Source organism: Diospyros lotus, chromosome 8, assembly GCF_014633365.1.
Source record: "Diospyros lotus cultivar Yz01 chromosome 8, ASM1463336v1, whole genome shotgun sequence".
NCBI lineage: Eukaryota > Viridiplantae > Streptophyta > Magnoliopsida > Ericales > Ebenaceae > Diospyros > Diospyros lotus.
Window position 1 is genome coordinate 6,648,237 of NC_068345.1, and position 72,089 is coordinate 6,720,325.

The window sequence follows — 72,089 nt, forward strand, 5'->3', positions numbered from 1 at the left end:
CCTATTTGACAGAGCTGTTTATGTTATAAACTTCCTTAAGGTGGTCGGCATTGAGCCACTAGGAACCAAACTTTGCAACATCCCAATAGGATTTCTATGAAACTAGTATTATTTTGGATTTTTTTTTTTTTTTTGGTTAAAATTCAACACTCTCCTTCAAGCTGGAGAATATATATCTTTCATTCTCAACTTAATTATAATTGATTTTGTAGAAGTTTGGACAAAAAAACTAAACTTCTATTAATTAGATTGGATACGTTTATATGTTACAAAATGGAAATTGTGGACACATTTATAGTTGGTTTTTTACACTCCCTCTCAAGTTGGGATGTAAATATTAAGTTAGCCCAGCTTGGATTTGTCCGTAGTCTGTAGAGTGGTAGGTGTGTAGGAAATGTTAATCAATCCACCGTCAATTTTTTCTTTTATGAAATGACTATCTATCTCAACATGTTTAATTCAGTCATTATGAACTGGGTTCTTAGTTATGCTTATAGCAACTTGATTGTCACACATGATAATTGGATCATCTTGAGAAACTTGGAGTTTAGGGAGCAACCACATTTCTTTGCATATTCCATAAGCCATAACCATTTGCTTCTTATTGTTTGTAATTCAACTTTAGCGCTACTTTGTGCCACAACTGTTTGCTTTTTATTGTCTAGAAACCAAATTCCTCAACACATAAGTACAATATCCAAAGGTTAATCTACAGTTATTAGTTGCGCCAGCCCAGTTTACATTAATGAATATGTCAATGTTCATTTTCTTAGTCTTCTTAAAGTAGAGACCTTCTCTAAGAGCCTTCTTTAGGTATCTCAAAATGTGATACAATCTATCCATGTGATCTTTAGTGAGATTGTTCATAAATTGGTTGGCTATACTTATTGCAAAGTCAATATAAGTCTTGTGTGTGAGAGGATAAATCTTCCAACCAGTCTTTGATATCTTTCTTTGTTAGTAGAAACATTTTTTCCTTCTCCTGTATCTATGATGACAATTTCTATTGGAGTATTTGCAAGTTTGCATCCAAGCATTTTGATTTCTTTAAGTAAATTAAGAATATACTTACATTGAGAAACCACAATACTTGTCTTAAATCTTGGCACTTTCATTTGAGAAAATATTTTAGATTTCCCAAGTCTCTTACTTCAAATTCATATGCAAGAAACCTCTTAAGTTTTCTAATCTCCTCTTTGCAATCTCATGTTATGATTATATCATCTACAAACACAATAATAATAAATATCCTTTCATTAAAAGAATTTTTTATAAACAAAGTATGATTGGTGAACTAATTCAATACCTTAGTGAACCTATCAAATTAGGCTCTAGGAAGTGTCAAGTAAATTTCTGCGTTTGGGCTCTGTTTCCATTGTGGCATCTTAATACTGTTAGATAATGTTGATGTGGACAAAAAACTTGTTAACTAGATGATGTGAATGTCGGCCTTGGGTTTTGTGATTTATTTAAAAATTAGTTTCAAAAGATTTGCCTTGACTTCTCTTTTAAGTTGACCAAGTGATTGGCAAGCCATCTTTAGATCTTCAAACCTTTCAAAAATAGGAAAAATGGCAGATCTCTACTACACACCTTTTCTTCGTTTTCGGTGAGATGACTTCCCCAGATTGAGAATGATAGTGTGGCATTCTCATAATGCATCAGAACGTAATGGAAAACTCAGTTTTAAGTGGGAAATTTCCAAAACCCTGATGGAATTTTGAAGAATGAAATAGTATATATAGCTCTACTCATTTGTTGCTTTATCTGTTATTATTAGAGTGAAAGAGAGAGTTGTGATTTAAGGTGTTCAGATTGTGTTTGTTGCAAGTTGCTGGAAATTTTGGATGTCAGGATACTTGAAATTTGTAAATTATTTAATCTGTTTAAAGTATCTAGTTTAACAATCTAGGCAAGACTGGAGTCTAACAAATATTTCGCATCACAAGAGAAAAGGAGTTCAAAAGTAAAAAGGTTTTTATTATTCATGCATGTCAGTGTTCCACATCTCTGATTATTTTAGATGACAGGGTCTTTGAAGTTCCATTTTTGCATAACTGGAAAACCATATAGGTAAATAAGCAAGCTAGCTAGGAGGAATATGGGGACTCGGGAGTGTTGTTAATGCCTAATTTTTCCCTTAAACAAGGAGGTAAACCATGACAACGTTAATTAGTGTGTAACTAGTGTTGGCTTCTAATCAGTAACAAACCCAGAAACAGAACAAAGCGCAAAGCAACGGCTGGGATCAAGCCAACGGCTGGGATTAAAGCGCAAAGCCAGCGCGCCGTTGCTCAAGGCAACGGCTGGGATCAAGCGCAAGGCAAGGGCTGGGATCAAAGCGAAAAAGGCAACGCAATGGCGCGCTGGCTTTGCTCTTTGATCCCAGCCGTTGCAAGTGGCGCGCTGGCTTTGCGCTTTGATCCCAGCCGTTGCAAGTGGCGCGCTGGCTTTGCGCTTTGATCCCAGCCGTTGCCTTGAGACGCATTGGTGCGACGCGCTGTGCGCTTTGATCCCAGCTTTGATTCCAGAAGTTGCCTTGTGACCCAGCGGTGCGCTTTGATCCCAGCCGTTGCCATGCGGCTGGGCTGCCGATCATCAAGCCAACACCGATCAAATCAAGCCAACACCCAACACCGATCAAACGGCTGGCTTGATGGGCCCTACAAGTAGGGATTGATGCTGCTTTTACGTGTGGCGCCCCAAACGGCGTCGTTTCGCCAAGGCTCGCTTCACCTAGGTGCTGAGCCCCAGACCTACCCAGCTTAGACCCTTTCCCTGCGGACGTAACCGCAAGGCTGTCAGCCTTCTTATACGGTGAGCTCGGGTCTAGCCACTGCATCCGATTGGGTCACCATGATTAACCTCCTCCCACGTCATGTCGAGCCGGGTGTGAGGGGCGCCCGAGATGAGCGATTTCACCTTTTGAACCAAGACTGTCAACCTTCTCATCTTTATATATGCGAACATTAATTTTATACCAATTCAGCTCCCATTTTCAATAATTACATTTAAACCCAGAAAACCTTCAAAAACATTCAATCACCCTCCTATTCAAAAACAAAATGAATTTTAATTTTTCCCATTAAATTTTTTCAACCCACAAATCCCCAATAAATCATTTTAAACTCAAAAATTAATTTTTTTTCCAAGATATGGAGATGTTACAATACCTCCTTCTTATAAATTTTATTCTCAAAATTTTTAAATAATTATTTATATCACAAATAAACTTTTAGAATTAACCAAAATTCATGAATAAGTAAAAGAAATATTTCTCGCATTTCTTCCTTAATCTCTCATGTTGTTTCCCATTCCAAATGTTGACTCCATTGTATTTTCACCATAGGAATAACCTTATATCGTAATCAACAGTCTTGCCGATCCAATATCTATACCGATTGCACTTCAAATGTTAGGTTAGGTTGAAGGTCAATTCACTCAACTAACTATTCAACATTAGGGATATAGATGTGATTCCGTAGCTGAAACATGAAACACATTATGTAATTTAGCCAACACTTTTGGTAATTTCAGCCAGGTGGCAACAAAACCAATTCATTCTTTAATTCGGTATGACCCTTAATATCGAGATCCCAACTTACCTCTTTGTTGGTGTCTAAAAATCGGTGGTGATAGGGTAACTTGAAGATAGACCAAAACTCCCACAACAAATTTCAAAGGTCGAGTTTGTCAATTTACATATTGTTTTTATCGATCTTGAGCTATTTTCATGCTCTTGCAAACCACCTCAATCTGCTGGGTAACTTTATCCACAGGATATGTTTGAGCAAATTATTTTTTCTATACTTCGAGCCAACATATTGGCGACTGACACTGCCGTCCATCTAATGCTTCCACTACAAAAAAAAAATAAAAAAAATAGGAGTTTAGTAGTGATTTTTTGTGTCATTTTGCTACGATTTTAACTACCGCAAAGTGATTTTTGAGGTAGTTTTCAAAACCGTCACAGATACAGCTGTCATGAAACATTTAGTGGTGATTTTTTACAACCATTGGAGTAACCGCCGCTAAATTATTTTTTTATGGTAGTTTAAGAACCGCTACAAAATAATAGATTTTGTGACAATTCTAAAAATCGTCATTGTTATCGGCGCGCTCTTGACGCATGTCTACTCGCCACGTGGTAATGCTAGAATTTTAATCAAACAATTGCCTTCCTCCAGTTTTGATCTCTGACCTCCCGTACACGCGTGTGCGTGCGAAACCAACCGATCTACAAAACCCCCTTGTTAAATAACCACACATATTAATTATATACTAATTCAACCACTATTTTCTAGAATTACATTTTATATTTTTTTTAATATAAATTAAAATTAATTAATTGATTAAATTAAAAATATATTTTAAAAATAATAATGGAATAAATTAAAAATAAATTAATTGAATTAAATTAAATAAATTAATTGATAAAAAATAAAAATAATAGTTAACATATTTTTTAATTTTTTTTATAAATTATCAAATTTTTAAATATTTTTAATATGAATATTAGATTATTTTCTAAAATTTTGCAACAATTTTTCAAAATCGGCCCAAATGTTAATTTTATTTTATTTTTTAGTTATTAAATTATTTTCTAAATTTTGCGATAATTTTACAAAAATCGTTGCAAAATTAATTTTGCTGTGGTTTTTGAAAATTACCGCAAATGTTAATTTTATTTTATTTTTTAATTAATAAATTATTTTCTAAAATGAATGGCAATTTTTTGAAAACCATCACAAAATTTAATTTTAGAATTTAAAATTATTAAATTTTGCAAGAGTTTTTTAAAATTGTCGCAAATACCATATTTTTTTGTAGTGTTCATAGGGTGCCATCCCTATGTTTTTCCTAATAACTATTGTTATAAGAAATTTTGCTAAACACAAATATTCATCTCAACTACCCCCAAAATCTTGCACACATGCCCAAACACATATCCTCTAGGATTTGATTGGCACGTCATGTTTGACCATCCGTTTAGGAGTGATAAGTTGTATTAAAGTTTAATTGGCCAATTCCTTTTACACAGTTCTCAAAAAGTTGGACATAAATCGACTATCTCTATCAGACACAATACTCACTGGAATTCTATGCAATTGAACAATCTTTTAAATATAAAGTCGAGTAAGTTGTTCAGCACCCATGGTACTTTTAACAGGTAAGAAATGCATTAACTTTGTTAATTGATCCACAATCACCCAAATAGCATCAACTTTCCTTAAAGTTTGGGATTATCCCATGATAAAATCTGTTGTCATGTGTTCCCATTTTTATTCGGGAATCTCCAAATGTTGTAATCTTCCCGATGGTTTTTGGTGTTCAGCTTTTATTCGTTGGCACGTATCACATTTACTCACAAATTCAACCTCACTTTTCTTCATTCCCAGGCACCAATATACTTCATGAAGATCCCGATACATTTTGATGGTTCCATGGTACACTATATAAAGGGTACGATGTGCCTCACTCAGAATTTTCTATTGTAGCTCACCACAGGCAGGCACGTACACCCTTCCATTCATTTAGAGTATGCTATTACGATATTCAAATTTAAGTTGCTTGGGTTGTCCGTTCTTATCTATCCATGGCTTCATACTACCATTTTGAGTTGTAACCTGCTTAATTTCTTCCCATGCATCAACTTGCAGTTGCATTTGTGCCACAACCCTGATGTTCCTACATGGTTCTATCTTGAGAGCTAACTTTGAAAATTCCTCAATCAAGGTTGGAAAATAGGCGACTAATAGGACTCTCAACATGAAACTCTTCCAACTCAATGCATGTATGATGACATTTGCCTGTCCAAGGCAATACTAAATGGTATAATCATAATCCTTCCAAAGTTTCATCTATCGACGTTGGCGAATGTTTAAGTTTTGCTGGGAGAAAATATACTCCAGGCTTTGATAATCCGTATATATAATGATTTTTTCCCCTATACAGATAATGTTACCACAATTTCAAAGCATGCACCATAGCTGCTAGTTCCAAGTCATACACTGGATAATTCTTCTCATGGGGTTGTAGCTGTCAATATCCATACGCAATCACTTTCTTGTGTTGCATTAACACACACCCCAAACCTATTCCCAAGGCATCCATATAAACCTCGTATCCAACAGAACTTGCCGGTATGACTGACACTAGAGACAACGTTAACTGACATTTAAGTTCCTGAAAACTTATTTCATAAGGGTCATTCCAACAAACTTGACTCTTTTCTGAGTCAGTTAAGTCAAAGGAATAGCAATACTTGAAATTTTTTTAACAAACTTACAATAATACCTTATCAACCCAAGAAAACTCCTTATCTCTGAAATGGTGGTAGGTCGTGGCCATTCCTTCATTGCTTCAACCTTGTCAGGATCCACTAATATTCTTTGCCCTGAAACTATGTGACCCAAGAAAGCTACTTCTTTCAACTAGAAATCATACTCGTTAAACTTAGCATACAACTTGTGCTCTCTTAATGTGGACAAAGTTATCCTCAAATGCTCCTTGTGAGACTTCTCATTCAGCGAGTATATCAATATATTATCAAGGAAAACAATAATGAATTCACCCAAATATGGTTAGAATATACGATTCATAAGATCTATAAATGTTGCTGGTGCATTGGTTAAACCAAAAGGCATCTCCAAATACTCATAATGACCATATCGTGACCTAAACTCCATTTTGGGAATTTTTTCTTCCTTTATCTTCAATTGATAATATTCTGACTGTAAATCAATCTTAGAAATATCTGAGCCTTTTACAATTGGTTAAGCAAATCATTAATTCGAGGTAAAGGGTATTTATTCTTTATTATCACCTTATACAAAGCATGATAGTCTATACACATACTTAAACTCCCATATTTCTTTTGCATAAATAACACAAAAACACCCAAGAGTGACACATTAAGGCAAAAAAAACCTTGTCCAACAAATCTTGCAGTTGTAGTTTAAGCTCTTGTAACTCAGCTAGAGCCATTCTATAGGGAGAAATAGATATAGGGTAGGATTGGGTCTCATGTTATAAATCAATGGCAAACTCAACTTTCCTATTAGGAGGTAAACCTGGTAGATCCTCCGAAAACACATCCGAGTATTCCTTTACACCTCAATATTCTCTATCATTTTCTGTGACTTTTCATTAGCAGTAATCTGCACCGCATATCCAAAGGCTCTCTTATCCAAGTTTTTTTCTTTTTTTGGCTCCTATTGTTGATATGATCCTTAGAGCTTGTCCCAACTGTGCACCTTTAAACTTCACAACTCACCCACCAGGGCAAAATAAACTGATTGTCTTTCTCCATAATCTAATTGTTCTTGATATTGGGACAAGAAATCCATACCCAAAATTACATCAAAATTCTGGATCTCTAGTGAATTCAGGTTTATCAAGAACGTAGTTTGACTTGATTATAAGCATTTTTGAATTAGGCATCTACTCTGTTACTAATTGTATTAAACAAATTTAAGCTTGTTACTTAATAATGTAGCGATTAATATAGTATCATTTATCAGGGCCTGCTTTCAGATATACCCGCTAGCATAGGACATCTGATAGAAGGTCCTTCTAAAATGGAATACAGAAATAGACATATCAAAAAAACTTACATTATATAAATTGACTTACTTTCCACATAAGCAATATTCATTCTTATATCATTTCTTAAGGCTTTCAAAAAACCATGCACTTTTCAAAAATTTACAAGGCGCCATTACAATACAAAAGAAATAACCTTCTACACTGGCCCTCCACATAAGTCCCAAAATCTTTAGGCTAGGGGAGATCTCTATGCACGTTTAAATTTAATTTCGAGCCCTACTAGACTCCCTTTCTACCACAATTTTGCCCTTACCTGAAATGAAAAAAGCAAGCAAGTGAGCCACAAAGCTCAATAAGCATATATATAGCAAGAGGAATAAAGATAAGATAGACTTATGAAGGCATGGATAAGATAAGAATCAATGGAAGACTACTACCCGACATTTAGAAACAAAGCTTTTGATCATGCCTTCTTCATTAATAATACCTCAATAATTGGTATCTATTTGCTTAACAACAAGGCACACATTTATCTTATAGAGTAATATTCACACAATTTACATAATGGCATATTACCCTTGTTCCATACATGACTCATAGCATAAGAAGTCACCAATCCATGCTCGTACATTATTATATAATGATAGAAATACATGCGCCACACTAGCTTTCCAGGTCTCCACATCCATGTGACTATATATATATATATATATATATATCAAAATTCATCAGTCACCTATAATGGCAGGAGCATCACCTACCAGGTTTGTGACCACCTCACTCGCGGCAGGCGCTCAATGGGATATCCCGTCTCACACTTGCGGAACTTAGCCGCTCCGCCAAAATAATAATTAAAGGAGCAAATATTATGGTAGTAATGCATCACACATGAGATTCCATGGACATGCCAACCAAGAACATTTCTTGACAACTTCCCAAAACGTGATTATTATGCTTAATTTGGATTGAGTAAAGCATTAACCGACTCAAAACATAATCAAAGTATATGATATTATATATCAAATCGAAGCCCTCAAAGTGTAAATTATGACATTTCAAACGGATCTTAATTTGGACATCTACATCAAAATTTATGATCAAAACAGTTCAAAGTGCACATTAAGTTTCTATTTAGACATGTTTCGAAATATAAAGTGCATGTTTTGAAATATAAATTTTTGTTTGGCCATGTTTCGAAATATAAAGTGCATATTTCAAAATATAAATTTCTGTTTGGCCATGTTTCGAAATAAGTGCATGTTTCGAAATATAAGGTTATGTTTTCTTTGTTATTTTCAGGCTATTTTCAGTTTTTAGTTTTCTAAAACAATAATAATATGTTTATTTTGACATTTTTAAAAATTCATGTTCAAAAACAATAAAACATTTTATAAAGAAAATCCAAAATAATAAAATATTATTTTAGTTGTTGTTGACACACATTAACATTCCACATCGAGCGACAAGAAGATCTGGGACAACTTACCCTGATGGGCCTACGTGAACTTCCCAAGGGGGTCACCCATTATTGGATTTCCTCAGGTCAAGCACATTTAACTTGGGAGTTCTTTGTCTGCATTCAGCCTAAAAGGTATCCAGTTGGTGTTGTTTACTTCCTTACTTATTCTCGATATATATTATCATTCATCTAGGCTCTTGGGGTATTACACACATCGTGTCATCATGGGCCCACAACCATGGGTTAGCTCATAGTTATCGCCATTCGACGACCAAAAGTTCCGCCGCACTTGTGAGCCTCTTAGTCACCCTCTGGGCAATCGCCCTTTGGGCGACCGAGGTGGGACAAACCCGGTGCTAACGCACCACTGCCAGAGCCTTCCCCCTAAGTGTTGTGGTGCTCGTGGGCGTGGACCGTCTGAGAGGTGATAGAGGATAGTTCGGCCAGGGGGGTTCCCACAGACGGCGCCAAATGTTGACACACATTTTTGTAATATCCATCATCGAGCGATAAGAAAGTCCGGGACAACTTACCCTGATGAGCCTACGTGAACTTTCCAAGGGGGTCACCCATCCTTGGATTTCCCTAGGTCAAGTATGCTTAATTTTGGAGTTTTTTGCCTACATTCAGCTCAAAAGGTATCCAGCTGGTGTTGTTTCCTTCCTTACTTATTCTCGATATATACTACCCTTCCTCTGGGCTCTTGGGGTATTACACACATCTTGTCATCATGGGCCCACAACCACGAGTTAGCTCATAGCTATCGCCATTCGACAACCAAGAGTTCTGCCGCACTTGTGAGCCTCTCAGTCACCCACTGGGCAGTCGCCCTTTGGGCGACCGAAGTGGGACGAACCCGATGCTAACACACCATCGCCAGAGCCTTTCCTCTAAGTGCGGTGGCGCTCGTGGGCGCGGACCGTCTCAGGGGTGACAGAGGATAGTTTGGCCAAGGAGTTTCCCACAAATGGCGCCAAATGTTGACACACATTTTTGTAACACCACGCATCGAGCGATAGGAAGGTCCGGGAAAACTTACCCTAATGGGCCTACACAAACTTTCCAGGGCGGTCACCCATCATTGGATTACCCTAGGTTAAGCGCTTAACTTGGGAGTTCTTTGCCTACACTTAACCCAAAAGGTATCTAGCTGATATTGTTTCCTTCCTTACTTATTCTCAATATATACTACCTTCCTTTGGGCTCTTGGGGTATTACACACATCGTGTCATCATGGGCCCACAACCACGAGTTAGATCATAGTTATCGCCCACAACTAAGAGTCCCGCCGCACTTGTGAGCCTCTCAGTCACCTTCTGGGCAGTCGCCCTTTGGACGACCGAGGTGGGATGAACCCAGTGCTAATGCACCTCCGCCAGAGCCTCTTGGTCGTCGAAGGGAGATAGCTATGAGCTAACTCGTGGTTGTGGGCCCATGATCACACGATGTGTGTAATACCCCAAGAGCCCAAAGGAGGGTAATATATATTGAGAATAAGTAAGAAATGAAACAATACCAGCTGGATATCTTTTAGGCTGAATGTAGGCAAAGAACTCTCAAGTTAAGCATGCTTAACCTGAGGTAATCCAATGATGGGTGACCCCCCTCGGAAGTTCGGGTAGGCCCATCAGGGTAAGTTGTCCCGAACCTTCCTATCGCTCGATGCGAGGTATTACAAAAATGTGTGTCAATAGTTATTTTCAAGCAAAATAATCTCTAACTTCAAAACATGAAAAATACAATCAATTTTTCATGTTTTGGTTCTAAAAAAGGAAAGGAAACAAATAAAAGAAGGGAAAAAAAGAAAAAAAATATTCTTAAATTTTAAAAATAAAATTATATATTTATTTAAAATTTAAAAAATATAGTATATCAATATTATAATTAAAAATATAGGATAACATATAATATATAACACATATTATGTATAATAATATTTAATATAAATTATCACTCAAATAAGTAATTTATTAATTAAATTTATTATTTTATTTTAATAATAAAATTTTATTAAAAATAGGTAATTTTATCATTTAATAATCAAATTCATTGAACAAAATATTATAAAATATTTTTTCTCAAAATTATAAAGTAAACACATTTTCAAATTTTTTGTTTTAAGAAATAACTTTTTAAAATGACAAAAAGAATACGTTTTCAGTTTTATAAAAATAAACTGAAAATAAAAAACTAGAAATGAATTTAAAACTCAAAACTAAAAATTAAAAACACAAAAAGAACACAGCCTAAGTATTTGTTTGGCCATGTTTCGAAATATAAAGTGCATGTTTCAAAATATAAGTTTTTGTTTGGCCATATTTCAAAATATAAAGTGCATGTTTCGAAATATAAGTTTCTATTTGACCATGTTTCGAAATATAAACTCGAAAAATCGACTAAACTCCTACGAAATCGAAAACCTATGAACGACCAACTTCCAAAATACCCACGAACACAACCCTAACCTCATATGCTCACGTGATGGCCAGGGATGTGGCTTTACGGAGTGGGATGGGATTATACAATAAGTTAAGGTTGATATGTAATGTTTAAAGTGCATGTATATATCTATATGTGGGCATGTGTCTTTGACCAGGGGCATGCCCATGAGACAATGTATATAGTATATATAATGTTTATATGGTTTTGCCTGTGATATGCCTATAGGGGTAATATAACGTGTTGGCGTCCATGAAACGCGATGTGTTCTCTAAGGAAACAATGGTCAGGTAAGGTTCACCTAGAGGCATCTTAACTAAGCCCGAAGCTGTGTCTGAGCAGGTCCCTTAGGGGTCGAGTTCCTGCTTCGGCAACCCGCCATGAGGCCCACCTTCTCCTGGAGGGCCCCCTAGGCAATTCGGCCCTCTAGGGGGGATTTTTCTTAGACTCGTCCGAATGGTACTAATGTGCAGGTCCATCCCCTGGTCCGTGTAATAGTACCATTGTAACAGCCCACCTTCTCAGGACGTGTTATGCCTTTAGGAAATTTGATCTTGTTATTTTTTTTTCTAAGTTACATTATTCCTGAAATTCCCTAAGATCTATCTATTGCTTAACGAGATATTTACACTAGAAAATAAATACAAAGCGGAAGCTAAATCGAACCTGTTCATGGCGATACATACATGAATAACTGAACATAGCATTTATTACAAAGTTATTACATAAACTTCTGAAGATAAAACAAATGTACTTAATTCTTAAACTATTCATATTACAACATAACATGACACATTTCCTCGTTTTTTGACGTTTCACATCACTACACATCTTCAACCTCTGTACCATCACTGCAAATCCCGACTGGAACGTTGAATGTTCCAGGGGCGAACCCAAGTTAGATGTTGAATCATCTAAGTAAGGGTACATAATGTTATGTCATATGTGTATGCAATGTCTTTCCTCGTAGGTGTCAACTGCACCCCTCATGCTACCTACCATTTTAGCGGTCATCTCTTTCGAAGTCGGGGTGTATGGGTGCACCCTTGGTAAGGCAGCGGTGCCAGTTCGTACTCCCTACGGCCTCATATGCGTGTGATCAATGGCATTAATGTGTATTTATGCATTTCATAATCATGTCATTGATGCAATCTACGTGATGGGTACATTTCATAGTATGTCAATATGATATAAGCATTCTCGAAAATAAACATTTATAATCGTACTAAGCTTGAAATGGTACACTTATAGCTAAGTTGTCTCGAAATGCGTGCTGACCTCGAAAATTGTGTCGAGTAGCTATTTCTCAATCCTCTTGCCCTCAAGGACTCCTAACACATTAAATTTATTTTTAGAATATTACTTTACTATTTTTCATATTTTCTACAATTTTTCTCTTTATTTCTTCAAAATTACATAATAATTATCTAGACTTTCATAATATCCAATTTCTCTTTACTAATATTTCTTAAATAATACTTCTAAAATTCTGAAATTTTCTTGGAATTTTTCAAATTAAAATCCTATTTTTTTCTTTATTTCCATAATAGAAAAACTACTTAAATAAATAATAAAATTAGCATTTTCCAGAAAAAATTTCACAAAATATTCCAGACTTTCTTGAAATTTTTGAAATTTTTTATTTCTTTTTTCTTTATTTATTTATTTTCTTTTCTTTTCTTTTTTTCTTTTTATTTTTTGCCGGGCGCGTGGAAGACACGCGTCTTCTTCCCACTTGCGGGCGCGTGCAGCCACGCGCCCGGTTTGGTTCTTTTTCTCCGACGGCTTCCTCGCCGCCGGCGAACCTCCCGAGCCCCCGAGCTTCGAAACGAGGTGCTACCCCCCCTAAATCTGACCTCCCGAAACCAAATATGGCCTTAAAATCGAGAAAAAAAACACAAGAGGTACCTCGATTTGTCGATTGAAGGCACGGCTCGGCGACTTGCGCTTTTTCCGGCGAGGTCGATTCCTCCTTCTTCACTACTCCGTTGGCCACCAAATGCTCCAGAAAACTTGCCCACGATGCAAGGATCACAACACTACTTTCAAAACTCGCAAACGCTACCTCAATCGACTGCTCTAAGAAGTAAAATTTTGTGGATGAATGGGGTTGCTTGATCGCGACTATTTATAGCCAAACTCGGCCGCGAACGGTCAAATCGAGGGTGCCACGCGTCCCTGAGGCTATTCCTAAGGCCATCTCCCATTAATTTCCCCCCTCTCCCTGATTGCTTGTTGCAAGCGCGGCCATACGCCTGTTCTGATTTTTTCCAGATTTCTAGATTTTTATATATATATATACATATATACCTATACACCTTTATATATATATACATATGGTTATGTACATATATTCATATACATATACACATATACATACGTTTACATATACTTACTTATTTATATATATATATATCTATTCATATACTCTAATAACATACAAATTTATATTTTTATCATTTATTTCAAACTATATGCTATGATTATATCTTAACATTTGTAATTGACTTCATATAAATTATTAAATTTACTTTATTAAATTTATCGCTTAACGTCATAATTCTAATAATACCAAATTATTATTCATGATGACTTAGAGTATTACAACCGTGGTCAATTGTCTTTGATCGTGTAAGGTACGACTATCTTACGTTCAATAATAGTGTTGTTTATTACTCTTCTCTCATATTTATACTGACTTAAGTATCAGAGGGCATACAAGGGTGAGGAATCCTCACGTGCCTTCTAACTTGTGCCTGTGAGTGCAAATATGTCCAGAGCACATAGGAGGCCAATCTCGAGCTATACCAAATACGCCCCCAGGAGATCACCTGCGACTACGGTTAGTACATCAAGGATCAAAGCTACCCAACACTTATCTCCGCCAGTAGGCTCTTGCCAGCTGTCCACCTCTCTCTGCCTTGGCTCCAGCTTTCCTACGTTGTAAATTTCTATTGTCGTAGTTTTTTGGCTACAACTGTTTGAGAAAACATGGAATTAATGCATTTAACTACAATTTTTAAAAAATCACCATTGAAGAGATGATAGCAAGAGTTTTGATTAAATAAAGGATATACCTTACACTAAAAGATAAGAGAAAAAGAAGAATAAAGCTTGTCTTTTTGATGAAAAAGTCACAAAAAAGAAGAAATACTCCAAGAGCTCCAAATCTCCCTACTTTGAGAGCTTGATTCTACCACAATTAATGGAGAAAAAATGAAAGAAGAAGATGAAGAAGAGGGTGAAGAAAAACTACTAAGAAAGAGCAAGAAATGAAGAGGAAGAGAAGAGAAAAGAGAGATATGGGGGAGAATGGGCTACATGTCCATATTTCAACCATCCCTTCTTCCAAATTCCAACTTTGCCCCCAACTTTTGCCTTCCACACACACAATATGTAAGCCTTCTTTGGACATTTTGCATTTTCATTTCCCTTTCTAATTTCCTTATTTATTCATTTTCCACCATATATATATATATACACATACATCTCATTAAATAAACCCATATTTATACATGCCCAAATCCATTTAAAAGCCCAATTGATATTAGGCCCATGGGGTTATTTTAAATCCATCATTTTCATTGAGCTTCAAACCCTTGGTACAACCCACTTTATAACACATATACATTAATTTACTCACATGACCTAACATATTATTTCCCACTAACTTGCCTCTTAGACCCCATATAAAATATTTTCGATATTCATCAAATAGAGTTTTCATGTGTACACATTATATCGAAATATAATTAATATCTATGACCCACTCAACGGGTCGTTATATCATTATTAGTTCAAAAAAATTTAAAAACTAACTAGGTGAAATATAAAATTCGGGAATATACTAAATACTTAAAATTAAGAGTGTTTATAGTCAGTGTATCAAAAATTATACTAAAGTTCCAATGCGAAGTATAAAAAAAAATATTTTATATTTATAAGATACTATTATAACATGTTTTAAACTAATCACACCCTACTCCATATTCTTAATTTGCGAGCATTTCAAACTCCATCGTCTCTTCGTCTGTAATTAATTCTCCACGGGGTAGAAGTAGAACGAACCGTCTTTAGTTCCAGAACAAGGGTATATAAATTTGTAGCTTTGCTCGTCCCGCTTGCTTTTCACACGCGCGGGAATATAAACCTAGAAAGAGGGCGGGCAAGGGCAAGAGGTAACCAGAGATGGCGCCGGTAATGCAGAGTTCTCAGCCATGGGTCGAGAAATAGTACTCTCCCTTCTCTCTCCTCATTACTTCCAATTTTATCTTCTTTTAAACTTTACATATTCATTGCTTGCCATTTCGACATTTTTGTTGTGGGGGTTTTGCTGATTGATATGTTATCTCGTCAGTCGACCGAAGCAAGTGAAGGACGTTGCTCATCAGGACGAAGTCGTTCGTGTCCTCACCAACACCCTCGAGACCTCCAACGTAAACTCGGTTTTCTACTTGTTCAATTTCCGGCCAAATGATTTTATTTTTATTGTTGATGTCGGTTTAAAGCCCTGATTTTTATGTTAATTTTAACAAGTTATGTCTCGGAGTTCAATCTGGTGCGTTAATTGGTTATCGAGGAAAGGGGTATTGCTCTGATTATGCTATACCTTGATTTTGAATCTGTAATTGTTCCGATTTTCTGTGTTTCTCTGTTATGCAGTGCCCGCATATGTTGTTCTATGGTCCACCTGGAACAGGAAAAACCACCACTGCCCTTGCCATAGCCCACCAGCTTTTTGGGTACTCTGCCATACTCTTCCGATTTGTATCTGCTTTTTACAATTGTTGGTGAAATAAATTTGAGTATAAAAATCTGGTAGAGGGTTACCCTGGAAGTGCATTTGTGACCTACTAATGACTATAGAAATGCTACTGGGAGTGATCCTTTTTGATCACCCGAGGGTTCCACTTCATGTAGGATTTGGAGTCATTTGTATCTTACACTGCTGTGAGTGGTTTATTTACTGTGTTTTTTTTACTGCTGGCCAGCAAAAGAACTTATTATGCAGTACACTCCAGATTAACATGAGGGTGACCTTATTTCCAAAGAAGTAATCATTTCATTAGGGAAAATTGTTATTGGGCAGGGGAAATTTTCTGTATATTTGAAAGTAGAACTTGTTATTATGGAGTACAAATATCCATTATATAAAGTGTGAGGAAGAGAAAAGTAGTTGATTAATTGATTCTGTATTAAGCAGGGGTTAAGGTAGGGGAAACGGGGAAATTGCTAATCTAACTTGTATATGGAACAGAGTGGCCCTTTTTTTGGGTTTCTAAGTAAACAGAGTGGTGCTCGTTGATGAACTGTTTTAACTGTCATTTCAAAGTTTAAATTGGTGAAGTGAGGAATTCATATTTATTTATATACTTTTACATGATAAAAGGTGAGCTCTGGCACAACGGTAAGGTTGCTCCATTCTGACCTCTAGAGGTCACAGGTTTAATTGAGGAAACAACCTAATTCAGATAAAGTGTAGGACTGCATATAATTGACTTCCCCAGAGCCTGCAATGCAGGAACCTTGTGCAGTGAGTTCACCTCTTCTTTTTTTCCCTTTTACATGATATAGTATATAATGGGCTTAAAGAGGATATGGTCATAGATAGAGACGATTGGAGATCTAAAATATATGTAGTGGACCCTATCTAATGGGATTGACGCTTGTGATTGTTGTCTTCCTACTTTTAGATAGCAAGTCTTGATGGTAATGGTGAGGTTGCTCGTTTGTAAATGGAAGGTCATGAGTTTGTGTTGTGGAAACAACTTCTATACAATTAAGGTTAAAATTGCATACAAGAAAACCCTCCGTCGACCCTTGTAAAATGGGGAACCTTGTGCATTTGGGGCGCCTTTTGTTTTTTAACTTCATTTTCAACCTAACTGAAAACTTAAGTTGTCTAAGGAATGGGTCCAGCAATGTACGTGGAGTTCTTTAATGCTCCTCCTTTAAATGTGACCCCATAAGATAAATAAATGCACAAATAAAGAATAGAGTGCACAACAAAACAGAATAGACATAGATAACTAATGTTTGCATTTAAGACAATTAGTAGAGCTCCATTATTCAATTTTTGTTTACGATGTGGTACAAAAGTTTATGTTGCTAGATGAGGTTTGATTAATTATTTATATGTTGAACACTAACATTTCATCTATTTAGGGCTTCTTTAAGGCTCCTCCCAATCTCCCATAATTTGAAGGTGGTAGGCATTGATTGTGGAAAGGTGTAAAGTGAGGGTAGTGCATTATAAAAACAATGCAATGCTAAAGGAAAAAAGCTTATGCCTTTTAACAAAATGGTTAATTGCTTAAAATTGAAGATATATAGTGGTGGGTGATAGGATCACAAATGAGTCGAGCTGTTCAAGTGAGGCTCGATGTTTGACTCAACAAAAACTCATTCGAGTTTATTCGTTAAAGTAAATGAGTCGAGCTTGAGGTTAACCTTGAAGCTCGATTTGTGAGATTAAGCTCTGTAAAGCTCAACTCGTTAAAACTTGCGAACATATTAGATTAGAGCCTCGTGAATACTAATAGGCTCAATTAGAGGCTTGTAAATATGCTCAATTAGAAGTTTGTGAATAGCTCGTGAACAAGCTCGTTTATAAATATATTAATACATTTATTTATAATTTTATAAATATATTATTTAATATAAAGTTATCAATCTTTAAATTATTGTAATAATATAATTAAATTGAATATGTTTAAAATTATTATATATATTAATTTAATCATTTAACATAATATAATATATGTATATATAATAAAGCAAAATACCAAATTAGGTTTAAGCAAAATAACAGGTTCTGGTGAGCCTGGGCTTCAGCTCGAGCTCGGGCTCGCTAGCAGGCGCTTGACCTCGGCTTGTCAACCTTTTGATGAACCGAGCCCAAGCTGAGCTCGAGTCTAGAAATTGGATCGCGAGCTTAGCTTGAGCTCAAGACTAGAAATTGGCTCGCAAGCCGAGCTTGAGCTCAGTGAAGCTCAGCTCAGTTCAGTTGCAACCCTTGTGGGTGAGCTAAATATGTTGGAAACATTCATCATTGAAAATCTTGATATTAAAATTCACTTAGAGAAGGATCTGAATTTGTTTGAAAGGATTATAAAGTATCACCCAGTAGCAAGAATTTGTGAGGAATTATATTTTACTCTTAGCTACATAAGGACTTGTATATGTTAAGCACTATTAATGTGGTTCTAGTTTGTCTCCATGAGTTGGTCATGGTAATAGTACTACAGGACTAAATTTTAGCACTAACGGTACACTTTGGCTATCCTTGCATGACCTTTTTATTAGATTATCACCTGCTTTCTATAAGAATGATTGTGGCACCCCTTGGCTCAATATATGAATTCTGCTAGAGCACATTACTAACCACCATTCGGAGCCTTGCTCCTAATATTTTGATCTCCATGCATTATGTGATGGATTTCATGTCTTTAGTGGCTTTGACTTGTTCAATGGCTCCAACATGTCTAATGTCTCCTAGAACTTCAATAGGGCTAAGGGTAGTGCCTATTCTCTCCACATAAGAACTTTAAGGTTCTATAGAGTGGAGGCTAGAATATGGGTTCATCAAAGATGGATACCTTCCTTCAGTGCCTTTTTACCTTGATTATTTCATAGAAAGAATCCAACAGACGAATAGCATTTGACCTGCACACCTGATATACACTATGTTTTATGTCTATACAATCTCCATGATCTAGCATTGATGGTGCCATTACCTCCAATATGGGGTGCCATGCCTCTACTATTCACATGTGGTTGCCCTGTTGCTAGAGTTTCAGGCTATAACTCATGAACACATACCTTGGACTTCAACTCCTAGCTGGGTCATCCCACTTTAAATATGAGGTATAGACCTCTATCATTTAATGATTGCAAAATACAAATAAACCACCTTTTTGCTACTGTAACTCAGATTTTTCATTGTCTCTCTCTTTCCTCTCTTTGAATTGTATCTCTTCTTTTCCAGCTCTGACGCTTCCTGCACTACATGATTCCCCATTGTAATTCTTTGAAGGCAATCTAACACCTCAACCTTCCCTCTCATCAACAAAATAAAAATGGCTTGAAGTTTACCTTAAGCAGCAAATCCTACTCCTCTATCCCCAAATGAATGTACTTCTCTGATGCCCAAGGTGTCTTTTAGGCAAAATTTTATTCCTGTATTCCCAAATAAATGTTAATACTGAAATGGAGCTCTTTTATGCCCATGTAAAATGTGAAGCCCTAAATACAGCAAAACCTACAAGAAGCAATGACATATCCTTTAAGAAGCATAACTTTATATTGATATTCTATTATGGAGGTGCTAGATGGAAGAACTAACCTCACTCAGAAGATGCTATCACTTCTTGAAGTCAACTCTGACTGCTATTTCATGGGCAGTTCTCTGGTCATTTTGGATTGAAAATTTTTGCATGTGTCATTACTCATAAAGTATGCTTTTCTTCTCCAATTATGTTGGTCTTGGGGCATTGTGAAGCCCATAACGGACCCTTGTAGAAGAATCTTCATTGTTCCTTGGTAGGAGTAGATATACAGGGGGTGGTTTGTTGGACCAGAGTTTGATCTCTTGGTTCATGGCAATCCAATCACATAATTTAGAGTTTGGATATTATTCATCCTTTATAAGTGGAAATTATTTGGGTCTAGTTGATAATTGATACTAATCAAATTACTTGGACTAGTCAATTGAAATCCAGATGGTTCAACTAAATAATTTATTTCTATTTATTTATTATTTATTTTATCACTCAAGAGATTGTTGTCTATTTGCTTAAATTACATCGAACTTGATTATGTTAATGTCTGGTCTTTAAGGAATGGGATGATGCATTATTACTTTCACTTAATTATTCCCAATTGGGAAGGCTAGCTTATCCCTAACTTTTAAACATAGGATCTGATTCTACTCATATTTGTTTTTCTATCATAGAATGGAGGGTCTTAGATGCTATTTACAGCCAAAGCAGTGAGAGGGCATACAGTAGATTTTCTAGGAATCTGGATGATAGAAAACTATTTAGGAATTAGGCGTTTTTCCCCTTTGGCTGTTAGTGATTGCTCAATGATTTTATGTTGCCATTTTGGTTTGGATGACATATCTGGCTTCACTCTCCTACCAATTTAGTTATTTCATAATCCTTAAAATTGGCTTGGTAGCCTTACATTTCTTGATTCCTTTTAGTTATAAATATCTCTTTCATTTAACAACATTTTGGCATGAACTATGGTCTTGTTTTTGCTTAATGACACCATTTTCTTTGACAGACCTGAACTCTATAAGTCTAGGGTCTTGGAGCTTAATGCAAGTGATGACCGTGGGATAAATGTAGTTCGCACAAAAATCAAGAACTTTGCTGCTGTTGCAGTAGGTTCCGGACGTCAAGGGTATAATTCTCAACGTTCATTCACTTTATTTTGCTGATACTCAGATATATGCTCCTTTGTAAGCTATCAATATATATATGTATATACATGTGCTTGTTTCTAATTATTTAAATGTGTCTCCCATGCATCAGGGGCTATCCTTGCCCACCATTTAAGATAATCATCCTAGATGAGGCAGATTCCATGACTGAAGATGCTCAGGCAAGTTTATAATTTATCATTATTTACTCATTCAATATTGTTTCTTAGAAGAAATATCCAATGACTTCTTTTCAGAATGCTTTACGGCGTACAATGGAAACTTACTCCAAAGTCACAAGATTCTTTTTCATTTGTAATTACATTAGCAGGTGCTTTTTCCTGATGCCCTTTCTCAGTTTCCAATATACAATTTGATTGTTTATTTGTTTTGCTCTCCTGCTGACCATTGGTCCAATTTCTTTTTGTTCTCTTTTCTCCCCTCCCCCACCCCACCCTTTTTTGTGGACTAGAATGTTAACTTGTTTCAAATTTTACCCACTTCTAGGTAACTTGTTTTATATTATGATGTAACCATTTCACTGAAAAAATAAACATGTTTTAGGATTTACTCTTTGATAATCCTCTGTTTACTAGAATAAACAATGATGTAAGCAACTCTCTTTTTCTTATATGTTTATTTTTTCATGTAGAAATAGTTAGAAGTATTCTTGTAATATACTAACTATATCCAACTGGTTCCTACCCTGCCTTCCAGAATTTATCCAAGTTTTAGATCAATAGATGAGAAAATCCTTTATCATTGTTGAATAACATATTAGCATACATAAAATACAATACTTCAACACAGATATCTTATTTGGACTTCTAAGATTCGAATGACTCCCTTCAGGTTTTCAGTTGACGTGTCACACAGGCAAAGAGATAATTTCGTATCTTCATGTGCCCATGGGATACAATAAAGTTTGAGTTTATGAGATTAATCTCTTCTTAAGAAGACCAAAAGAAATAACAGAAAAAAGTAAACCTAAGTGTCACTAAAAAGTACTAATTTTTATTAGTCAGATAAGAAAATAATGATTTTGATTAACCCTATTGGGAAAAGAGATAGAAGATGTACTTAGACTCTTAGACTGTAACCCATTAGAAATTTGATGGCTCCAACTAAGGAGAATACCCTGGTTTGCTTTCCTCTTACTCTACAAATGTTATGAACTCAAACTAATACTGGGAAGTTAGAGGAAGTAAACTTGTACAGTGCCCCGCTTCTATCCATATTGTCTCTCTGTTGGATATACTTTTACATGTTGAAGTATTCTGATTGAGAAAAAACATATTTTATAAGTAATCTGTGTGATGGTCTTTTGGTTGCCAATTATGAAATAAGTATATACTATTGAAGGGATCAACTATGAGAACAGAATGTTTTATGTTGAAGAATCCAATGGTTGCCACTGTGTTTTCTGTTGTAATTTAGTTGCAGTTTTTCATTCATTTGAAGAGATACCTATGCAAACATATTGTTTCATGGTTTTGTTTTAATATAGGATCATTGAGCCCCTTGCTTCTAGATGTGCAAAGTTTAGGTTCAAACCACTTTCAGAAGAAATTATGACGAGTCGTATATTGTACATTTGTAAAGAGGAAGGTCTCAATCTGAATTCTGAGGTGCGAATCTGATATCAGAAGTTTGTTTTGGAGCAATGGCTTATGATAAGATCCTTCCATGCAGTTTTATTTATGACATATACATTCTTTACACCATTATAGGCTCTTTCAACCTTAAGCTCCATCTCACTAGGTGATCTTCGTCGGGCTATAACGTATTTACAGGTGAGAGGTTGGTTTTTAGTACTAGAAATACATGTACTTAGATTCTTTTATGTTACCTTTGATATATTCAATAGAAGATCACCTGAAATTTCTAAATGAATGGATGGAATTTTTTTCTTTAGCCTTACTCTTGTTCACATGCCACTTAATCAAGCCTAATCTGGACTGTTTAATTTTTGAAGCTTTCTATGCTCATTGCTTAATAAATTATTTTAACTAAAAATATAAATTCTGGTTGACTTGTGATTTTCTAATCTAATCTTTAATTTCATAAGAAATTGCATATTCTGCTTTGTTCTAATTAACTGTTAGTATGGAGCTTGAAATTTAACTATCATGTATATGGTTGTCACAGGGAGCTGCACGCTTATTTGGATCATCTATTTCTTCCAAGGACTTGATTAGTGTGTCAGGGGTAAGATGAAGATCCTTTGATTTTTTATGTTGCCTGTGGAGTTTTCTAATAGAAAGAAGAAGACAGTGGTTTTAGTATTACTCTCAGTCTACTTTACATGTTACTTCCTATTAAACTTCTTTAGATACCATAAAAAATCTTCCTTACTAAGGTTTGTGCGCACAAAGATGCATTTTGGAAAATCCGTAGAGTGATTTTCTTGGAGCAGCTTGTGTGTTGTGTTTAAGTATCCTCGGTGAATTCAGATAAGGCATATCTTCCATTGGATGTTGATAGTTTTGTCCAGCCCCTAAAATGGGCTGGAGTTGAATTGGAATTTATGGGAAATTCCGTTAGAACAAAGTTTAGGAAAAGAAAAGAGAGATAGAGAGAGACAAGAGTAGAGACTTGAGAAAGAAGAGAATTGTTATTCATTCCAAAACTGCCTTCTATTTTATCCTTCCCTTATTTATTCATAGGTAGGTAGGTTAGTTAGTTCTAACCCCCTCTCCCGCCTTTCATTCTCCTTCTACTTATTACAAAAATACCCCTCAAGTCCTAACAATTCCCCCCCCCCCCCCCCCCCCCCCCCGCCCCGGCGATGAATTAATTCTTGTCCTCAAGAATTTAGAGCAAGCTGATAGCATGGGGAAATCTTGTCAGCACATCTAGCAGGTACTCCCAAGTTGGTTGGTTTGGTGGTAAATGGGACCATCGAATCAGCACTTGAGTAATAGGGGCAGCTCTTCTATAAATCACCCTTTTATCTAGAATTGCCCTAGGTTCAATGGGCTCTTCTGATTCCTCCTCTATAAGTGGTAAGACAGCAGGTGATAGACCTTCATTTCCTTCCTCCACTAGGGGCAGTGAAGTCCCATTAGTGGCTGTCACTCCTCTAGCCTTTTTTAATAACGATACGTGGAATACCAGATGTATTCTCACATCTTCTGGTAGTTGTAATCGATAAGTCACCTCCCCTACCTTCTCTACAACTGCATAAGGCCCAAAATATTTTGGATTGAATTTGGATACTGTCCTTTTAGTAAAAGCCGGCTGCAAAAATCTTCTGACCTTCAAAAATACTACATCCCCCACATTGAACTTCCGCTCACTTCTCTTTTTATTTGCATAGTGAACCATTATACTTTGGGCAATTGCTAATTCTCTTTTTAGCTCTGCTAAGACTTCTCTTCTTTTCTGAAAGTATTGTTCTACATCTGCCATTGTAGCAGTAGAACTGGAAATGGTAGGAAGTAACGGCGGATTGTACCCAAACACAACTTCAAAAGGGGTTTGTTTAATAGCTGTATGATATGTAGAATTGTACCACCATTGAGCAAGTGATAGTCAACGGTGCCAACTCCTAGGCCTAGCAAAACACATACAACGAAGGTATGCCTCTAAACACTGATTTACTCTCTCCGGTTGTCCATCCGTTTGCGGATGATAGGCTGTAGATAAGTGTAGACCCACTCTCAAATTCTTGAATAGTTCCTGCCAAAATTTACTGGTGAATATCTTGTCTCTATCGGACACAATGGTCTTGGGAATTTCATGAATTTTAAAGACTGAATCTAGTAATACTCTGGCCACTTCTGAAGCTGTAAAGGGGTGTGTCAAACTAAGGAAATGAGCGAATTTAGTTAAATGGTTCACAATCACCAAAATTGTATCCTTTCCTTCTGATTTCGATAAGTCTTCTATGAAATCCATTGAGATGTCCACCCATGCTTGATTCGAAATTGGTAGTGGCTATAATAACCTTGGTAGAGCCACTGTTTCATGCTTGCATCTTTGGCACACTTCACATTCTAGCACATATTTCACCATAGTTTTCTTTAATCTTGACCAATAAAAAAAATGTCTTACCCGGTGATAAGTGGCTCTTACCCCTGAATGCCCACCTACTGCTGATCCGTGCATGGCCCTCAAAATCTGTAATTTCAGCTGGTCATCCTCTCCTACCACAATTCGGCCTTTGAACCAAATGAGTCCCCCAACAAGAGTATAACCCTGCTGTCTGGTAGTCGTTACTGCTAACTGTTGTAACAATGTCTGCAACCAAGGTGTCTGGTCATAATTCCTCACCACTTCTTTCACCCATTCGGGAGTTACAGCTGATATGGCTTGGCAGACCCCTTTTTCCTCTCTTCTGGATAGCGCATCTGCCACCAAATTTTCCTTTCCTCTTCGGTATTGGATTATATAATCCAATCCCAAGAGTTTAGAAACTCTTTTCCCCTGTAAATGAGTGTGAATCGCCGTTGAAGCAGAAATTGAAGGCTTTCGTGGTCTGTTTTAATCACAAACTGATTATTCTCCAAGTAATGACGCCACTTTTCAATAGCTACCAAGACTGCTATCAACTCTTTATCATACACACTCAAGCCTAGATGTTTAGGAGCTAAACCTTGGCTTATGTAAGCCAAAGGTTTCCCTTCTTGCATGAGGACAACACCCACTCCACTATCACAAGCATCTGTTTCAACAACAAACTGTTTTGAGAAATCTAGAAGAACTAAAACAGGGGCTTGAGTCATGGCCTGTTTAAGGATTCCAAAGGCTGCTTCAGCTTTAGGATTCCAATGGAAATTGTCCTTCCGCAATAGCTCTGTCAAAGGCCTACTAATCACTTCATAATTTTTGAAAAATTTTCTATAATATCCTGTCAAACCCAAAAAACCCCTTAACTCCTTCACATTCTTAGGCTGTGGCCACTGTACCATTGCCTCTATTTTTTTAGGATCTGTACTCACCCCCTTTAGTTGAAATTACATGGCCTAGATATTCCACCTTTCCTTGAGCAAATGTACACTTAGACATCTTGACATATAATTGATGAATTCACAAGACCTCAAAAGTGGTTCGTAGGTGAGATAGGTGGGTTTGTAGGGTTGGGATGTACACAAGAATATTGTCAAAGAAAACAAGTATAAATTTGCGAAGGTATGGATTGAAAATCTAGTTCATTAAAGCTTGAAAGATGGCAGGAGCGTTTGTCAAACCGAAGGGCATGATAGTGAATTCATAAAGCCCTTGGTGTGTTTTGAAAGCGGTTTAAGGGATATTAGCTAGTCTCATCCTAATTCGGTGATAACTAGCCCTCAAGTCTAGTTTAGAGAAGATGACAGCTCCATTGAGTTCATCTAATAAATCCTCAATGATGGGAATAGGAAATTTATTCTTTATAGTAAAGGGAATTGAGCTTCCTATAGTCTATACAAAATCTTCAAGTGCCATCTTTTTTCTTGACAAGAAGGATTGGAGAGGCAAATGGACTTTGGCTAGGTTGTATGATTGAATCAGTTAGCATGTCCTTTACTTGTTTCTCGATTTCATTTTTCTGGGCAGGGTTATATCGGTATGAACGGATATTTATAAGTTCTGTATTGGGTTTAAGATGGATAGCATGGTCTAAGGGTCTTTGGGGTGGTAGGGTAGTTGGCTCTTGGAAGAGGTCTTGGAATTCATGCAATAATAGGTGCAAGGGATCATCAGTGTTTATCTCTATTATTAGTTGCATTGTAGCTGCTGTTCCCGTAGACTGTGGTTTGTCCCCTTCCTCATACTCCATTGCATGAATAGAGTATAATTCTGCAATCTGCTCACTCTTCCGGTTCATTAGCTTGTGCAACCTCCTTCCCGATATTACTTTGCATTCTCCTTGATCTAGGCTTCCCATTAGTGTCAGCTTTTGGCCTTCAACCTCCACTGTCACCTCCAGCTTCTTGAAATCAAAGGTTAGAGGGCTTACATTCTTCATCCAATCTACCCCCAACACAATATCACACCCTCCTAACTCCAAGACCCTCAAGTCCGCCACAAACTCTACTCCTTGCATCACCCACTTGAAATTCAAACATTTATGGTTGCTATAGATTCGGTCCCCATTAGTGACGGTCACTGATAGTGGGTTGGTTCTGGTAATTTCACACTTGAGATCTTGGGCTGTTTTCTTGTTCACAAAATTGTGGGTGCTCCCGTTGTCGATCAACACCGTTAACCTTCATCTTTCCACTTGTCCTTTAACTTGTATGATCTTCCCTATAGGACCCCCTTTCAACGCGTGGAAGGAGATTTGTCCTCCATCATCTTCCTGCTCATCCCCCGCATGGGGCTCTTCCTCTGCATCTTCTTCTTCTACCCTATCTTCTTCTGTCTCGTCATCATCGGAAGCCTCCATCTTCAACATTAACCTCCTACATTGATGGCCAGGTCCATATTTTTCCCCATATTTGAAGCATAGGCCTAATTGGCGCCTTTGCTCCAATGTTGTATTCTTGCTTGTTCCTATTTTGTTTCCATTCTTGACGCCTCCTTGGGTTGTTCCTCCCACACCTGATTTGAAATTACTTCCTCCGAAAGGAGTTCCCCCTCTGTTGACGATCGACCCTCCTTGTGGCCATGGCCTATTCTTCTTGAATATTGCCTCCCATGTTACTTCTTGGAGACGTGCTTTTTCTGCTGCTTGTCTTACCGACACTGGCCCCAACATCTTCACTACGGATCTTAAATTGTCTCGGAGTCCGCTAATGAAACTCGAGACGAAGTAGGACTCGGGCAAGCTCGGATGAGTTGCTCCTATCAACGCCTTTAATTCCTCGAATCTTCTTAGATAATCTTCGACTGATCCTTGCTGTTTCAATTTGTTAAATTCTTCAACCGTGTTTGCCAGATTTCGTTTGCCAAAACGACCACACAGTTCGTTGGAAAAATTGGTCCACGCCACCCATCCCCCTTCTGATTGCCTCCAACTTTGGTACCACGCATCCGCAATATCATCCAAATAGGCCGCTGCCATCATCACCCTTTGTTCTTCTCCTATCCGGTACAATTCAAAGAATCTTTCACAGCGTCGTACCCACCAGCGTGGTTTTGATCCATCGAAGATTGGAATTTCCAATCTTGGCACTGGCGGGTGACCCCCTTCCAATCTTGACTCGGAATTCCTACCATGGATTTCACGTTCCCATGCAGTCCTTTCCTCTGTTCCCCTCGGGCCTCCCGGTTTTGGTAATATTCCATCGCCCCTTACGTCTATCTCCATTCTTGGAATAGACTCTTCTTGTGATTGGAATTGTGGCCATGTCGACATGATCGCAAACATGCGATCTATCTTCTGTCCATAAAAGTCGGCCCATTCTTGACCCTTTTCTAGCTCTCATATACTGTCTTTGATGGCAGCTAAATCTTCCCTCTGGATCGCCATATCCCCTTTGGATTGCCATGTCTTCTCGTTGGGCCCTCACATCTTCTTGCGTCTGGCCCATTAATCCATCAAGATTCTCTAGGCGAAGCTCTAGTTGTTTCAGGCGTGTTCTTTCCTCCATGCCTTCGTGGTTGCTGAATCGGACCTTCTGTCACCTTCTAATCGCGCACCAGAAGCCGTCGAAGAAGGCTTAGCTCTGATACCACTTGTCTAGCCCCTAAAATGGGCTGGAGTTGAATCGGAATTTATGGGAAATTCCATTAGAACAGAGTTTAGGAAAAGAGAAGAGAGAGATAGAGAGAGACGAGAGAAGAGACTTGAGAAAGAAGAGAATTGTTATTCATTCCAAAACTGCCTTCTGTTTCATCCTTCCCTTATTTATTCATAGGTAGGTAGGTTAGTTAGTTCTAACCCCCTCTCCTGCTTTCCATTCTCCTTCTACTTATTACAAAAATACCCCTCAAGTCCTAATAGGTTTTAGTGTTAAAAAGCCTTTATTGATAAGTGGTTGTGGAGGTTTGAAGGTGAGGGTAAGTGCTTTTGGAAGAGAGTTCTTGTTGATAAATATGGTTCTCTCTATGGTAGGTGCCTAGGTGGACTACGAGATCTATTAGTGTCGAGCTTTGGAAGGTAATATGTATATGAGACCTATTAGGCCTTCCCATGGTGTTGAGCTTTTGAAGGTAATATGATATCTGGGTTGAGTTCCATGTAGAGTTGTCCCTTGCCTGGATTTTTTAGGGCATGGCCTGACACAGCTCATAGACATGGCCTTTATGGGTTGTGCTGGGCTGGCCTATGTGGCAAAGCCAGGGCTGTCCATTAATAGTTATAATTACAAAAAAAAAAAAAAAAAAAAAAAAAGAGTTGCAAACTTACAATTTTTAAAGTAAAGAAATTTGAAAAATACATTGAAGTAATGCTATATACTAAATAATGCCTCCAAATATTTTTATTGTCTCCAAATGTTGAAATCTATTATATATAGGACATATGTTTCTGTCATCTTGTTCTTGCCCTGTTATCCGCTAAGTTTAGGAAGTTCAGTGTTGACATGTTCTTGAATTGTAGAAATTGGATCCCTTCCCTGTCCTTGCTTTTGCTGTGTGCTACAGCAATGCATTTTGATTAAGTTAGATTGTAACTTTTCCATATTCCAGTCTTCCCTGACAGCCTCTATTTGGCGGTTGCTGGACTATTGAACAAACGTGAAAGTTAAGCTGCTCTTAGTGTTACTAGGAACAATAACATCCAGTTGAAGTTGTGTGTTTAGAGCTCTGTTTTTTTCCCAGGTTTATGAGGTGGGTCCTTTCGTTCCATCCTTTTTAAGCATTCTGCTATTATCATATCTTCACACACAAAAAAAAAAAAAAGGACCATTGGGGTTGGTGGAGAATGATTTGTGGTTTTTCAATTTAAAGATTAAACATGAATTGCCTTTGGTTTCAAACTTGGTTACAACAAAAAATACAAATAACCATTGGTTATTGCTTCACTATATATCCTTTAGATCAACAGTGATAGATGTTGTCTTTGGTAGCTCTTTATAGGCAAAATATCTAAAATATCCTTGTTGTCAACTTAAAATTAAGGGGTAGAAGGGAATAGAATGGAGAAGAACAAGCAAATCAAATGTGGAGGGAAATGGCTATTGCCTGAGCAGCACGACAAATGTAGTCCTTGGAGAGACAAATAGTAAAGTCCCAAACTTTAAGGAGTCTGGTGGTGGAATGAAGAGGTACAATTGAAAATTAGAAAGAAGAAAACTTGTTGTAAGGCTGTATATCAGTGTAGCAATGAAGAAACCTAAAAAATTATAAAGAAGTGAAAAATGCAGCAAAAAGAGCTGTTAGTGAAGCAAGATCAAAAGCATATGAGAATCTATATAAACGACTTGATACAAAAGATGGAGAAAGGGATATATATAAATTAACTAAAACAAGAGAAAGAAAAACAAGGGATCTAAATCAAGTAAAATGCATAAAAGATGAAAACCAAAATGTATTAGTGAATGAGGGAGTGATTAAGGAGAGATGGAAGGAGTATTTCACAAAATTATTCAATAATGGTGGGGACATAAGAGTTAAGTTGGGACATTTTAGTAACTCCGAAGGGAACGTGAGCTATACATTTTATCGACGCATAAGTTCAAATGAAATAGAGCAACCATTAAAAAAGATGAAAAATCATAAGGCAATGAGACTGGATAATATACCAATAGAAGTATGAAAATGCATGGGAGAAGAGGGCATCTCCTGGCTAACGAAATTATTTAACGCAATCCTTAAGTCAAGAAAGATGCCAGATGAGTGGAGGAAGAATACTTTGGTTTTTATATACAAAAACAAATGAGATGTTTAAAACTGTGAAAATTACAGAGGAATTAAGTTAATGAGCCATACTATGAAACTCTGGGAGAGAGTTATAGAGCAAAAGCTCAGAAAAGAAATAAACGTCTCGGAAAATTAGTTTGGTTTCATGCCTGATAGGTCAATAATGGAAACTATATACCTACTGAGACGTCTAATGGAAAAGTATCGAAATCATCAAAAGGACCTACATATGGTGTTTATAGATTTAGAAAAGGCTTATGATAGGGTCCCTAGAAAAGTATTATGGAGGGTTTTAGAGAAGAAAGGAGTCCAGATAGCCTATACACAAGCCCTTAAGGACATGCAGAGACAAGGGTCAGAACATGCAGAGGGGATACTGAACCATTTAAAATTACAATGAGACTGCATCAAGGTTTTGTACTAAGTCCATACTTATTTGCTTTAGTAATGGATGAACTCACTAAATACATTCAGACAGAGATGCCATGATGTATGCTATTTGCAGATGGCATAGTGTTGGTGGATGAAACAAAAGAGGGAGTGAACACTAAGCTTGAGTTGTGGAGAAACAATTTAGAATCTAAGGGATTTAAATTAAATAGAAAGAAAACAGAATATATGAAATGTAAATTTAGTAAGAATGCAAGAGTGGAGGATGTTATAATAAAATTGGAAGATCAAATCATACAAAGAAAAGACTATTTTCGATATTTGGCATCAGTGATTCAAAAAGATGGAGAAATTTACGAAGATGTCACGCATAGAATTAAGACAGGTCGGCTAAAATGGAGAAATGTATCGGGGGTATTATATGATGGTAAAATCCCATTAAAATTGAAAGAAAAATTCTATAGTACAGTTATAAGACTAGTTTTGTTGTATGATTTAGAATGCTGGATAGTGAAATACTAGCATGAGCAAAAAACGAGCGTAGCGGAGATGAGGATGCTAAGATGGATGTGCGGCCATACAAGAAAAGATAAAATTAGAAATGAGCTTATTCGTAATAAGATAGGAGTAGTGCCAATCGAGGAAAAGATGAGAGAGATTAGATTAAGATGGTTTGGTCATGTGAGAAGGAGACCAAGAGACGTTTCTGTGAGAAGAGTTGATGAAATGGAACAATTAGTGAAAAAAGAGAGGTAGAGATAGACCCAAGAAGATTTTGAGAGAGACATTAAAATTTGATATGAAGTGTATGCGCCTAAATGAAGATATGACAAAAGATAGAAGTACATGGAAGTCTAGAATTCATGTAGCCGACCTCATGTAGTGGGATAAAGGCTGGATATGTTGTTATTGTTATTGTTGTATCCTTGTTGTCAACTTGGTAATAAAAGCTGAGAGCCTGAGATCTGGAGCAACCCAATAAATTCCTTCACAAATCAGTCCACAGACTCCACTAGTGGATCCTTGTACACTGGGCTGGGTCAGTGGACAGAAAATACTAATGGAATTTTATTGTATTTAATGAAAAAGAAGGATGCCTGAGACTATATCTATTAGACATTTTGAAATGCATCCACAAAATTTGGCCTGTGTCCTTTCTTTGCTGTGTATTACTGCACCTGGCATGGGTACTATTATCTTAGCAAAATAACCATATGTTTTCTCTGTTGTTCTCTTCCTAGAAGTTGTTTTGCTTCTTGGAATTCCCTGCTATCTACTAACTCCTGAGACTTCAATTAATCAGGTGATTCCTCAGGAGGTTGTTCACTCTCTGTTTTCAGCTTGCAAAAGTGGTAATTTTGACTTGGCAAACAAGGAAGTCGATAACATAATTGCTGAGGGATATCCAGTTTCTCAGATGCTTTCTCAGGTATAATTGTTTCCAACTTTTTTAGTCTTAAATGTCCTTTTACTTCCTTTGGTTTGAGCATAAAGTCAAATCGCTAGTGTTTTGGGAGTGAAAAATTAAACCTTTGTGGTTTGGATTAAGTTGTAACCTTTGATGTATTTCTACCAATAATGTTATGAAAAAAACATCTTTTACCCGTCAAAAGTATATTTTATCTGTTAAGTCTTTTTGTCCTCATTCCCCAAATTGTCTTCCTTCTCTCTTGTGGCAGGTTTTGCCCTCCTGCCATTCTTACCTCCTAATCTGTTTTTGTTCCTTCAATTTTTTCCTCTTTCCCCCACACCTACCTGACCAGTTCCACATTTGCATATGAATATAAGAAATAAAACCAGATTAAATCTGCTAAAGTACTGGTTCACTGTTTATTAATTTAATGATTCAGCTGTTTTTTTTTTTTTTGAAATTGAACATGTTCGATGAAATATAAGTAATCAGAGATGCTAAAGGGCAATTTGGGCAGGTGATTCTCATTTCACTTGCATGGCTGAAGGTCAAGCTTCACTTATTGATACAGCGTATAGCGTGACAAATTAAAGAAAACACTGGACTAATCCTCTCACAGGCACAAAGGGTCAAGAATTAGAGAAACACTCTCAATTATAAGAAATAAAACTATGTTTGTATTTGTTAAAATAAACTCCAGGCCCTCCTAGTTATGGGCTTGAAGTTTTAAACTTCCTATTTCTAAGAGGTAAAGGAATTCTAATGAAAAAAGGAAAAGTAAGACTAAGTAAGAACAAAACAGGATTCCTAAATACTCTAGAATAAGAAATCCTAGATTAATTAAGAAATACTTAAATCTTCCTAAAACTAGTAGAATAAGTCCTAAATAGTTAAATAATGAAAATTACAAAAATTATTAAAAAGAAGCCCTGCATTACTTGCAGCAAATCTCATGATTGTGAAGCACTAGATGTTGGTAAGGCTGTCTTCCAGTTTGTTTCAAATTAGTACACAAGTATAAAATGAACTGCCAGACCTTTTGGTTCTCGGTTGGTTGGCTGGCCCAGCTTTGTTAAGAGTATTGTGTACATATATGTGCGCAAGCACTTTTGGTTCTCTGTTGAATCAGCTGGCCTGTTTGGTTACAATATTGCATTTATATATGTGCACAAGCACATAACAGTTCACACACACAGCAGCGACAATTATGTATATGTTGAATTCTTTTGACGGTTTTATTTATTTGAATAGTACACATACACACATACATGCATACTTGTTTGAATTCTTTTGACGGGTTTGGAACTGAGGGCATTGGGCTCTGTTAGAGATAGAAAATTAGGGAGAAAATGATTTGGGCATTCTTTATATCTTGCATCACAATCTATTTTACACTTACGTCTAAGCTACTACATGGGGTCATATGATTTTACTTAAAACATGATGTAAAAGATATTTAGGAAAAATTATGAAATTGTTCTTCTAACCAAGCTCTAATTGTGATATCAATCTCATGCTTTCAATTTTTTTATTGGACGACTATAAGCCCATTTTTGTTATGAGTTAAATATGGGACAATTAAGTTCCGTCTAAAAAATATAAACATAACTAAGATGAGGATGCTATAGTGGATATGCGGTCATATAACAAAAGACAATTAGAATGAGATTCTTCTTAATTAAGGTTGGAGTGGCTCTTGAAGATATCACGTGTAAGTTGCAATTAAGACAATTTGAACATGTGAGAAGACCAATAGACATGCTTGTAAGGCAAGTTGATGAAATAAAAACAGTTTGCAGTAAAAGAAATAGGCGAAGACAAAAAAATTAAAAAGTAGATAATAATCCCTTAGGTACGATAGGGTATAATGGCCTTTACAAAAGATATACTATGAATAGAGATGGTTGAGGAGTTGAAATTTATGTAGCTAACCTCACTAGTGGGATTACAACTTGTGATTGCAGCAACTCCCAGATAACTACCCGACACCTAAAGGGTTTTTGGGAGTCCTAAGACTCCCACGGTAGTGGAGAGGATGAGGAAGAAAGAAAAATGAAAACCAAATGCAAAACAAAGTTTTCGAACTATATATTATGGTTTTAGTTTTTAAGTTCATGAAAATTGAAGGCAAAAAAAATGAAAAAATAAAAACCAGAAGGGAAAGTTCTGTCAACAGCCCTAATCATCCCTTGGAAGTATGTAGGAGATTGAAAGCTCGAGCTTGGTGGATTCTGAGAAAAGGGGGGCTCTTTGGAGCTAGTTGATGTTTTCTCTATACAAAGGATAGGGGATCATTTACTCTTTCATATTTTTGTGGCTCAGGATTTTTGGAGATTTTATTTCCCTTTTTGGTGTCCATTGGTTATGCTAGATTAACTGCTGGATGTTTTACTTTCTTGGGGTGGGGCTTCTCCTAATAGGAGGTTCTTTTATTCCTTTTTGAATTATGTTGCATATGTGGGGTGAGAAATAAGAAATCTTTTGAATGTTCTGAGAGTAATCCTTTTTTGCTTTGGGGAAACATTCTCATTTTCCATTTAAAAAGGGGTTTGCCCCCTTTGGTGATTTCTGTTTATGTTATCATTTTTAAATAAAATGGAAAGTTGGAGGACTTAAATAGAAAATAAAAAGTTTAATATTGAAATTGGAATTCGAGTTAAGTTGAAAGAATAATTTGATAGCTTACCAAAAGGTATTTAGCCATAACTTTAATGATTGCTTATCTAGTTGAATTTTGCAAGTTTTGATATAATTTCTGTTCCAGTTGTTTGATGTAGTTGTTGAAGCAGATGATATTTCGGATGAACAGAAAGCAAATATATGCAAGAAATTGGCTGAAGCAGATAAGGTTGGTGATATCAATTGATTCATTTATGATTGCTGCAATCTTCTAAAATTGGGATCTAAAACAGACTTATCTAGAATATGCTTCTAAAATTTGGATCTAAAATAGACTTATCTAGAATATGGTTTTGATGCTAAAATTTGGATTTGTTATGCTTTTGTAAAATTAAAATGACTTGTCTAGAATAGGACTAGATTTCTAGTGAAGTAACAAGACATCTCACAAAAAACATGTTCCTTCGAGATTACAGAATTATTTTAATCTTATCATATATATCTACAAGGTACATTGAGGCTTTTTCTATTTAATTGGTTTAATATTGGCCCAACATTTCCTAAAGCAAAGAGGTTCTAACCATTATGGGACGACTAATTGGCTGATACAATTCTTCTTCATCCTTGAAAAAAAAAATTAGTTGATCTAGAGTAGCCTTAGCTAGCATGATACATTCTTCCCTCCCAGACCCTATCATGGACTTTTATGCATTAGGTTGCTCTTTAATTAAGATTAGGGGAAGAGATTTCTCTGTACCTTGACTTGCTTTATGCTGTGAGTTTGAGTGACTGACAGCGGCGGGTTTTAGAGTTGACAGGTTTTCTCTTCCCTTTATTCATTTTTTTTTTGGTGCAATTTTTTCCTGCACATGTTTCTTTGTAGTGTAGATTCAAATTAGAATAAGTTTCAATAGAAGTGCATGGCATAATTCTTTTGCGTTTTTGTGGGTTGGCAGTGTCTTGTTGATGGGGCAGATGAGTATTTGCAGCTGTTGGATGTGGCCAGCCAAACAATGCGAGTACTTTGTAACATGCCACTTGAGTTTTCATATCAAAACTAAGTTAAAAAATAGATGCAAACGATTGTGCCGAATCATTTTGAAGGAAAGTGTTCAGAATGGGTTCATGCAAATCAATCTAATGTTTGTGCGTATTATATATATCCATGTTAATTGGTTACGTTTCATGTTGATAGTGTTTTCCTTATCCTTTCTTTAGACTGATGAAACTATTATATGTTTAATGGTTGATGCTTTGGAGTACAAACTAGAAACTGGGCCCAATCGCTATCAGTGGCTTCTGAATCTCATTTGAATAATGATATTTCGTCCTATTTGGTGGTCTCAAATGGTTGTTCTATTTGGTAGTTTGAAATGTCTAATATGTCATTACATTAGTTTTAACAATCATCATAATTGTTTTAACTAATGTAGAGGTATGTTAGGCATTCTACTTTGTAGGACAACTATTTCAGGACTATCAAATAAGATGAAATATCAATATTCTGTCTCATTTTACACTTGGATGGAATCATTTGGAACTATGAGCAAATTCCAATTCAGTTGGTAGACTTTTCTTTTAATAGTTTTGTACATAATTGAACTGACAATTATTGGAAGACAAATTCTTAAATCATCTTACTCAGTAATATTGTCAATCAAATATATACAATAGTACTTTTTATGGTTAACTAAATTATAGAACTAATTGAGAAATATCCCAGAATTTTCTATAGTTAGTTTGCTAAATTATAAGACTGGTTGTGAGAGAATCATAAAAAAAAAGCAAACAATCACAAACATGGCAACCTTCTAAAAATAAGACTTATCTTAATATGATTTATATGAAACTGGTATTATTAAGGGATTTTTTTGTTGAAATTCAACACTTTTCTTTTAGTTATTGAATAGATATCTATCATTCTTATCTTTGATTGATTTGAATTCCAATCTTGGCATAGCTTTTGTAAGAACATTTATTTCTTGAGACTGCGAAGGAATATAAGAGAGACTAATACCACCATTGTCGATCTCTTAATGAAATTTTGGTTAATTTTTAAATATTTCATTCGGTTATGTTGAATTAGATTATTTACAATATTGATGGTTGGCTCGCTATCATTATATAGTTTCATTAGAGTAGATACAATCATTGGGAGGTTTCATTAATTTCTTAAGCCAAATTACCTCACATATTCCTTGAGCAATAACTCGATATTATGTTTTGGGTGACCACAAACTATTTCTTTCTTCTTCATGTAGCTAGATTGCCCCATAACTTTGTGCAATAATCAGAGGTGGATCTACTGTCTTCAATAAAACTAGCCAAGTTTGCATGTCTTCACCTTTTTTGAATAATAGATCTTTACCTGGTATCCTCTTAAAATACCTAATAATATGACATGTAACATTAAGGTGTCTTTGAGTAAGAGAATGCATAAATTGACTTACCACACTTGTAGCATATGCAATATCAGGATGAGAAAGGGATAGGTAGATTAGTTTTCCTACTAAACATTGGTATCTCCCTTTGTCCACCTGGAGTTCGCTTTTGTGTTCTTCTTTCCACTCTCAATTTTTTTTGGTTAATGGCGTGTTAGTTAGTCTATTCCTAAGTTTGCATATCTAAGGTCCAAAGTGTACTTTCTTTGAGAAATAAAGATATTTACTTCTATCCATCTCCATCCCTAGGAAATATCTTAGATTTCTTAGGTCTTTAACCTCAAACTTAGCCATCAACTATCTATTGAGATTCTTTATTTCTTGACTATCACATCTTGTGATTATAATGTCGTCCACATATACGATCAGGATTGTCTTCTTTCCGTCTATTGCATGATTTGTAAATAATGTATAATCAAGTTGCTCTTGTTTGTAATCAAACTGATTTAGAGTGGTGCTAAATCTCTTGAATCATGCCTTTAGAGACTGTTTGAGGCCATACATGGATTTATTCAGCTTACACACTTTTCCCTTATTGTCCTTCTTCTCAAACCCAATTGGTATTCTCATGTAGATTTTTTCTTCTAGTTCACTATTTAGAAATATATTCTTGACATCTAGTTGGTATAGTCCAAATTAGCAACGAGTGATAACAAGGCTCGTGTTGAATTTAACTTGACAATTGGAGCAAAAGTCCCTTCATAGTCTTTCTCATAAGTCTATGTGAAACGTTGTGCTATTAGCCTAGTCTTGTACCTCTCAATGCTTTCATTTGACTTGTATTTAACTATGAACATCGACTTGCTTCCAATTGCCTTCTTGTTCTTAGGTAAATCCACAATGTCTCATGTGTTGTTTTCTATCGGTGCTTTCATTTCTTCCATAACTGTTGTCTTTCACCTTGAGTCTTATAGGCACATTGTATGTTTCTATGAATCTTTGTCTCATCAATGCTAATAGTGAATGCCCTAAATTGTGAAGACAATTTCAAATATGTCAAATATAATTAAATATAAGGTACTTAACATATAATCTCACCCATTTTCAATGAATTATGGAATATCCAAATCATCAACCTCCCCGAGTACCTCCATGTGTTCCTTCCCACAATGTCATTCAATGGACTTGTTCTTGGATTTGACAATCGACTTTGCTGAGAATCACGAGGCCATTAAGAGTAAACCAAGATTGGTTTTTAGGAACATTCTTCCCCTTAATCGATCACACAGGTTCGGGTAGGAATGGTGGTTGTTTCAGTTCTGGCCTCAACTTGCCGTGGGAGATGGGAGGTAGGATCTGATATGGGAAGAGAGATAGTGGACTCCCAATGCATTTTAATTTTGCACATGTAAAATAGATTTCAAAGTTAACTTTATCAAATTAACTAATCCTTGTCCCATAGCCAAAGATACCACATTGTCAGCCATTAAAACATTTATATTATGATCACATGCCTCATAGGTCAATTAAGGGATCTAATGATCCTGTCATATGATCTGAGATACATGTATCCACAATCCAAGAGTTTGCAACAAGTTTTTGAGAAATCAAGGACTATTTTGTATTACCTTATTTTGTTGTCTGGATTGCAGGTTTAATCTTAAAACATTGTGTAGTGTTTTCTATGTCTAAGTAAATCTCTTGCATAGCTTCCCAAATTTCTTTAGTTGTTTTGTATAAGAGATACATCATCCCGATCTTAGACTCTATTGAGTTAATTAACCAGACCATGGCAATAGAGTTTTCAATCTCCCAAGTATTGTAATTGGTCACTTTAACATTTTGCATGGACCTTGCTCTTGTCAGATAGCCAACATTTCCTTTGCGTTTGGTGATTAGCAAAATCGATTGAAATTATTCTCTAAAATTAATTCTATTAGTTTGTGCTAAGTAATCTGTAGAGTGACTGTCAAGAGTAGTTGGGGTAACAAATCTCAGTGTCACACGAATTGGGACATAATCAGTGGTAAAAAGCTCACCTGTTATTCTTGTTATTATTGTTGATGGATTTTCGATCATGACTTGCCGCTTGGAGTTCTATGGTTTAAATGGTTACCAAATTAAAGGTTGCGGTTGAGAGTTTTGGTGTGAGGATTGGAAGGTAATGACACATTTTTTTCTTGTTGTCATTTAGTCACATAAAATTGGTGGCTTTGATGCCACAAACTTAGAATTGTTGAAAAGAAAAAAAATTAAATCATCTTATTCATTAATGTTAGACAAATATGTATACTAGTACTTCCTATAATCCTATAATTAGTTTACTGAATTATAGTACTGATTGAGAGAGAATTATAAAAGAAAAACAAACAATTATAAACATGACAATTTCCTAAAAATATGACTACCTTAATAAGATTTCTATGAAATTGGTATTATTTTAAGGGTTTTTGCTCAAATCCAACAATAATAATATGCAAGAATCAAGGCACCGATATGGAGACGAGACAGCTTAAATTGTGCATTTGTGACTGAACAATGCATGCCGAGAACATCATCATTTGAATTTGAGTTGGAATTGGGATTTGAATTTGAATTTGTTGTGCATGTAACACTGGTGTTATTATTATTATGAGGACAACCCAAAAGCCTCATGCCTGAGGTGATGCTTCATTCATGGCGTGCACTTTCTCCCAAGCTTACCATCATCTGCCGGCTGGGTTGTGCCCTGAAAGGACTTAGCATTTAGCCAGCAAGGATTTGTTTGGATAGACATGTAGTTTTACCCCCCCCCCCCCCCCCATCATCTGCCGGCTGGGTTGTGCCCTGAAAGCACTTAGCATTTAGCCAGCAAGGATTTGTTTGGATAGACACCCCCCCCCCCCCCCCCCCCCCAAAAAAAAAAAAAAAAAAAAAAAAAAAAAAAAAACAAAAACAAAAAAACAAAACTATTAGATGTCTTGGATGATATTTTTTGACCATATTTCAATGTGAAAAAATAAATTATAAGTTAGATCTTTAATCTTTATACAAAATAAAGAGTAAACTCGTAATCCATCAAATTAACTTCCTTATCCGACCATTAATCTATGCCCTTGGAGCAAACCATTTGGTGTCTTGCTGCTGCCTCGAATCACTCACAGCATGTCATTTAATTCAAATCTGTTGTCAAAAGCTTCTGATGTACAGTAGAGTAGAGTTTGATTGAGTTGGCATTATGTGAGTGATTTGGGGCGCCCCCCCCCCCCCCCCCCCCCCCAAAAGTTTGCTTAATTTCTCGTCTGTCTATGTGGCTTCTTTAATTGAAATGAAAGGCTCCAAGTTTATGTACAGAAATATTATATAAAAAAAGGGGCATTTATATTAACAATTCCAAGGCAAAGGGTTTTAAAATTCAAATCTCCAACTCCAACTCCAACTCCAACTCCAACCATGAAATGAAATGAAAGGCCCCATGTTTGGCACCCTAATTAATTTTGTCTCTTTCCATCATCACAGTCAAACTCACAGTCACAGTTCCCTTTTATTTCTTCTACTTCTTCTTCTCTTCTTTCTCCGTCATGGTGACGAAACTTTTTGGCTTCTTTCCCCATCAAAGCGTAAAAAGTCCTTTCCCATCGACACTCAAGCCTCCCCTCTGGCCCACCCTAGCGCCATCCCGACCGCCTCTAATCTCGCCGCGACCACCCTCGCCTTCTTCTTCCAACTCCCCTATTTATATATACACCCACCCACTCTCACTGGAAAACCAGAACAGACACGAGAAGAGCTTGCTTTGCCCTGCCCAAACTTCTAATGGCGATCGATGATTCCTTCAAGAAGCCAGGAGCCATCCCATTCAAGTGGGAGATCCGACCCGGTGTCCCCAAGCACCAACATCAACAACAGCAACAACAACCCGTGTCGGCGTCGTCCAATCTTCGCCGCTCGTCGGCGGCCCACCAGCGTTCGTCTCCCACTGCGCCAACAAAGCTCTCGCCGCCCCCCGCCGGGTTGCGCTTCCGGCCTCCGCAGCCGGAGCTCTGGACCCGGCCCTTCCACTCCTCTCCGCGAACCAGGTCCGAGCGGTACCGCTTGGATCGGTCCTTGCTGGTCCGACGCGAAGCCGTTGCTGCCGGTTGCTTTCCAAGCCCGCTGGCGAAGCGAAAGGGCGAGAAGAATGGAGCCCGCGTGCCCGTGCCCGTGCCCAGACCCGAGTTCGGGGCGGAACCCGAGTACGCTTCGGATCTGGAGACGCCGTCCCGGTGGTCCTTGTCGACTCGCAAGTCTGTGTCGCCGTCGCCGTTTCGCGACTCGCCCCTGTCTTCGTCGTCGTTCTCTTCCTACCGATCATCGCCGCACCCGGTGAGTGAAGCTGAGTGGGCCGGGTTTGCGCTTTTCTAGACGCAGGCTTTTCCATCGGGTCACAACACAATCCAAATCGCCACCTCTCTCTCTTAGCCAAGTCTTATTTGGTTTATGTTATTATTATGTTACTCAATATGGATCAATCTCTATCAAACCAAACATCCAAAAAGCCCAAAGCCCAAAGCCCAATAAGACAGAGACAATGGATGCTTTCGCAGTTTTGGTCTTATTTTGTAAAGAAAGAGATTAGTTTTATAATTTAAATATATATTATAACATCTATTTCATGATTTGAAAATTAAACTCATATCTTTTTTATTATGCATAACCTAAGTAACATTTTACTTTAATTTAGTTTTAATTATCAATGGTTGCATGCGCTTGTTAATGTTATCACCAAATATGATGCGACAATTTAATGTGTGATAAACTAGATGATGAGATATTCTCTATGGTCGAAATTTAATAAAAATACGATGTTATTATTAAAAATAATAATAATTTAGTTTAAAATTAAAAAAAAAACTTATGTAAAGTTATGTGTTTTTTTTTCATAATTAATGCTAATGTTTAATTTATGAGAATCTTTCATCTCTTTTGATTATTTTAAGCAATTATATTTTGTTTCTCTATTTTAAAACTTTATTTCAAGCCTATATTCTACATATATATATATTTATTAGTGATATGTGTTAGACTTAAATAACAAATAAACAAGTATTTTGATATATTCTTGCACATAATTCCCTAAGTTTGATAATAGTTTATTTTCGTTCATAATTCTCTAATTTTGTATGAATAATTTTTCATATTTCTTGTTAAAGATTTTATTTTTAAGTTATTAAGAATATATTGACAGTATTATTTAATTAAAGAACTCTTAAATTATTCTTAATCTTTAGCTTTTTTAAATGGGACTTTAATGAAACGAGTACATACTACCATAAACGTTTATTACTTTAATTACTATGAGACAATAATAATAATAAAAGGACGTTTATTACTTTAATTACTATGAGACAATAATAATAAAAGGTGGTGAGTAGCATGCCACAAAACATGAGATAAATTTATTTATTTTGGATACTATAAACTATTATTAATTTTGGATAGAATTATTATAAATTTATGAATGTTACGTCAATTTGTAAAAAATATTTGTCAAACTTGTTTATAAGTATAATATTTTCTTATTATATATTCATATATGTAAGTATACATACTACTTTATATAAATGTATTATATATATTTATGCATATGTATTATATATTATACATACATATAGGTATAATATTAATGTATTGTTGGGGATCTATACAAGATCCCGAACAATACACACACACACAAATATAGAGAAAGAAGTGGAAATAGGGGCCCTTCAGGTGAGGGATTTCACCTTTTATACCCAAGGAAGTGAAAATAGGGTTGCAACTGCTGAGCTATAACTATCCCCACTCCTTAAATTTAGGTTATCTCGATGCACAATAGATATGTACCTTGACACAAATTCGAAATAAGGAATAAAGCCCCTATCATTAACAATTATTTCCCTCTTCCAACAAAGCTAGAAAAGGCTAATCTCAACAATGAACACTAACCAAATCTAAGCAATTTTCAAAACTTGTCATCATATCAGCGTGATTATCATTAACACTGATTTTTTTCAACATAACATTACCACCTAAGATAATATTACGAATAAAGTGGTATCTCATGCCAATGTAGTTTATCTTTTTATGAAACATCTATATTTTTGCAAGGAAGATAACACTTTAATTTAGAAATCCTCATTTTTTCACCTAATAACCCTTTCAACCAAATAACTTTCTTGACAAGCTTAGTAAAAGTCATATACTTGGCTTCAATAGTAGACAACGTATTAGTAGATTTTAAGATATTCTTTCAACTAATTAACAGCACAACCACCGATAGAGAAAATATATTCAGTAAGAGATATTTTCTTATCAAGATCTCTTGTAAAATCAAAATCTATAAAACCCATGACTCCATCTCTCTCTCTCTCTTCCCCCCCTCTAAATTGTAAGCATATATCAGTAGTACCACACAAATATCTCAAAATCTATTAGGCTGCTTTCCAATGTTCTTTACCAAGATTCACCATATATATCTATTGATGTTTTGCATTTGATATGATTTTGATGATAAAATTATTTTGTTAATAGTTATTAACTTGATGCTCAAAATTACTTTTATATATTATATTAAGTACCAAAATAAAAATCAATTTCATCATGCAATCCAATGTCAGAAATTTTGTAATAAATTTTTTATAACATTTGAAATATTATGTTTTATTTGGTTAAAATGTGCAAAAATTTATTTAAAAGTATTTTTTTACATTTGCTACAGTAATTTTATCGTTGCTACAGCGAATAGTGAACAGTAAAAAGTGATTCATCTTTTAAACTCTATTCTCTATACTTTTTTTGTATTTCCTAACTTGTGAGCTAAGGGGCCTATCGGGTTTTGGTATGAGGTTTTGTATTCCTAGAGGTGTATAATAGACTGGGTGTTAGTAAGATGTTGTAATTTCCTAATTTGTTGTTAGAGGGCTTACTTGAGATCAATAAGAGGTTTAGTGGATTATTTTAAATTGCTTAGTGGGAAGCTAAGCGAGTGGATTAAGGTTGGTTTAATCGAATCACTATATATCATTGTGTCTCTCTTGCATTTATTTTTGTTATACTTCATTATGTTTTGGTTTATTTTTCAAAACCACCCAAAAAATTTTAAAATTTTCCAAACACTCAATTCACCCCCTTCTTGGATTATGGTTCCATTGTTATAAGATTATAACATCTATTGACCATACTAATTGCATATGACAAATTTGAGCATATGCATACCATAGCACACATTAGACTTCCCATCGCACTACAGTATGGAACTTGAGACATATAGTTGAATTCCTTATTTTGATTGTGGAGACAAAATAGATGAAAGTCTAAAATATGCAACTAATGGAGTATTAACAAGTTTGGTAGATTACATATTAAATCTATTAAGAATTGTCTTTATGTATCCCTTTGGACTTAAATTACAACTTACTTGTTTTCATGTTTCTTGAGATCTGCATACCAAGTATTTTCTATGCTACTCCCAAATCTTTCACCTCAAATTCCCTGTTAAATTGAGCTTTAAATTTTTTGATCTCATCCTTCTCTTTAGAAACTACCAACATGTCATCAACGTATAAGGGCAGATATATAAATGACCCATTCTTAGTTTTCTTAAAATAGACACAATTGTCATAACTGCTTCTATTAAAATTGCGAATCATTATAAAAGAATCAAACCTCTTATACTATTATCTAGGCGACTGTTTCAAGCCATAAAGAGACTTCTTCAATAGGCACACACAATCTTCCTTGCATATAACTACAAAACCTTTTAGTTGCTTAATAAAGGTGTTCTCCTCAAGTTTTTCGTGTAGAAAAATAGTCTTCACATCTTATTAGTCTAGCTCAAGATCTTGAATGACCACAATACTAAATAATGCTCAAATTGAACTATACTTTATAATTGGGAAAAACACATATGTGAAGTCAACACCTGGAATCTAGTTATAATCTTTTGTAACTTGCCTCGCCTTATGCCTTGCTTTTTCAATTCGTGGCGTGACTTCTTTCTTCTTGAATATCCATTTGCACTTAATAACTTTCTTATCCTTAGGTAATTTCACTAAATCCTAAGTACCATTTTTGTATAGGGATTCAATCTCTTCTTGCATGGCAATCATCCATCTCCGAGAATCAACACAATGAACTACGTTTGAAAAAAAAGAAGGTTTATCACTGCAATCAATACCTTTAACCACACCTAGAGCATAAACAACAAGATTTGCCTTAGCATATCTCTAAGGAGATTTAATGTTTCTCTTATGTCTATCTTTTGCAATAGAATATTATGAAGGAACAACACCTAATTTTGGGCTCGAATCAGAACTTGGATTAGACTGTGATAAGGGCTCTAATGTAGGTCTTGCCCTAATCTCAAGTTCCACCTAAAAGTCTGATTTATGCTAGCTTGTGTCACTAGGGCCTTTGGGAGACAAACCATGAAGTACAACAATTTCATCAAATAAAACATTTTTATTGATTATAATCTTAGATATTCTAAATCCCATAACTTATAACTCTTTACACTAGATTTATAATTAAGGAAAAAAATATTTTCTAGATCTTGTTTTTAATTTTTCATTATCAACATCTGCATATGCAAGACAAAAAAAAAAAAAAATTAAATTAAAATAATTTACAGGAGTACTAATCATATATCTTCTAGAATTTTCTTGTCAATAGTAGTAGAAGAAGAATGATTAACTAGAAAACTTGCATTTCTAACAATTTCAACCCAAAAATGACTTAGGTTAACTTGAATTGTAAGCATGCAATGTATTTTCTACATCAATGTTATGTTTATTTGCTCAACAACACTATTTTGTTGTGGGGTAGTCGAAATTATAAAATATCTCAGAATTCTTTTTTTGTTGTAGAAATCATTGAATTCATGAAAATAGAACTTTAAGCCATTGTTAGTGTGCAGATGCTTTATCTCTTTCTCTGTCTATTTTTCTGTCATAATCTTCTATTGTTTAAATGTAGCAGAAACTCCATTCTTTTGTCTTCTTTGCTGGCAATAAGGTTCTAGCAATTGGTAATGACTATTTTTTTGAATGTCTTTATTTTTGTTGGCTCGCGAGTTCATTTTCTCTATGCTTTAGATTGCAACCATGGCCAGTAGACTAGAACGAATTATGGAAATGCACAATATGGAGAGAGAGAGAGACGGGAGGGAAAGACTTTTTTTTTTAGATGACGCTCCATCACGAACGCCCCCACCTACCGGTTTCACAGTATGGTAAAAGAGGTAAATCAAGAAATTTGGTAGTCCTCGATTTCGATCCCTAGACGCATACTCTAATCATGACGGAGCAAGGTTTGTGCGAAAGTTGTCAGAACCATCAAACAGAAGGAGAGACTTTTATCAATAAGAGAGTGTGGGAGACAAAGTAAGGATGCAGATAAAATGGAAGATGAGAAAGGAAGGGATCCAAGAGAGCTTGTGAGCATGTTTTGATAAAATAAAAAAAAAAGTAAAATGACTAATTTCCCCTATCATATAATTATAATGAAAGACAATAATATTTCTAAAAATATAGAGGTGATTAGTAAAATTTTAGCAAACTTCAATGATAATATATGAAATTTACCCTTAAAACCTCAGTGATAATTATATAATGTTCAAGTTTGAATCACTAGATAAATAAATAGTTTAAATGTATAAGCTAGTTAATTTCGATTGTTTAAGATGTGTGAAACAGTCAATTAAGTTAAAAATACAAATGCCCTCGGGACATAATTTAGATGGTAAAGAACAAGTCGTAATATGTTGGTGTCATTTTAGTAAGTTATGAATTTAATTCTTAACTTTTTCGAGGTATATCTCGTAATACACGAAATCGCTCAATAATAATAATTTCAAATAAAAAATACAAAAAACAGATAATAATAATAATGGAATTACACAAACTTAGCTAATGATCAACCGGTTAATACTCCTTAGATTTACTAAAATTAATTTTGAGACATTTCTCAACTCAAATAACCAACCGCACAACCTGCTTCTTCGAGGGGTTTCTGAAGATGTTCCAAACACTTGCCTGTGACTCTTCGGATTCATTTATGACCGCATAGACAAAGATCTCGAGATACCCTTTTGTTTCTCGACTGGCCTATTGTTTCTCGACTGGCTTCCAAGCAACTCAAGTGCGGATTCTCGCCTGGTACGATTTTCTGAACCATTTCTTCTTGTTGTTTGGCTTATTTCCTATGCAGAGTCTGTGATCATTGCATGCTCACCATAAGTGTTCCTTGGGTTACTCATTGTTGATTTGAACTTGGAAGATTATGGTTTGATGTGGTATTGGCGTTGCGAAGTCTCACTGATTGAATGATTGGATTGGGACCCTTAGTCTTGACTATTGAGAGATTGTGGCTCGTAATTTGTTGCCTGCTATCTGTTTGATATTTGGTTTAAAAGAGCATAGGTGGGGTGGATCCGTACTGTTGTTTTTGTTTGCTTCGTCACTGTCTTGTGTGTTATATGTGTACTCAATAGAGGTAGGCATTTTTCTGTGTCCGAATTACAGAAGGAAATGTTTTGACACATTGATCGTGTATTATATGTATACTTGATAGAGGTAGCCATTTCTTTTCCTATGTCCAAACTACAGTTGGAAATGCTTGACGTGTTGATGTGTTAATCTATTGTCTGCCAGACAAATTTTGATTGGGGCAAGGCTTTTAATATTCGACTTTTATTTTATACAGAAGATAGTGCGTTGTTGGTCTGGTGGTTGTTCTGTCTCTCTGTTCTGGAAGCTGCTAGAAATGTGTTAAAAGTGGGTATTGTCTGGTAAATTGTGTCTTGAGTTACAATTTAAGTGAAAAGTATTTTCATGGACATGAAAGGAACAAAGGGCACCTTTTGGTTGCTTAACAGTATAAGCATATCCGTAGGCAATTTTTAGGTCTTCTAGATATGTATAAGATTTTTTTTAGAATAATTATCCACAACGCTTTTATATTTTGGACACTTGTAATATTTAAAACGCATACCTTTCAAGTTTACGGATTAATATTCCTGCAAATGGTGATAACTTTAATTTTTTCAAGATAAGCCACTCTTTCATACCCATTCATTGAAGACTGAATTGAATTGTTTTTGATTCATTGGTCCATCTGTCCAGATTGACTGCCCTGCTTTGACTTGAAAGATTGGATGGAAAAATTAAAGTCTAGCCATACCAAAATAAAGTATTGACAATGCAGGAAATTAAAGTTGAAGTCTTTAATTTCCCAAAAAAAACACTGGATCAAATAAACAACAAGAAGACAGAAGAAGAAAGAGATTTTATTAACAGCAGAAAAAATCTACTACACAATGCAAGTACGCAGTGCTAATTTATAGGAAAACACAAAGACTCATGACTCAACTTACTCCTAAAGAATAGCTTATCAGCTCCTATTCTTAAGGCACGACTGCTAACCCACTAAAATACATTGAAAACAAACTCCTAAAAAACTGTAAAATAGTTCAGACTTATTCAAACTAACAAGACTCAACATTTAATAAATTAAACACTCTAAGTTTGAGTTTAGATCAAATTCCAACAGCCTCCCTTAAACTCAAACTTTCAAAGTTACGCATCCCCATCTTGTTCTTCAAACTGTGGAAGACTTCAGCTTTCAGCGGCTTTGTGAGAATGTCGGCGACCTGGTCTTCAGACTTGCAAAACTCCACTTCTATTTCGCCTCTCTTGACAAGTTCATGAATGTAGTGAAATTTGATGTCAATGTGCTTGCTTCGCCCGTGAAACACTAGATTTTTTGTGAGAGAAATAGCCGACTTGTTGTCACAATAAACCTTCGTAGGTAGTGTTTGCTTCTGATTCAACTCCTCGCACAACCGCCGTATCCAAACAGCTTGACATGCAGCAGAGGTAGCAGCCATATATTCTGCTTCGGCAGTTGACAATGCCACAACTTGTTGCTTCTTCGATGACCAAGAAATTACTCCCAAGCCAATGTGAAACACAAAACCAGAAGTACTTTTTCTCCCTTCAATATCACCTGCCCAATCACTGTCCGAATACCCAACAAGATTGCAATCAATAGCAGATGCATAAAGAATACCATGACTTTGTGTACCTTTTATGTATCGCAAAATTCGTTTTGCAGCTTGCAAATGAACCTGGCTGGGTGTCTCCATAAACCGACTAATCATGCCAACTCCAAAAGTAATGTCAGGCCCGGTAGAAGTCAAATAACGTAGACTACCTACCAAACTCCGAAAGTACGTTGGATTGACAAGATTACCATTACCAGATTTGTCCAACTGCAGCTTTGTTTCGACTGGAGTATTGATAGGCTTGCATGACTCCATCTTGAACCTCTTCAAGATATCTGTTGCATACTTCTTTTGTGAGACAAATATCCCATCACCTGTCTGCATAACTTCAAGCCCAAGATAATAAGACATAAGCCCCATATCAGTCATCTCAAAATTGTTAGTCATAGCCTCCTTGAACTTATCAAACATACTTGGGTTATCTCCAGTAAATATCAAATCATCCACATACAAGCATACAATAAGCATATTTCCATGTGAATCAGATTTGATATACAATGTAGGCTCATAAGGGAACTTAAGAAAACCATTTTCTTGGAAATACGAATCAATATGAGTGTACCATGCCCGTGGTGCCTGTTTTAACCCGTATAGAGCTTTCTTTAACTTGAGAACCTTATCGTCTTGACCTTTCTTCACATAACCAATCGGCTGATCAACATAGACTTCTTCGTCGAGCAATTCGTTAAGAAACGTAGATTTCACATCCATCTGATGTATCTGCCATTGCTTTTGGGCAGCTAAAGCAATTACCAATCGAATAGTATCAAGCCTTGCTACGAGTGCAAAAACTTTATAATAATCAATACCTGGCTTTTGCTTGTATCCTTTCACAACCAACCTAGCTTTCAACCGGTCCACCTGACCATCTGGTTGATACTTGGTCTTGTATACCCATTTGACGCCAATTGATTTCTTTCCCGGAGGAAGAGAAGTGAGTTCCCAAGTGTTGTTCTTCTCGATTGAATGAATTTCAGCATCCATAGCTCGAATCCATCCATCATTTTGTGCTGCTTCTGCAAAAGTGAGAGGATCACAATCTGCAAACAATGCAAAATTGATCAATTCCTCATCAGAAACATCAATATCATTGGTTAGAACATAATCCTGTAAGTGTGTTGGCAAAACACGGCTACGTGATGAACTACGAGTTGCTCCATGACTCAAAATAGGATTAGAGGGCATTGCACTGCTCGTATTCTATGGTTGCACTTCAGGTTGGGTGTCACCAACTGATTCTTCATTCCAATCAAGCCCCATATGTTCCTTCTCAACAGTTGTCCAATCCCAAGCTTCACCTTCACTGAATTCTACATCTCTGCTCACAATAGCTTCACCTGTGGCTGGGTTGAACAACCTATAGCCTTTAGTTCTATCACTGTAACCAAGAAAAATGCATTTTATACCTTTACCATCCAACTTCTTTCTTTTCTCAGTTGGCACATGAGCATATGCAACACAGCCGAACACACGAAGGGTTCCAACATCTAGTTTGCAACTGCTCCAAGCCTCCTCAGGTGTCATATCCAGAACACTCTTTGTAGGACACCTGTTCAAAATATAAACAGCATAAGACACAGCTTCTGCCCAAAATACTTTGGGCAAGTTTTTTCCTTTTAACATGCTACATGCCATTTCAGAAATTGTTCGATTCTTCCTCTTGGCCACCCCATTCTGTTGCGGTGAATAGCTAGCCGTGAGTTGATGCTTAATTCCATGATTTTTACAGAACACAGAAAACTCATTAGAGATGTATTCTCCTCCTCTATCAGTACGAAGTATCTTTAAACTCCGACCACTTTGCTTTTCCACGTAGACTTTGAACTCTTTAAATTTCTCAAAAGTTTCAGATTTTTGCTTTAAAAAGTAGACCCAAGTTCTCCTGCTGTAATAATCAATGAAAGTAAGAAAATATCGATTACCTTCATGAGTTACAGTCTCCATAGGTCCGCAAATATCTGAATGCACAAGCTCCAACAACTGCTGTGCTCTACGTGACTTTCCCACAGGAAACGAATCCCTATGATGCTTGCCGAGAATACAACCTTCATACAATTGATTAAAATCTCCCAACAAAGGTAGCCCTGTAACCATTTCCTTTTTCGCCAACAACCTTAAACCATTGAAATTGAGATGACCAAAACGGAAATGCCACAGCCAGTTAGTATCCATAACAATTGCACTAAAAGCCCAGATCAGATCAGTTTGTAGAGATAAAGGAAACATGCGATTTTTAGTCATTTTAACCTTAGCAACGAGTTCCTTTTTCTTATTCTCAATAGTGCAAACCCCATCATCAATGATGATTTTAAGTCCCTTTTCAGAGAGTTGGCCCATACTCAATAAATTCCAATGTAAACTAGGGACAAAAAATACATCAGAGATGTGTTCACAAGAGCCATCTTTCATTCGGATGAGAATATTACCTTTGCCCAAAATTGGAACTGTAGCTTTATTTCCGAATTTCACTTCCCCACGTACCGATTCATGTAAGTAAGAAAACAGCTCCTTCTTGCCACTCATGTGATTAGTGCAACCGGTATCCAAATACCACTTGTCGGAGTGTTCTTCGGAGGCACTACAAGCTAACAACAAGGCTCCTTTCTCCTCAACATAGTTAGCATGTTCATGATTAACGTTTGGCAATTTAACTCTACAATTTGATCGATAATGCCCAAATTTCTTGCAACGAAAACACTGAATTTTGAACTTATCATACCTGCCATCTCCAGATTGCTGATTAGAGTTACTTTGCTGAGAGAAGGTACCCTTTTTGGGGCTCATACTCTTACCGGCTTTCACTGGTGCTGATCCTTTACCACCGCTAGAGTTACTTGTGTTGGAAAGAGTCACCTTGCTTCGAAAAGCTTGCTCTACAGGCTCGGCTGACCTCTGATTCATTCTGTATTCATGAGCACATAACGAGTCCATCAAACCCTCAATCGTCATGGTTGGAAGAACCCTTCCTTCTTCAATTGCAGCAACAACATAATCAAACCGACCTGTCAAGGATCTTATGATCTTTTCAATAACACGTATATCTTCCTTTTTTTCATCATTAACCTGTAATTGATTGACAATGGATTGAACTCGGGAAAAATAGTTAGATATAGATTCAGAATCTTTCATTTTAAGAGATTCGAATTCACTTCTTAAGGTTTGCAACCTTACACTCTTCACCTTTTCATCGCCTTTGTAGGATTTCTGCAACATGTCCCATGCCTCCTTAGCCGTAGTTGCACTCGAGATCTTTTCAAAGACAATCTCGTCTACAGCTTGGAAGAGGAAGAATAAGGCCTTCTTATCCTTCCTTCTGTTGTCTCTCAAATTATCCTTCTGGGCTTGAGTAAATGCTGCTGCTGCATCTTCAGACACTGGTTCTGCATATCCAAGGTTAACAACTTTGGACAGCTCCTGAAAACCGAACAAGGCCTTCATCTGGATACACCATTGATCAAAGTGTTTTCCGCTAAACCTCGGAAGCTGAGGTTGAAATGATCCGTTCATTACTGGACCCTGCTTTCAAGCAATCTAAGAAAGAGAACTTAGACCAACAAGAACACTGGATAATCCTGGATCTGATACCACGTGCAGGAAATTAAAGATGAAGTCCACGTGCAGGAAATTAAAGTTGAAGTCTTTAATTTCCCAAAAAAAACACTGGATCAAATAAACAACAAGAAGACAGAAGAAGAAAGTGATTTTATTAACAGCAGAAAAAATCTACTACACAATGCAACTACGCAGTGCTAATTTATAGGAAAACACAAAGACTCATGACTCAACTTACTCCTAAAGAATAGCTTATCCGCTCCTATTCTTAAGGCACGACCGCTAACCCACTAAAACACATTGAAAACAAACTCCTAAAAAACTGTAAAATAGTTCAGACTTATTCAAACTAACAAGACTCAACATTTAATAAATTAAACACTCTAAGTTTGAGTTTAGATCAAATTCCAACAGACAAGATAGTCCAAGTAAAGTGTTGGTCAAGCTGTTTGGTTTCCTGTTGGAATGGTTTAATTCGTTTGTCTTGTTGGTTTGAAACTGTCAGAAATCCCATAGGAGTGGCTGACATCTTACCTAGACTGCAGTCTTTTTACAGTAAGCAAGAGTTTCTTATGCGTGGTTTATGGTTCATGTCAAGACCTAACATTTATCTGATATCTGTCTTTTCCAATCAAAGTGATTTAGCATTTCTATTCTAATCCTGGTGGAAAAATATAGTAAATATTTTCTTGACCACTAAAACTAGTTATGGAAGTGATAAAAATCTTAACAGTTAAGTTTCATTTTAATTTAATGGAGTTTCAACTCTTCAGAACTTTTATTTAATATCTACATTAGTCTGATTGAATTGTTTGATTACCAAAATTAGTTTACATTTTGTTATTTACTATTTTAGAAATGATTGGACTGGATTATCTTTGGGGAATCTGACATCAGGTTTGGTGCCTCAAAGATCATTACTGTAGCATGCCATGTGCAATGCATGATTGTTATAACTAAGCCATAGACAGTAAGGCTAAAATCATTGACATGTTTAGTTATACTTAAATAATCATTATGACATTGCAGTTCTTATGAGCAATCCACTGGGCAATTCAACCTGATAGACATCCTCTCAATTAAAACTTTGAATTTTGGTTATCAGTAAGATTTTAAAACTGAGAAGAAATTCATTCATTTACTAGATTTAACTTTTTCAGGCAATGGAGGACTAGTGGCTCTTTGTTCTCACAGAATGATCTCATCTAAGCCCCTGCTCCGTAGCAACAATTCTCTTGTAAACCAAGTGTTGTCTGTGATCATCCAAAACAGGCCATTTGATGCAGAGCTAGCTGCTGCAGCTTCCAATACTCAAAATACCAACCAGCCATGGAGCATTGAAGCTGTTTCTGAGGTTTTGAGATCTATACCCAGATTACTTTTCCATTCAACCAGATCCATTGGTCGTCAAAAAAGCTTCAGACACTGTGCTCCTCTCAAGCAAAGAAACCTTCGAGACGAATCTAATAAAGCTCGAAAAGGTGTTCTTGTTCTTGGTCCAGTTGCACATAGAGATCCTCAGAAGGTTAACTTAGGATTGAAAAAAGCATTGGAGTTCTACTATTGGGTTGAGACCTATTTTGGGTTTACCCATAATGCAATAACTTGCCGAGAGATGGCTTGTGTATTGGCTAGAGCCAGTAGACTGAAAGCCCTTTGGGAATTTCTCAAAGATATGGCAAGGAGAGCAAATGGTGAGCTTGTGACAACTACGACAATGACATATTTGATCAAAGTTCTTGGAGAAGAGGGATTAGTTAATGAAGCATTAGCTGCATTCTATAGGATGAAGCAATTTCACTGCAAACCAGATGTTTATGCATATAACACAATCATTTATGCTCTTTGCAGGATTGGAAAATTTAAAAAGGCAAAGTTTTTGTTGGAGCAAATGGAATTACCAGGGTTTAGATGCCCGCCTGATACATTCACATACACAATCATGATTAGTTCTTACTGCAAGTACAGCATGCAAACTGGGTGCAAAAAGGCCATTAGGAGGAGGTTGTGGGAAGCAAACCACTTGTTTCGTGCTATGCTCTTCAAGGGTTTTATTCCTGATGTTGTAACTTACAACTGTTTGATTGATGGTTGTTGTAAGACAAATAGAATTGAGAGAGCCTTAGAATTGTTTGATAACATGAACAAAAATGGATGTCTCCCAAACCGGGTCACCTATAATTCTTTCATTAGGTACTACAGTGCTGTTAATGAGATTGATAAGGCTATTGACATGTTGCGAAGGATGCAAAAGATGGACCATGGGGTTCCCACTTCAAGTTCATGTACTCCAATTATTCATGCTCTGTGTGAAGCTGGAAGGATGTTGGAGGCTAGGGATTTTCTGGTCGAGCTAGTTGATAGAGGCTCAGTTCCTAGAGACTATACATATAGCTTAGTTTGTAAGGTGCTGAACACAGCAGGAAAGGATGATCTGTTGGATGATGAATTACATAAAAGAATTAAGGATGGCATTGACAAAAGATATAGACAAGTAATGAAGGTGAAACCATTGATGTCATGCAAAAATGCAATTTAACTTGGGGGAAGTTAAGTAATGGAATATTCTTGTCTTCATGCTCTCCAAATGTCAAATGACAAAAGCCTATAGTGTGAATCTTTCCCTGCTTGTTAAATCCTCTTTCAATTTGTTTCTGCATGTAATCTCATCTTTCAGCTAAAGGGAGATTATGATCTTTTACTGAACTAGCCCTGTCTATTTTTATCAAACCTTACTTCCTCTCTGGGGTGGGAAAATGCTCAACAGTACTGGTTGCATCTGTGTCACATAAAGCATCTGGACCTTGTTTACGTTGCAATAACCCATATCAGTCGAGTAATTTGGTACTTGGACATGATGACATAATTGTAAGACTGAAGGGAAGCTGAATTCAAGTCAGTTTTTTCAAGCAATATGAGCTGAAAAACATTGTGGACTATCTAGAAATATAGTATCATTGGCAGAAAGTTTATGTAAACTAAAGGGCTTGACAGGAATATGAAATGTTGCAGTACACTTGCATGGAGGCATAAATTATGACAGTATGTCCTATTTATGTTTTGCCTTTTATCACTTTCTGGAAGGTTTTCTTGACATAACTCTGTTCGTGCAGAAAATTTGGGCACGTCTAATGTTTGATGCTTATCAAATCATAAGTTTTTCTTTTTCATTAAATAGTATATTTGTCTAAGATGATTTACGCCCTATTATCCCGAGTCTTGGTTAACCTTTTACCGCAGCTGTTAGATATGAATCGTGTCTCAGAGTTTTCTTCTAAAAATGGTGACATCAGGACCTAAAGTAGATGGTTGCCTGGGTTGAGGACCAGATTGAATATCCATTGTGGACCTGGGACACTGGCTGTTGAAAATGGTGGATTCTCATGTAAGTGCTTTAAAGGGCCATTTGATTTGTACAATTGGTCTGAGGTGTATGCATGGAGGCTCAGTTTCATATCATTGTGATTGCATAACTTCTGCCTTTTTTTGTATCTGCTGCCAAGATCTTTCCATCCACTTGCATCTCTTAGGAACTGCACTTTGACGGACAGTCAATTTAGATTCTAGAAAGTTGTACTGTCTTAGCTATCTAATAATGGGTTTGGACTAAAGTCATAATACATTGATGCAAGTTTTCAATAGCATTTGGCGCAAAATTAAGTTTAGAGCCCAATCGAATAAACTTGAAAAGTTCAAGTAGAGATACCTTAAGTTTTCTTTCTTTTTTTTTTTTGGTCATAACTTTTTCATTTGATATCCAAATGAGCCAATTCTTGTGGCAGTCAGAAGATAATTCAATGCTACCACTTTTTGTCTCATGCAGATTTTCAAATTCTAACATTTTGAGGACCAAAATGATACGTGCAATAGCCATGCAACTCATGCAAGACACGAACTAGAGTATGGCTAGTGGGAAAATAATGGTCTCCAACAAAACTTGGTCAAGTTTGTTTAGTTATTTTAGTGAGAATATAATTGTTTTAATGGGTAAATATTATACTGATTTTTAGCATGAGTGATAGATGTTTTCCCTATTTTGTAACGGTGTTGTTATCTTTATACGTCTATAAATATGGACCAAAGGTAAGGTGAAGTGAATGGGAGGTCAAGAATTAATCTCAATATATCATACTTGTCTTCTCCCTCAATTCTGCTATCCTATCTCTTTCTTAAAATTGTACCCATCAAGTGGTATCAGAGCGCGATTCCAACCATGGACACTTTCGACAAAACCAATGTCGAGTTTTGAAATGAAGTTCGTGAAATCTTGGGATGCTATGAATCTAGTATTAAACAAATTCATGCTACCCTCCAAACCATATTATTCGAGCTTCAATCCCTTTGCGCCTTACAGAATCATGTCAATAACCACCCCGAAACAAACCCCTTTGCTCCTACTGAATCCTCCCAACAAGTTAACCTATTATTAATTAATCACTCCCAATCCTCCACTGACCATAATTATCATCTCAAATTGAATTTCTCCAAATTTAATAGAGAAGACCGCAAGGATGGATTTATAAGGTGGAGCAATATTTTGACTTTAAAGAGGTGGGTGTCGAACAAGTCTAACTTGCCTTCTTTCACCTCGAAAGAATAGTGCTTCAATGGCATAGGTGGCTCACCAAGTTTAAAGGACGAGTAACTTGGACGGAATTCACCAAGCCCTTGTTACTTCGTTTCGGTCCAACTGACTATGAGGACTCCTTCAAAGCACTCACTAGACTCAAGCAAATCACCATAATTTCAACATATCAAGAAGAATTTGAGAAGCTCTCCCATTGAGTTGATGACTTACCAGAAAAGTTTTTAATCGGTTGCTTTGTTATAGGGCTCAAAGACGAAATTAGGTTGGACGTCAAAATCAAACAGCCCCGCTCACTAGCTAATGCTATTGGAGTGGCGTGGTTCGACTTTTGGAAGAATGCAATGGCTTGCAAAGAAGAGGGGATAATTCCTTCAGGTCCTCCATCCTCAGCACCCCACCCAAGTCAGAGAGCAACAACACTACTGGAGTTTTAGGTCCCTCACCAACGCTTAAGACCGGCATTGACACCATTAACAATGCTAGTTCCCTCAAAGGAATTACAAGCTAAAAAGCTCGGGAACGTAAGGAAAAAGGCCTATGTTATTTCTGTGGTGAGAAATTCCTTCCAAGACATCGGTGTCAACGACCTCAACTATTCATGCTTGAAAATATACTCGACTTCATCCTTGTGAACAAGGATAATCTGAGTGGGGGGGGGGAATAATACGTGCAACAACCATGCAGCTCATGCAAGACACAAATTGGAATATGGCTAGTCGTAAAATGAGGGTTTCCGACAAGACTTGGGCAAGTCCATTTAGTTGTTTTAGTGGGTGTGTAGTTGCTTTAGTGAGTTACTATTGTGTTGATTTCCAATAAGAATGGTAGATGTTTTCCCTATTTTGTAGCTTTATTGTTATTTTTGTACGTTTATAAATATTTTTTGAATGTAAAGTGAAAGGAATGTGGAGAATTAATCTCAAAATATTCTACTTATCTTCTCCCTCAATTCTACTATCCCCTAATTCCTCCCTCAATTTTGCCATCCCCTTTTTCTCTTAAAATTATACGCATCACAAAATTAAAAGTGTTCAAAATTGGTATTGTTGTATGAATCTACCAAGTTCAGTCACACATGATTTCATATCTGTTTTAACTCAACCTGCTTAAACCCTCTAGAGATTCAGAGGCTGAGGTAGTGTTCATTTTGTATTTCAGTTTTAAGTTTTTTGTTTTGAATTTATTTTTAATTTTGTGTTTTAAATGTCTATTTTGAAATTTTTAAAAACGTATTCTTTTTGTTATTCTGAAAAATTGTTTTCTAAAATAGAAAACTAGAAAACACGTTTGTTTTGAAATTTTGAAAAAAATTATTTTATAATATTTTATACAATAAATTTGATTCAAAGTTGTAAACATTTATTAATAAATTATAAATTTAATTTAAAATATAATACAAAATGTTTTCTAAAATCATTTTTAATTTAACTCAACTATTAGTTTCATGATAAATTTATTTTTACGTACAAATTAAAATTTGACATTAATTTTGAGATTTAAATTACCCACAACATAAATATTAAAAAAAATAATAAAATAGCAAAATATTGATTTATTCAAAATTTTATAAATATAATTGAAAATAAAAATTAATAAAAAAACTATTTAGGCATAAAGAGAGGGCGATGGTGAAAAGAAGAAATGCAGAAAAGAATAAATGACCAAATGGCAAAAGAAAGAAGGAAGAAATGGCAGAAGAGTAGAAGAAAGAAACGACTAGGGTGGTGGATCTGGGCGTGGCGTGGTGGACGACAAATCTGGTAGAGAGAATGGCATAAGCAAACGGCAAGGCGCGGCGAATCCAAAAGAGATAACGGCGTAAGTGAACAACATGCGGCGGCGACAATAGATGACATAGGTGAACGACGTGCGACAGTAACGTAGGCAGCGATGATGGTGGTGGCGACTCTGTGATAGCTAATAAGGAAGAGAAGAAGTCTAGAAGGGATAATGAGCCTATGTCGATGTTTGCACTGCACGAGAAGGAAAATGGAGGCATTTTTCACGTTTTCAATTTTTTATCGTCTTTTTGGCTGAAAACAGTCAAAACGGTTTTTGGCTATTTTTAGTTTTTTTTATAAATTTTTTTATTATTTTTGAAAATATATTTTTGAAAACGATAAAGAAAATACGTTTTTAATATTATAAAAAATTAAAAATTTAAAACGGATTGAAAACAACAAAGATAATAGGTATTGAATTATTTACTTTTCTCAAGATGTTTGAACGTCGTTTTTTCCTATTTGAGCTTCAGCGCAGCAAATAAAATGAAACTTATTTATTGTGCTCAGGAAAGTGTTAAATTTTGATTTCTGAAGGGCTTATGCACGTGTAACTATACCTTAAGAAAGAAAAATATTATACTTTCTGAGTTCTAGTTTTTGCGTGTAGAACCGTACCATTTTGGGTATGGGTCTCCATTCCATAATTGGAAGAGACTAGAGATAGATGCATTAATTGCAGTTTTCTAGTTTCAGTCTACAGGAAGTCTTTGTAGTCCTTATTTTAATTTTTTTTGAGATTATTCTTCGTTATTGACTTTCTCAGCCATCATGTCTTTAAAGTTATACTGAGAAGATAAATCAAGAAATGTGTCCAGATGATCAGGATGATAGATTTTAACACCACTAATATCACTCTTAAAATCCCCCCCTCAGAAGAAAACATTCTGCTTCTCCAAGAATCAAACCCATATTAGGAACCTCCTGATAAGCTTTTAGTCTACCTTTTTATCACTTGACTATACCCATGGGCTTGTAGTCCTTATTTTTCATTCTACATTTAGAGAGGTTTTTTATGTGTTAGGTCAGTAGTTGGTACAAGAAGAGCACCATGGAAAAATGATAGATTCAGCACCTGAGTCTAACTAGAGAGATTGAAGGTTTATGGTTCTAGTTCAATTTTTGGTAGAAGAAAAGCACACCCACAAGATGATAGATTCAGCACTTGAACGTGCGAGAGGACTTCTGCTAGGTGGGCTTTTTAAGTTTTGTCTTTTCATTTTTATTCTTAATAATAAACAGATTGCTTGGTCAGACTGGTTTTGTGGCTTTTACTTTTAGGGTATTTTTATTAAATTTTTCATGTAAAATCATGTTTTGCTTTGTATTTCTAACATGCGATTGAATACTGATACTGAATTAAAAATTGTGCAATTACTTGGAATTAAATTTAGTGTATGCCCGCACGGCTGTTTGCCCGCGCTCGCTTTCGCCTGCTCCCACGTCATTGCTTTCGCCTGCTCCCACGTCATTATTTGTGCTCGCACACACTTCTGGGTGAGGGTCACTCGAGGTACAACAATTGCATTCGTGTGCCCCGTTCTCTCGCAACAACACCTCTTAAAGAATCGGTCGAAACTATCTCCGTGAGACTCGATCAAACCTCTTTGAGATTCTTGTCGAAGAGATCGGGCCACTTGACACACGATTGCCCCTCCCATCGCTATAAATAAGGGGTCTCTTTTCCTTATTTGGTATACAATCTCTCACTCTCATACTTACCATTTGCCTTCTAGCATTTCACTTCTACGAGGGTATGACTTAAGCATCAGATGGTCCATGTCGGAATTCTCACCTGCGCCCCTAATAGATTTTCTTTCCAGTAGGTCATCTATCGCCCGAATAAGTCATCAATCCCCCGAATGAGTTATCCATCGCTTGGATACGCTGCACATAAGTCATCCATCGCTTGGATAAGCTATACGTGGGTTATCCATTGACAGTTTCCCATCTAAAAATTTATTATTGTAATTGCGCAATAATAATTGACGGCATCTATGGGAAGCCAACAAAATGCTATGTAAAAACTCTCTTGTCGTGGCACAGAATCGAAGCAATCGTTAGACTCTCTCTCATGATACCGAATCGCCTCGACAAGAGACCCTCTCTTGTGTGGTAGATCAATATCAGTGACTGAATTAACTGTAGGGAATGTCTTATAACTTAGATATCTAAGAAAAAAGATATAAGGCTGTTGAGATGTGATTTATGACACTTGAAGCAATCAAAACAGAAATAATTTTTTATACAACTAAAATATAGCCTAAAAAATAAAATGATTGTAAGGACTTTTGGAAAATCAATAGAATCTTAAAAATGCTTCAATTTTATGTAAGAATCAAGTCTGATATACCAAGGTTGTTAAAATCGGGATTTTAAGTGAGATCGACAAAGGGTCCATAAAATCGGATCGTAAAATCGAATCGTAAAATCGTAAGATTTTAGAGATAATTAAAAATACCCTTAAATTTTTGTAAATATATGTTTATAATAATATAATTTTGTAGAAAATGAATTAATATTATTTAATAACTTGATTATTCCTTATTATAATTCAAAAAATGATACTTCCCAAATATAGCTAAAAAACTAGCAGGTTGGTATAGGCAATTTAGAGGCAACATATAGGTAATTTAGAGGTAAAATATAGCTTAAAATTCTTTAGAGGATGCTTCCAATGTCTTCCATTAGATTTAGATTGCAATTTTTTCTTGATTTAACATTGATTAAATCAAGTAATATCCCAATTTGGGGTTGGGTGGTCCATTAATTAATTACTTGTTTGTCTTGATTTACTTATGCAATCAATGTTAAATCAAGTAAAAATTATAATTTAAATCAAGTAAATTGGAACTTATGCAATTAATGTTAGATGCTATGTGACATTGGAATTTATGTAATCAATGTTAAATCAAGTTCTAATTTAGAGGCAAAATATAACAATTATGCTATGTGACATTGAGACGTTGGAAGCATCCTCTAAATTACAACTTAAATCAATAGAGGTCTTTGAATCGTAAAATCGTTTGGAGATCTCTGAAGCGTAAAATCGTAAAATCGTAAAATCGTACATGTAAAATCGAGATTTTATAGGATTTTATCCCAAATTAGATTTTACATGGGATTTGAATCGTTTGAGGGTCTTCGAATCGTAAAATCGTAAAATCGTACCCGTAAAATCGGGATTTTAACAACAATGGTTTCGAGATGAAACAATAGCTGTGTGAGAATACCAAGATAAAAGTGTACTTATCGAGTAACTTGAAATTATTAATTTTGGATTTTAAGTATTGTAATACAAATTAATTTAATATTTGAGGGTGTAATTATAATTAAACAAATACTCAAATGAAATAAAGATAAAATTTGAAATTTAATGTGTAATTTCCCTTATATCATAGTCTATTATATAATATATAGATAGATAAATATATATGTGCGTGTGTGCATGGTGAGCAGTTTCCGCGAAGCTTCGGAGAAGCTTCAGAGCCAGTTTCCGCGAAGCTTCATGGCCAAGTTGCTAGAGTGGTAGCCAAGTTTGCTGCAAGAGTGATGGCCAAGTGGAGAGCCTATAAATAGAGGGAGAAGTTGAGGGTTTTTGGGAGGAAAATGGAAGCCATCCGAAGTGAAGATGGCCGAGGAAGCAGCGGCCAGCGGCGGAGGCTGAAGCAGAAGCGGCCATGGCTGTTCTGTGCGGCATCGTGAGGGGCGGCCGGCGGTGTGGTCGCTGTGAGCAGAGGCGGCGACGGTGGCCGGAGGCCGCTAGAAGCAGCGGCAGCAGCTGTGGCGGCGGATTGCAAGCAGGTGGTTGCGTGAGGCGCGGGCTGCGGTGGCTCGTGGTGGAAGCGGCCGGTGGCGGCAGTCGCGCGGCGGTCAGGGGCGGCCGGTGGAGGCCCAGGCGGCTGGCGGCAGGCGACTGTGCGCGTGCGTGAGGAGGGGGAGGAAGAAGAGTGAAGAAAGAAAAGAATGGAAGAAAGGAAAAAAAAAATAAAAAGAGCGAAAGAAAGAAAGGAAAAAGAAAAATAGAGGAAATGAGGAAAAAAATAGAATTTTTTTTTGAAAAATTTAATAAAATTTTAAGAATTTATTTAGAGTTGGAGTAGACATGGCCAAAATTGAACCGGACCGGCGGTTCGAACCGGAACCGGACCGGCCGGAACCGGACCCGGAACCGGCCGAACCGGAACCGGAACCGGAACCGGACCGAACCGGCGAAATTCGGTCCGGTTCCGGTTCAAGGTTCCGGAGAACCGGAACCGCCGGTTCCGCGGAACCGGAACCGCCGGTTCCGCGGAACCGGAACCGGAACCGCCGGTTCCGGTCCGCGGAACCGGAACCGGAACCGCCGGTTCCGGTCCGCGGAACCGGCCCCCCTCCCCCCCCGTGCGCGTGCGGCCGCGCACGGTGCACCCCCCCTCCCCCCGTGCGCGGCCCCCCCCCTCCCCCCCGTGCGCGGCGCGCCCCCCCCCCCCCCCCCCCAACGGTCCAAATTGGACCGTTGGACAGCCCCCCCCCCCCCCCCCCAACGGTCCAAATTGGACCGTTGGACAGCCCCCCCCCCCCCCCCCCCAACGGTCCAAATTGGACCGTTGGACGACAGCCCCCCCCCCCCCAACGGTCCAAATTGGATTGGACCGTTGGAACCCCCCCCCCCCCCTCAAACTTTTTTTTTTTTTTTTAAATTTTATAATTCCTATCTATATATACCCCTCCCTCCCCCACTCATTTTTCACACTTTCTCTCTATCTCTCTCTCTCTCTCTCTCAAGTCTCAAGCTATTATTATTCTCTCAATTTTGTCTCTCATTTAATATTTTAATTTCAATTTCTTCAATCTTCTCATTTTGTTATTTATCAATTTATTCAATTATATTATTAATTATTTATTACTTGTTACTATATTATTTTATCATTATTATATTTTTTTATTATCATACTTTTTTCAAAAAAATGGCAAGTGAAGGTAGAAATGTTGAAAATGTTGAGTTTGAAGCTCAAAATTTTCAAACACAAGAGAGTGAAACTCAACAAAAGGGAGGTGGAAAAATTTCTACTTCTGATATTTTTAATATTCATTTCAAGAAAACACCAAAAGGAGATGGTAAATTTGATGTATCTTGTAATTATTGTAATCAAGTATACAAATTCAAGCAAGGAGGTGGATATGGTACTTTCGCCCGACATTTGCAAACAAAGCACCCGCTCAAGGTTGGATTGAGCCGCGATCAAACACAAATATCCGGGTTTGCTACCTCTTCAAACTCTCCTCAATTATTTCATTATAATGAAGCTAATTGTAGGTCTGGTTTAGCTGAAATGGTAGCAATTGATCATTTATCTTTTAGTTTTGGTGAAAAATTAGGTTTTACTCGATTTTGTCAAAACTTTGTTAATCCTAGTTTTAAATCAATTCCTAGAAATACTTTGAAAAGGAATTTGTTAAAATTGTTTAAAAACTCAAAAATTGAATTGATAACATATTTTCAAAACAATAATATTAATGTTTCTATTTGTAGTGATATTTGGAGTGATCATTGGCAAACTCATTCATATATGGGTATTACTTGTCATTGGGTTGATGAAAATTATGTTTTACAAAAAAGAATTCTTGCGTATCGATGTTTTGATGAAAGTCATAATGCTGAAAATATTTGTAGAATAATTCAACAAATTTTACAAGAATATAGATTAGTTAATAGAATTTTTTCAATTTCTTTTGATAATGCATCGGCTAATACTGCTTCTATTAATGAATTGAAAAGAATTTGCCAACCAAATTTTGGTGGAAGATTTTTTCATGTTAGATGTGCATGTCATGTTTTAAATTTATGTGTTCAAGATGGTATTAAGTCACTTAATTCTTATTTAGATCCAATTAGAAATGTTATTTCTTATATTTGGGTACACCCTCGAACTGCAAAAGCATGGGCACATTTTTGCACCTCCAATGGTCAAACCCCAAAACGTTTTTCAAAAGATGTCCCTACTCGTTGGAACTCAACTTTTAAATTACTTAATCAATCTTTTGAATATAAAGATTTATTGTGTTCTTTTGCAGCAAATTATATTCCACAATATCCTATTTTTCCAACTATGTGGAATGTTTGTAGTTCAATTTTGAATATTTTACGAATTTTTAATGATGCTACTCATACACTTAGTAGTGTTTATAAACCAACTTCACATCAATTTTTAATAGAAGCAATGAATGTGGCCGGTGTATTAATGGAAGGAATTAATGTTGAAGAAATTTGTCATGCTGTTTTAGAAATGAGAGAAAAATGGTTACGTTATTATCAATTTATTCCTGAAATTTTTCTTGTTACTATGGTATTTGATCCTAGGTGTAAATTTGATGGTTTAATTGAGTGTTTGTCTAACTATTATTCGTTGTTAGGATTAGAAAATAATGAAGAAATTGATGTGAATATTATAATTTCTAAGGTTAGAACTTTATGCAATCAATTATATGAAGCATATGTTATTGCTCCTAGTAGTGAAGAATCATTTCCATCCATGGCTCCGCATTCCTCTTCCTCCCAACCAATGAAATGGGGTCATAAATTTTTAGATCAAAGGAGGAAAAAACCTAGATCGAGCTCACATTCGGAGCTCGAAACTTATCTAACCACAGTTTTTGAGTTTGGTGATGATACAGGTTTAAATTTTGAAATTTTGGAGTGGTGGAAAAGGCACAAGGAGACATTTCCAACTCTTGCAATTATTGCAAGTCAACTTCTTGCAGTTCCAGCTTCAACTGTAGCCGTTGAACAAACATTCAGTAGTGGAGGCAACATTTTGGACGAAAGAAGATCAAGATTGGCTCCAGAATCATTGGAAGCTCAAGTTTGCCTCGATGATTGGGAAAGAGCTAACATGCGACGTCAAGAAGAACTTATCCATTCATCATCATCTGACGAATGGGTTAATGATGGTTCAACAACGGCGACTTCCGACTCCAATGAAGATGCGTAGGATCCAAGTCCATATTTTATTTTTTTTCACATTTGTAAAAATTAATTACTTGTATTACATTTTTGTTGTAATTATTTTTTAATGAAATTAAGTCTAATTCTATTTTTTATTTTTTATTTTTCACATTTGTAAAAATTAATTACTTATATTACATACTTGTTTAGTTGTTTTAATTATTTTTAATGAAATTATTACTTATATTTCTTCAATTTTTAGTAGTGTTTTTTTATTAAAAATATGGTTGAGAATATTTATATTTACAATTACATTTAACAATTAAAAATCGAAACCAAACCGAACCGAACAACGGAACAAGGACCAAAATTGAATACAACAATATTTAAAAAAAAATTAAAAAAATTCGGTTTGAACCGGAACCGGAACCGTTGACCGAACCGGCTCAAACCGTTGACCGAACCGGTCCAAACCGTTGACCGAACCGGCACGAACCGGAACCGGAACCGAACCGTCCCAAACCGCCCTTGGGCGGTTCGGTTCAGGTTCAAAGATTTCTTGAACCGGAACCGGCGGTTCATGAACCGGAACCGGCGGTTCATGAACCGTGGCCATGTCTAAGTTGGAGTAGTATGCTGAAGTCAAAAAATAATTTAGTCGTACGTTTCGAGATGAGGGTACGCATTTGGAGGAAGTTTGAGAGATTAAGTCAAGGTGAGTAATTTTATCAAAAAATTAATTTTGTTGCATAAAGTTTTTTCTACAAAATTATACATGATATGTTTTGCTTATCTTGAGTAAGATATTCAAAGGTTACTAAATTATGTAACATATGTGCATTTTGACATACATATACATGTATTGTTACATCGATAATTATGATATTTCATTTGACATGATGTTAGACTATTGATATTTGTGTCGGGATAAGATGTTATCCTGATAGTGTATTCGTAATTTTTCAATAGTGTTTGAAAACGATGATGTGTTACAATGTTGCCCTGATGTTCCGTTGGTGAACAATATTATAAAATGAAAGAATTTTATGTATTACAATTGATGTTTGAAAATAATCTTGTAATATTGTTATGATTCAGTGTCAATTGAAAGTATTTAGTTATTTCAATTAAGTTGTTTTGTTGTTTTTGAGTTTGATGGAATTTGGACAAATTCCATCAAACTCAAAACACACCCACACATACACACACACATAGAGAGAGAAAGAAAAAAAAGAAGCAACAACTATGTTTATTTTTATATATATGTATATATTATAGAACACTTATATTCTTAAATAAATCAACATTAGGTTTGGTGTCACGAAGCATGGTTAATAAAGCGTTTTTTTAAAATATCTTTTTATGTATCTTATTTAAAAAATAAAAAATAATGTTAAATAATAATCTCTAAATAATAATTGACTTCTAAAGCAATTGTATCAATACAGTAACATTTATTTTAATATTTTAATAAATTTTTGAAAATTAAAAAATAAAATTTAAACAATGATTGCCAAATACTACTATTAAATTTTTATATAAAATTTATTTATTTATTTATTTATTTGTACCCGACGCCAACTCCTCTAGTAAAGAATTAAGCAAAGCATAAGACAGACGTACGTGGTATTGACAATCATTTATATCTATAGTATTATAGCTGCAACTAGCTCGTGGTAATATTATTTTCAACGAGAAAAATTATAAATATAAATATGCACATGCTAACTATAATTTACCCTATTTTATTAAAAAAAATATTATTAATATACCTTTGTGTACATCTTGACCTATATAAAAGTGTATCAATGACAAAAAAATCCCTCATGAGGTGCATAAATGCGCGTGAGGCACATATAAGGCGCGGGATATTTTAGTCTTAATACCTATTTATGTAGCTCAAGATATACAAAAAAATTATACGTCTAACATTATTCTTTTATTAATTCTATGTGTGTACCCCCAAGAGATTTGACTTCTTGTATTTAATTTATACTCTTATTAATTCTTTTATCCTTTTATATTTGTTTTGAAAGTAACCCTTAAAAAAATAAATCCCTATATGTCATGATGGCAACATGGCTTTAATTAATTACATGGAATTCCGATGCTATTAATTATTGCTGCATATATATATATATATGTGACACTTCTTTCACTAATGATAATATTTTTTAATTAGAACTTAGATTTTATTCATCAACAAATTAAGTCCTTACTTACTACCTAGATTGGTTCCTCTTTCCCCAGTTGGAGATCTCTTGATGCTGATGATCTTATTCCATTATTATTTGATTATATACTCTAAACGTGACTTCACCCCTACATAATCAAAATGGGGGCATAATAATGATCACGTTAGCAATTTTATTTGATGATCGTCAGTTGTGGCTATTCTTTCTACATAATCAAAACGGGTGCGGAGTAAAAATTTTGATTCAGTGAGAGTGAATTTAAATATAAAAAATATAATTTAAAAAATAAGATAATAATAATAATATTAAAATATATATTTTTTACAATTGTTATTTTGATAACGCTGTATAATGATCTCATTAGTAATTTTATTAAATACATTATTTTCAACATACACAACTAAGCTATCATTTATCTATTAGTCTCCAATCTTATTACGCAATCGATTATTCATAATATTTATTACAGAAAATATTCTTTTAACTGCAGTATAGTAGCAACCAAAAGTAAGAAAATCGTGTATGAATTGGAAAAGAAAGCAAAAAATGGGATATTTAAAAATAAAATGGATTAGGACTTAAAAGGGAGTGAATTTGGGTCATTTAGCCTATTTAGGCTAAGTTTTAATACAATAATTTCGTATTTATTTTGGGAGTTGGACTTAAGTTAAAAATAATATAAAATCAATTTTTTTTTTTTTAAATCCAGCCCAGTAACTACCCCCACTGGATTCACCCAAGAAGAAAAAGTCAACTTTGTTATGATCAGCATTAAAAAAAAAAAAGAAAAGATTTTCTATTAAAGTATTTTTTTTTTTTTGGTGACGCTCCATCACGAGCACCCTAACTATATATCCCGCCCCAAGAGCTTCACTAGGAATGTAATGTAAATCAAGATGTGCCTCCACTGGTCAGGTTGGATCCTCCATTAAAGTATTCTATTTGTATGTTAATTAATCTTAACATGCCCACTAAAACAATTATTAGATACGTACCATGTTAATTTGAATTTAAAACCTAAAGTTACTTTGCAACAGGTATTATAAATCAACTTGTCATGAACCTTAGGTTGTGAGAAAAATGAAATTCCCAACCCCACATTCAGCCAAAAAAAAAAATTGAAACTCCCACGACTCAAAGTCCGATCAATTGACTGTATATATATATATATATATATATATAACCACAAATCAATAACATAAAGAAGTAGTCGACAGGGTGTGGGCAAAAGGAAAATGACAAGTTTTACTAATTGAAGGAAATGTTGCAGGCAGCCATGACAGAGTAATTACTAGTACTAGTTAGATTGAAATAATGAGGAGGATTGGATTCATGGAAACACTATTTATTTATTTAGAAGTTATAAATATTTTTTGTTATAATTTTTAAAAAATAATTGATAATTTTTCATGAAAATTAAGTGTTATTTTCAGATGCATGGTGGCATGTGATTATAATAAGTAGGGTTTGGCCTATGTTTTGTCACAATTGCGAAGGTAGAAAGCGCCAAGTGTCCGTCAGAGGCGGGACCCTTTTTGACTCGCTTTCAGGGGCAAAACAACTAGCCTGCGTACAGAGCTCAAATGGCGCGCCTATATATACAACACCGCACTGCTCCCACTAATTAACGGCAGATTGAGAAAGAGAAAGAGCGAGAGAGAGAGAGAGGGAGAGAAAGAGATGGCAAGCCTGCAGCTGCCGCAGCAAGTTGGCGAAGGAAGCATCGTTGCTATCAATGTTGAGATGGAACCTCCGAGCAGCAACATAAGCGAAGAGTTGTACGATCATCATCACCATAAAGATCAGAAGCACCTGCAGGTCCCTATCTCTCCCTCGTTCTTTTCGAGGATTTCTTCTTTAATTTGCTTTAAGGAGTTCGTGCATGCTATATGTCTGTGCTCGCGTGTGCAGCCTTGGGGTTTGGTTAAATAGCTGCATGGGTTTAATTAATCCGTTAATAATTTGGTGTTGACGATAATCGGGATCAGGAACCCAGATGGAGAAAGTTTCTCTCTTACGTAGGCCCTGGTTTCCTCGTTTCCATGGCTTACATTGACCCTGGCAACTGTAAATCTCTCTCTCTCTCTGTCTGTGTGTGTGTTTAATTACTTTCTTCTTCGTTTGGTTGTTAACTTGCACCAACTACTGATGTGATCATGTCGCAGTGGAAACTGGCATGAAAGCAGGAGCTTCCTACAGATACGAGGTAATTAAATTGAAGTAGCGATCGTATTTCAGAGGATCAAAAACCACAAGTCCACAAACTTTTTCCTTTTCATTCTTTTTCATAGGGGGTGTTTGGCGCATCGGTTTGACTGTTTATAAACTATTAATGGAGCTTAACTTATTTAGTTATATATTTATTAAAAAAATCAAAAATTTAAACCCTGTCGAGTTTAAGTGTTATTTTAATAATGTTTTAAGAAAAGCTCCTTCAGCTTTTCTCAAAACGTTATTATCAACTTATTTTGTTGATCAAATATTTTATAATTTTGTCATCCAAGAACTCTAATACTTTCAACTCACCCTTAAACATTACAACTCTAGCCTCGCCAATGCCATTGCCTCCATCGCCATCGCAATCGTTGTCACCCCCCACCCCCATCGTCCTTGCCTCCATCTCCGTCTTTGTCGCCTCCAACTCCCATCGCGACATCGCTGTCTTTAGCCCATCACAGTTGTCGTCACCATCTGGTCCATCTCTTTATTCGTCGCCTCCATCGTTGCCTCTAACTTCCATCTTGCTCGTCGCCTCCAGCTCGTCGTTGTCGTCGTCGCCTCCATGCCTTACCTTCCCCAATCTCTTTCTATATATATTAATTAACATATCAACATTGAATTAAACTAAATTTAAACATAAAATATTATATTAATATATTCTTTAATAATTATATATAATTTATCAACTTATAATAATAAAATTTTTATATATTAATTTATAATTTATATTTATTAAAAATTAATATTTTTTTAAATTTTATTTATATTATTAAGCAATATATTCATTTTAATTTTTTTGTTAAATTCTAATACTTATCAGTTTTTTTCTTATAATTATATAAATAAAAACTTAAAATATATTTATTCAATTATCAATTTAAACGGTAATAAATTGTAAACCTTTATATAGCTTTTAAATTGAAAAGCTTAATTAAAATCTATTTTAAAAAAAGTAAGCCAAACACCCTCTGAATGGGAAAGGAAAGGAAAGGCAAGGCAAGGCCAATCTTTTAAGGTTTTAATTATAGATACCCATTATTATTCCATTACTGATGTGTATATATATATGCAGCTACTTTGGGTGATCCTCGTTAGCCTCATTTTTGCTCTCATAATGCAATCTCTTGCTCTCAATCTTGGCGTAACCACGGGTGAGCTGCTAATTAAAAACCAGTATCTTCAAGCTCAAATACTGAACAAATATATATATATATATATATATATTTTTTTTTTCATTTTCATGATCAATTAATCAGTTTTTTTTTCTTTCCTTTTTGGGTTCTTTTGTGATTGGATGCAGGAAGACACCTAGCAGAGTTATGCAAGCTTGAGTACCCAAAGATTGTCAACTATTGCCTCTG

General features: G+C 35.9%; 4 protein-coding genes across 6 annotated transcripts in view; all 4 read left to right on the forward strand.

Annotated features, from left to right (window-relative positions):
- Positions 1 to 15,508: 15,508 nt before the first annotated feature.
- Positions 15,509 to 36,206, forward strand: LOC127808820 (replication factor C subunit 2). The gene is made up of 12 exons (XM_052347467.1): positions 15,509 to 15,678; positions 15,804 to 15,882; positions 16,109 to 16,188; positions 20,735 to 20,854; positions 20,986 to 21,055; positions 21,131 to 21,204; positions 22,381 to 22,501; positions 22,604 to 22,666; positions 23,022 to 23,081; positions 32,296 to 32,421; positions 35,168 to 35,251; positions 35,979 to 36,206. The coding sequence occupies exons 1-12, from the start codon at positions 15,635 to 15,637 to the stop codon at positions 36,081 to 36,083; spliced, it is 1,026 nt and encodes a 341-aa protein (XP_052203427.1). The 5' UTR covers positions 15,509 to 15,634; the 3' UTR covers positions 36,084 to 36,206.
- Positions 36,207 to 40,957: 4,751 nt separating this feature from the next.
- On the forward strand, positions 40,958 to 42,086 carry LOC127808129 (uncharacterized). The gene has a single exon (XM_052346522.1). The coding sequence runs from the start codon at positions 41,199 to 41,201 to the stop codon at positions 41,784 to 41,786; it is 588 nt and encodes a 195-aa protein (XP_052202482.1). The 5' UTR covers positions 40,958 to 41,198; the 3' UTR covers positions 41,787 to 42,086.
- Positions 42,087 to 47,371: 5,285 nt separating this feature from the next.
- On the forward strand, positions 47,372 to 58,246 carry LOC127807131 (pentatricopeptide repeat-containing protein At1g77405-like). 2 transcript variants are annotated; one of them, XR_008024603.1, is made up of 3 exons: positions 47,372 to 47,557; positions 54,177 to 56,401; positions 57,848 to 58,246. XR_008024603.1 is itself a non-coding variant. In XM_052344773.1 (2 exons), the coding sequence occupies exon 2, from the start codon at positions 54,212 to 54,214 to the stop codon at positions 55,553 to 55,555; it is 1,344 nt and encodes a 447-aa protein (XP_052200733.1). In that variant the 5' UTR covers positions 47,372 to 47,557; positions 54,177 to 54,211; the 3' UTR covers positions 55,556 to 56,706. The 2 variants fall into 2 exon arrangements, 1 of the variants encoding a protein (XP_052200733.1); XM_052344773.1 differs by lacking the exon at positions 57,848 to 58,246 and having other exon boundaries at positions 54,177 to 56,706.
- Positions 58,247 to 69,927: 11,681 nt separating this feature from the next.
- Positions 69,928 to 72,089, forward strand: part of LOC127807520 (metal transporter Nramp5-like) — a 45,903-nt gene continuing 43,741 nt past the window's right edge. Inside the window, exons 1-5 of one of the 2 annotated variants that reach the window (XM_052345426.1) lie at positions 69,928 to 70,326; positions 70,497 to 70,575; positions 70,674 to 70,714; positions 71,801 to 71,879; positions 72,029 to 72,089. The exon at positions 72,029 to 72,089 is cut by the window's right edge and continues 44 nt beyond it. In XM_052345426.1, coding sequence (XP_052201386.1) covers positions 70,189 to 70,326; positions 70,497 to 70,575; positions 70,674 to 70,714; positions 71,801 to 71,879; positions 72,029 to 72,089 — 398 coding nt within the window. In that variant the 5' untranslated portion in view covers positions 69,928 to 70,188. The remainder of the gene's footprint in view (positions 70,327 to 70,496; positions 70,576 to 70,673; positions 70,715 to 71,800; positions 71,880 to 72,028) is intronic. The other variant, XM_052345425.1, reaches the window with a different exon arrangement.

Excerpts from the sequence above, each read along its gene's own strand:
- LOC127807131 (XM_052344773.1), top strand. The coding sequence starts at position 54,212 with ATGATCTCATCTAAGCCCCTGCTCCGTAGCAACAATTCTCTTGTAAAC.
- LOC127808129 (XM_052346522.1), top strand. The coding sequence starts at position 41,199 with ATGGCGATCGATGATTCCTTCAAGAAGCCAGGAGCCATCCCATTCAAG.
- LOC127808820 (XM_052347467.1), top strand. The coding sequence starts at position 15,635 with ATGGCGCCGGTAATGCAGAGTTCTCAGCCATGGGTCGAGAAATA. Across the intron at positions 23,082-32,295 it reads ACTTGATTAGTGTGTCAGGG|GTGATTCCTCAGGAGGTTGT; the intron begins GTAAGATGAAGA and ends TCAATTAATCAG. Across the intron at positions 32,422-35,167 it reads TTTCTCAGATGCTTTCTCAG|TTGTTTGATGTAGTTGTTGA; the intron begins GTATAATTGTTT and ends TTTCTGTTCCAG.